The sequence below is a fragment of the Acomys russatus genome, chromosome 11, assembly GCF_903995435.1.
Source record: "Acomys russatus chromosome 11, mAcoRus1.1, whole genome shotgun sequence".
Taxonomy (NCBI): Eukaryota; Metazoa; Chordata; class Mammalia; order Rodentia; family Muridae; genus Acomys; species Acomys russatus.
In genome coordinates this window covers 61,527,036-61,594,387 of record NC_067147.1, presented here as the reverse complement: position 1 = coordinate 61,594,387, position 67,352 = coordinate 61,527,036, and the positions used below count along the sequence as shown (strand labels likewise).

Genomic DNA, 67,352 nt, shown 5'->3' with positions numbered 1-67,352 from the left:
TTGATTTAGCATCTAAAGCCAGTGGGACGCGGTGCTCAGGACCCACCATGTTAGTATCAGGGCTCCTCGTCCCAACAGGCGCAGTACGTGGGAGCTCTGACTATCCCCATCTCACAGATTTGGAAACTGAGGTGGAGGGAGCTTATGCCTGCCCCATTAGCTACACCAGCCAGAGCTGTAATTATTTAGTGTCACGAGAAAGGCGGCATGAACACGGGGAGGTGGCCAGTGGTCAGGACACTCACATGTGAGTCACCTGCAGGTGCACGGGCTTGGCCGTCTGGTTGTTCTGGTCTCACTGTGAACCACTCGGCACGGTCCTCGGAAAAGAACAAAGTAAGGAGTTGAACAGTCTGGAGAGCTTCCTCCGCCGGAGTAGCCACCACAACCCTCCTGTGTGGGCTCCCACCACACAGGCGTGGTCAGCCCCGTGCCGACCTCTCCGCCCCTGCCTGCCTTCCAGTCTCCGAACAGAGTCACTGGAGTAGGGTGGTCCAGGTGCCTTCGTCCTGGCCGCTCCTCACTGTGCGCTCCCTCCAGCCTGACCAGTAGCCAAGGACACAGACCCTCACACTCAATTAGGAGCTAAATTTATTCCTGAAGTCTTAGCAAAACTATTTTAAGTTAATGTTCACACGGGTGTGCAGATGCGCGTGGGAGGGAAGGCCAGAGGGCAACCTCTGCTTTCTCAAGCTCTATCCATGCACCTTGTGTTCTGAGACAGGGTCTCGCATTGGGACGTGGAGCAGGCTGGCCAGCCAGTGAGCCCCAGGACCTAACTGTCTCCTTCTCCCCAGCACTGGGGTTTATCATCGTTTCTCCATCACACACAACGTTTAAAAAACGTATTCATAAGCCCGGGCGTGGTGGCGCACACCTGTAATCCCAGCAGTTGGGAGGCAGAGGCAAGTGGATCGCTGTGAGTTCGAGGCCAGCCTGGTCTACAAAGTGAGTCCGGGAAGCCAAGGCTACACAGAGAAACCTTGTCTCAAACAACCAAAAACAAGCAAGAAAATGATTTATTATTTTTACTATATGGGAATGCATGCATGCATGTGTGCTATGTGCACGCCAGGAGCCCACAGAGGACGGAGGAGGGCACTGGATCTCCTGGAACTGGACTTAAGGATGGTTGTGAGCCGCCATGTTGGCTAGAAACCAAATCCAGGTCCCCTGCAATTGCTCTTCTCCGCCGAGCCACCTCTCCAGCCCCTTCTTAAAGCCTATGTCTGCTGGAGATCAGACTCAGGCGCCTGTGCCAGGGAAGCAAACACCTCACCAGCAGGCAGCCGCCTCGGCTCTAACGCCTTTTACGGCACACCACAGGCAATTCAGGTTTGCCTTTCCCTCTGAACCACACACCCCTTCCCCTCGTCCACCCTTGATTCCCATACTCCCCTGAGGTTCCCCAGATTTTGTGATCACCACTGGACCTAGAATCCAGTGGGTGGATGGACCATTTACTAGACAGAGGAAGAGGTGGGCGGATGACAGGAGCAAGTTTCGCGGTGACCCCGACTTTAAGGGCAGGTCATCCAGGAGGTTAGCAGGCGGGTCAGTGGGCGGGTGCCTGCAGCATTTATGAACGTGTTATTTGGCTCAGCAAATGTTTTGACCGCCATGCCTGGCCAAGGTTAGCAGCAGGATCTGCCCAGGGCAGAGGGTGAGGTGGCTGCACAGGCGGGACTGACCCTCCGTGTGGGCTCCAGGTCTGCAGCCAGCGAGCCTGTAAGCAGGGAGTGGTGTAATGGCTTAGCGCTTGGAGGTGACAGAGGTGACAGAGGTGACAGAGCCTGTGAAACAATTAGGAAAGAGCCTGACTAAGCACTGAGCAGGAGGCCACAAGGATCCCCGTGTGAGAGAGAAGGGCATAAACAGGAAACACATTTAATAATTAATAAAGGCATCTCCGTCACGCATGCACTGGGCCAGGCCCTCTCCAAACACCCGAAGACTCATTTCCTCCCGTGACTTGCCTGGCTGGAGCCAGCCCCGGAAAGCCTTGGGCGCCTCAGTTGTGCACACAGCGTCCTTTCCTTACAGAAGCTCCTGGGAGCATCCAGGTCAGCCTCCTCACTCACCCATACTTATCCCCTCCCAGCCGATCAGCGGTCCAAGATGTCATTTGAAAAGGTGCATTGTGGGCTTAAAGACAGCTCAGCAGCTGGGGGGGGGGGGGGAGGCGCTTGTAGAGGCCACCAGGTCAGTGCAGCACCTGTGTCAGGGGGCTCACAACCTGCCTATAATTCCCGATCCACAGATCCCTTGTCCTTTTCTGGCCCCCACAGGCACCTGCATGCCATGTGGAGCACAGACAGACAGACAGACAGACACACACACAGACACACAGACATACAGACACATACTAATTTTGAGACAAAGCTTCACTATGTAGCCTCAGCTGGCCTGGAGCTCATAGAGATCCACCTGCCTCTGTCTCCTGAGTGCTAGGATTAAAGGTGTGCACCATCATGGCTGGCAAAAAAAAAAAAAAAAAAAAAAAAAAAAATTCTTTTTTTTTGAGACAGGGTTTCTCTCTGTAGCCTTGGCTATCCTGGACTTGCTTTGTAGACCAGGCTGTCCTCGAACTCACAGCGATCCACCTGCCTCTGCCTCCCGAGTGCTGGGATTAAAAGTGTGCGCCACCATGGCTGGCAAATTTTTTAAAGAACCTGTGTGTATGTGTGCACCCACACACACATTGGGAGGTAGAGGGAGGAGGACTAAGAGTTTAAGGAGATTCACAGGCACACAGTGGAAGGTCAGACTGGGCTAGGTGATAACCTACTTCAAAAATAAAAATAAATAAATAAATAAGCAAACAAACAGAAGTACAATACATATCTTTAAGTTGGAAATTTTGGTGACTTGATATCACTTGTCTATCTTAAATTTAGTCAGCAGATGAACCTGCTCTTTTGATTTCCCAATGCTGGGGACCAACTGCGCCTTCGCTGAGCTCTGCCCTATTTGCCAGCACCCCTCATGCGGATGCCAGCACCTTGTCTGTGCTTTCAAATCCCAGCCTCCACTTCTGAGGCCGGGAGAGCTGGCTCAGTAAAGATCACCTGCTGCTCTTGCAGAGGATGGGGGTTTGGTTCCCAGAGCCCACAGGTGGCCCTAACACCATTAGTGACTCCACTTCCAGGGGATCTGGTGCCCTCCTCTGACCTCAGTGGGCACCGGGGCACAGTGTAGCCAGCACACAGATGGGCACAGTGCAGCCAGGGCACACATGGGCACAGTGCAGCCAGCGCACGGACGGGCACAGTGCAGCCAGCGCACGGACGGGCACAGTGCAGCCAGTGCACACATGGGCACAGTGCAGCCAGCGCACAGACGGGCACAGTGCAGCCAGCGCACAGACGGGCATAGTGCAGCCAGCGCACAGACGGGCACAGTGCAGCCAGCGCACAGACGGGCACAGTGCAGCCAGCGCACAGACGGGCACAGTGCAGCCAGCACACAGATGGGCACAGTGCAGCCAGCGCACACGTGGGCACAGTGCAGCCAGCGCACAGACGGGCACAGTGCAGCCAGCGCACGGACGAGCACAGTGCAGCCAGTGCACACATGGGCACAGTGCAGCCAGCGCACAGACGGGCACAGTGCAGCCAGCGCACAGATGGGCACAGTGCAGCCAGCGCACACATGGGCACAGTGCAGCCAGCACACAGATGGGCACAGTGCAGCCAGCGCACACATGGGCACAGTGCAGCCAGCGCACACATGGGCACAGTGCAGCCAGCGCACAGACGGGCACAGTGCAGCCAGCGCACACATGGGCACAGTGCAGCCAGCACACAGATGGGCACAGTGCAGCCAGCGCACAGATGGGCACAGTGCAGCCAGTGCACAGATGGGCACAGTGCAGCCAGCGCATAGATGTGCGAGCTGGCCAAACACTCAAACGCAAAAAAATAAAGGCTCTTTTTTTTTTACATGTATAAATGAGTCTTAACTAAAAATAAATCTTAGAAAAAGGGGAGAGAGGGGGAAGGGAGGGAGAAAGAGAGGGGATAGGAGACACAGAGAGAGACAGAGGAGAGCATCTTAGAAAGTGAGGCTCGACGCTGGGGCTGGTTGCCCCCTGTCAGGGGAGACCAGGACAGGACTGGAATGTTCTGCTCTCTACCAGAAAGCAAAGATGTCTTCAAGAACAAAGTGCTGGTAAGAACACGGGGTCTGCAGGAGTCCGCCATTGTTCACACGCAGGCGCGGAGCACAAAAGCTGTGGGGGCGGAGGGGGAGATGGTAACACGGGTAACGGGGGCTGGGGAAGCCCCTGGGATTGTAATACTCAAAGGCACTGTTCACGTGATGGTCCGGAAGACAGCTTCAGTCAAAAATGGGGTGGAGGGTGGGAGATGGGGGCGGTGGGGGGTGGGGGTGGCCCTCAGAACTGACGGACCTGCCTCCTGTAAGCGCACTTGGCGAGGGGCGCTCTCATTCTGTGAGTAGGGAAGGAATCTACACCTACCCGGCGCTGTGAGGACCCCGAGCGGCCCAGCTTCCGGCATGAACTTCACTGAAATAAGGCCTCTGGCGAGAGCTGGACACACGGCTCTATGGTTAAGAGCACTCGCTGCTCTTCCAGAGGACCCGGGTTCAGTTCCCAGCACCCACCTGGGGCTCACAACTGTCTGTAAGTCTTCTCACCTCAGCCATGCCTGTGGTACACAAAATGGTCATACACATAAAAAAAGTAAATCTCACAGGATACGTTTTCCAAAAGATGTCTGACAAATAATGACAAAGGCAAAAATGCAAGGGAAGGCAGCGTCAAAATCAGGCACCAGAAATCACTAAACACGAGAGCGATCCAAGTCAACTCACTTCCTCACTCCTCGCAGTATCAAACAGTTATATTTCGGGCGTGGTGGCACACGCAGAGGCAGGTGGATCTCTGTGAGTTCGAGGCCAGCCTGGTCTACAAAGCAAGTTCAGGACAGCCAAGGCTAACACAGAGAAACCCTGTCTTGGAAAAAAAAAAAGAAAAGAAAACGAGAAAGAGAAAGAGAAACCAAAAAAATAAAAAGAAAAAAGAAATGTATATTTAATAATGCTAAATGATCAAGTCAGCATTTCAAAAGAGGGAAGGGATTATGTAATGACTTTTAACTTTTAAAATAGATTTATTTATTATGCATACAGTGCTCTGCCTGCACATACACCTGCGGCCACAAGAGGGCACCAGATCACACTATCGATGGTAGTGAGCCACCATGTGGTTGCTGGGAATTGAACTCAGGATCTTTGGAAGAGCAGTCAGCGTCCTTGACCCAGCCCACTAGACTTTTAAATTTAAAATATTTTCACACTTACAACCGAAGCGGTTTGCTCTGGGAGTCGGTGGCGGGGTGCAGGGAACTCCGGACCAACAGCACAGGCACGGACCGGTACCCGGGTGATTGCGGTTTGCAGGGTCCACCATGGAGTCAGAGCAGATGGCGGAGGGACAGACACAGGTTGCAGAAAACCCTCACTGAGTGCGGCCTCACGGACAGCGTTGAGATCATAGTGGAAAATAAGAAGATTAAGGCAGGAAAGGTCATCAGAACAGACGGTGGATCTGCAGTCCTCGCCCACCGCAGCGACCTGGACCAGACAGCCGGGCCTGTCTCACTGTTTGAAGATCAAAATTGATTTCTTAGGAAGAAAAGAAACATTCGGTTGCTACTGTAGATTCACATGATTACGAGGCAGCGCTGATTGCCAAGGTTCCGCTCCCCCCACCCTCCAACCTCCGCCCCTGGAAGTGTAAGAACCTTCAGGACCACAGAACTCGCTTCTGGAGCTGCAGAAGGGAACGCCCAGCCAGCTCAACCACCACACTTATTTAATGAGTGTCATCTGTGCAATTTTTTCCCCTCAGACTGTCTTTTACTTAAAAAAAAAAAAAAAAAAAGACCTTCAAAATAAACTGTTAAAACACTCACACACACACACACACATATATATATTTAGAATTTATTAACAGTGTGATGATGTTGCTGGGTGGTGGTGGCAGAAGCCTTTGATCCCTGCACTCCTGAGGCAGAGACAGGTGGATCACTGTGAGTTCGAGGCCAGCCTGGTCTACAAAAGCAAGTCCAGGACAGCCAGAGCTATGCAGAAAAAAAAAAAAAAAGTTGTGCATGTGTGTGTGTGTGTGTGTGTGTGTGTGTGGTGTGGGTATGGGTGTATGTGCAAGTGTGTGTATATGTGTGTGGGGCATGTGTGGTGTGTGTGGTATGTGGGAGTGGGGGTGGTGTGTGTGTGTGTGTGTGTGTGTGTGTGTGTGTGTGTGTGTGTGTGTTACTTTCTGGGTCCAGTTCCTTCCCTTCACCATGTGGGTCTCGGGATTGAACTCCGGGCCAGTTTCAGCTACAAGAGCTGGTACCTGATAAGCCGCCTTGACAGTCCAGGGGAGACTCTAAAATATTTTATCAGAGTAAAGTAGAGGGGGACTGGAGGGTCATCACAAGTTCAAGGTCAGCCTGGTTGGTCTATATAGCAAGATCCTGTCTCCATCATCACCATCATCTGACAAATGAAGAAGGAAGGACTGGGCTGGAGAGGTGGCTCAGAGGTTAAGAGCACTGACTGCTCTTCCGGAGGTCCTGAGTTCAATTCCCAGCAACCACATTGTGGCTCGGAATCATCTATAATGAGATCTGGTGCCCTCTTCTGGCCTGCAGATGTATATGCAGGCAGAGCACTGTATACATAATAAATACATCTTTAAAAAAATAAAAAATAAAAAATCCAGCAGAGGCAGGCGGATCAATGTGGGTTCCAGGCCAGTCTGGTCTACAAAGTGTAGTCCAAGCCTACACAGAGAAACCTTGACTCGATAAACCAAAAAAGAATAAAGGAGCAATCCCAGCACTCCACAGGCAGGCAGATCTCTATGTATTCGAGGCACCCCTGCTCTACAAAGAGAGTTCCAAGACAGCCAAGACTATTACACAGAGAAACCCTGTCTAGAAAAACCAAAAATAAAAACAAAAAGTTAAAAATTAAAAAAATAAGGCCGGGCGTGGTGGCACACGCCTTTAATCCCAGCACTCGGGAGGCAGAGGCAGACAGGTCGCTGTGAGTTTGAGGCCAGCCTGGGCTATAGAGTGAGTCCAGGACAGCCACATGGAAACCACTGTGATCACAAGATAAAGGTTTGTATCTTATGTACATGAAATGCCTCAGTTGGACCAGTTCACAGGGACACAAAGTAGGTGGCCTAGGGCAGCTCCCGGAAGGCCTGGTTAGGCATCAGTGAATTAAAGACCTCACAGCGTTCCAAACTCTGCACACTGGCGTTCCTCTCTCAAGAGGCCGGCGATATCTCCCGCGCACTCTGTGCCTACTGTGACCTGGATATGTTCCGAGGCCACCCCAATTCTCTGACATGTAGTCATGTCCCTCTTACAGGTAACCAGAGAGCCAGCGTCAGGTCACAGAGCTGCCGGACACGGGAAGACACGGAGGTGGCGAGACTCACTGCCCCACACAGTTAGTGGTCCTTCCTCCAGCCGGGCCGTTCTCACCTGTTCACCGGTTTCTCTCACATCACTGGAGGGCCAGCCCTGCGGGTTTGGCCTGCCTCTCCCCTGTCAGCTGGGTCTTTAGCCCAGGACTGGGGATGGCAGGTGGATACGGGAGCTCACTCAGGGAGTTCGGGTGTAGTCACAGATCGGCAAGCCTGTGGGGCATTTTATTGATTAGCGATTGATGCGGAAGGGTGCAGCTCATTGTGGGTGGTGCTGCCGCTGACCAGGTGGTCCTGAGTAGTGGAAGAAATCAAACTGAGTGAGCCAGGGAGAGCAGGCTGGTGAGCAGTGAGCCTTCATAGACTCTGCTTGGTTTCCTGGCTTCTCTCAGTGATGGACTGTAATGCGCAAACGAATTACCTATAACTCCACCTCCAGGAGACCCAGTGCCCTTTTCTGACCTCCTTCAGTACCGCGGACTTGCGGTATGCATGCATGAAAGCACAACACTCATACACTTAGAAATAAATCTTTTGGCTGGGTGTGGTGGCGCACTCCTTTAATCCCAGCACTCGGGAGGCAGAGGCAGGTGGATTGCTGTGATTTCCAGGCCAACCTGGTCTACAAAGTGAGTCCCGGACAGCCAAGGCTACACAAAGAAACCCTGTTTGGAAAGCCAAAATAAATAAATAAGTCTTTCTTTGAAGACCACTCTGACTTGATTGACCACTGTAGCTGGTCTTTGCTACTTTGTGGGTTCTTTTTTTCCCCACTCTTTATCCCCCCTGTTTTGACCCAATCACTAGATAGGAGAGAAAGAAGGATTGGGGGGGACCTTAAATCTAATTATTTTTTCTTGTTTCTTTTTTGAGCACAACTACTAACAAGCTGCAGCCAACCCCCCTGAATGACCAACAACCACCCAAGCATGTCTATGGGGGCCCAGCATTTATGCATCCTCCAAAAAAAGTTTCCAGAATTCCAAACGTCACACACTCCCAGAAACTATCCTCAGCTGGCAAAAGCACACCTCTGCTAGGGCACGAGACAAATCATAGTCAGCTGCTGTGACGCAGACCCACGTCCCACACCTGGGATTAAAATGAAAACATATTCTTATAATATTTCTGTGTCTTTTAAAGAAGCCAAAATGGGCTGGAGAGATGGCTCAGCTGTGAAAGGCTAGGCTCACAACAAAAAATATAAAGAAACCAAAATTAGTTCCAGAAGTCTCAGTACAGACCACAGCTACACACAGCCCTCTTTTTTCTTTAAAGATTTATTTATTTGTTTGTTTGTTTGTTTATTATGTATACAGTGTTCTGGCTGCACATACACCTGCATGCCAGAAGAGGGCACCAGATCTCATTATAGATGGTTGTGAGCCACCATGTGGTTGCTGGGAATTGAACTCAGGACCTCTGGAGGATCAGTCAGTGCTCTTAACCTCTGAGCTATCTCTCCAGCCCCACACAGCCCTCTTAACCACTGCAATCCCAGCTTCCATAAGTCACCAGCAACACTTGCCAACTCCGAGTGTTGCCTGAGTGCAAGCCCTCTCCCCACTCTGGGTCTCAGGACCTGCCCTGTACCAGGGGCACTGCAGCGCTTTCCTGAGGGAGGGGGAGCAGAGATTAGCTGGAAGGACCTGTGTACACATACCTCGTCCACGACCTGGCACAGGCAGTAAAAGTTAATTGGCTTTGCTGCTAATCGCATTTGTACCTGAACACTCCCAGGATGGGTGAGAAAAGCCAGGTTGAGGTCACTGCTGCCTCTGCCCTGAGTTGCTCCTTGTCTCTGAGAATCTGAAAACATTTTCCATCACAGGTAATGAGGAAGGTGAAATAATGACACGGGCAGGACGTTGCACAGACCAAGAACAGTCTCCTGAGGAGGAGACCGGGAGGGACACGGGAGCCCTTCGGCTTGGACTGTGCACAGCCCAGTGCTTGAAGGACAGCGTGGGAGAAAGAGGAGCCTGAGCCTTGGTGTTGGCTGGGGCTACCACAGCACATCTGAGACTCACAGAGGAAGGCTTTGTCTGCACTCACAGTTTTCAAGGTTGCCCCTGTTGTTTGGGGGCCTGTGGTGAGGCAGGTCTTCCAGCAGGAGCATGCTAAGGAAATAAACCACTAGCCTCACGGAAAAGCAGGGAGCAAAGAGAAAAAGAGGCCAGAGTCCTGTCTGAGACCGTATTTAACAGCACCTCTCCCCAGTGACCTGAAGACCTCCCTGCTGGGCCCTAACCTCCTAAGGCCCCCACAGCCTCTCCGGGCTCCAGGCTGGAGACCAAGCCTGTAACACATGGCCTATGGAGACCACACTCAGTTCAATGCTGCTTGTGGGTGGGTGAGTGGGTGCGTGATGGACGGATGGACTGACAGACAGACAGAGCATTTGCCTACTCTTTGGCTGTTTGTTGAGCGCTTGCCCTGCTCCAGACACTGTTCCAGAGACACAACGGTGAACACATGAGGTCCTTGTGTTATGGGTACAATTGTTTTTGTTTTGTTTTGTTTTTCAAGACAGAGTCTCTCTGTGTTAGCCTTGGCTGTCCTGGGCTAGCTTTGTAGACCACGCTGGCCTCGAACTCACAGCGATCCGCCTGCCTCTGCCTCCAGAGTGCTGGGATTAAAGGCATGCGCCACCAAGCCCAGCTTCATGGGTACAATTGTAATGGGTCTGAGAGATAGGCACGTAACTTAAATAGGCACATCGGAGTGACTGTGGCAAGGTGCGCAACTAGAGAGAGAAATGACCTTTCAAGCCTGAGATGATCCTGGACCTGTGGGAAAGAGAAGCTAAAAACAGACCCCTGCTCTAACCCTGAGAAAAGTCAGGAGTCCGAGGAGGGAAGAGAGGTGGTCGAGAAGATTGAGGGGTCACAGAAGTGTGCTTGGTTAGGGGAGACGTGAGCTTATGAGGAAGTGCTCCAACAAGGAATTCTCAGCACAATACCAGGGCAGCAAGCCCCACTCCTCATCCCTCAGGCTCCACCCGTTCCATTCCTCCGAGCTGCCAAGCCTCCCGGATCAGGAGTGTATGGAGGGTACACACCCCTGGACCACTGAGAGCGGGTACACAGTGGAGGAAGTGCAGCCACGCCTGTCCCCACTGACTTCCGTCTTCACCCGCTGCTTCCCAGGATGCTGAGCTTCTGGGGAGGCCAAAGGGTGGAGGGGGAGACCCACAGCTCAGCCAAACGAAGGGGCTGGGTGAGCGAGTGAGAGCCAAGCAGCAGGTGCGGCCACGGGTGGGGCTGCCAGCCGGCCTTTTCTTTTCTCTGTTCCTCCATCCAGGCTGCTTTTTGTTCAGTCCGTGGCTCTCTGCACACAAAGCGCTAAGTGGTGCGTGCGAGGGAGATCAATGCACCCTCCATATGTGTGTATCCTGTGCTCTGTGAGTGGAAAGGTCCCTCCTGGCCAGGCGCCGACTTGGTGCAGCTCCTCCCTCCCTCCTGACACAGGTGGCCTTCCTACTGGCCTTCTCCAGGACCACGTGCAACCAACTCCGCCATCGAGACAGAGGTGGTGAAAGCACAGAATAGGCCCACCCTCAAGTTCCTGGGCTTTGATCTTTCTCCCCCAAAGATAAAGAGAACAAGATGGGGTGCACAGGGGACCCTAGAGAGACAGGGATGACTAGAAAACATGGCGGTCCAAGGGGCACTGCCACTACTCCCAGAAAAAAGATGACCAGGAGAGAAATCACATTCAAGAACTGCTTGTGTTTATTGGCAAGCAGCTCGGTTCAACAGAGGAAAAGCTTTGAAAATGGCCAGAGAAGGGGAAACCATGTGACCCGGCCTGACTGCGCGGTGCTTCTGTTAACTTCTAACCCCACTGCAAGGTTCGGCTCCTGGAGGAAGCCTGTTCTGACTGTTGTGGCCCCGCTGTCCCCAGCTACCTGCTGAACTAACAAGTGGGTCCCCAGCTGCCTGCTGGATACCCACAATTAGTCCCCCAGCTCCCTCCTGGGCGCCAACTGGTCCCTGCCCAGCCCCCTGCTGGGCCCCGACCATTACCTGCCCAGCCCCCTACTGGGCCCCGACCATTACCCACCCAGCCCCCTGCCGGGCCCCGACCATTACCCCCCCAGCCCCCTACTGGGCCCCGACCATTACCCGCCCAGCCCCCTACTGGGCCCCGACCATTACCCGCCCAGCCCCCTGCTGGGCCCCGACCATTACCCCGCCCAGCCCCCTGCTGGGCCCCGACCATTACCCGCCCAGCTCCCTACTGGACCCCGCCCATTACTCGCCCAGCCCCCTGCTGGTCCCCAACCATTACCCGCCCAGCCCGTTGCTGGGTTCCGTCCATTACCCACCCAGCCCCCTACTGGGCCCCGACCATTACCCACCCAGCCCCCTGCTGGACCCCGACCATTACCCACCCAGCCCCCTGCCGGACCCCGACCATTACCCCCCCAGCTCCCTACTGGGAACCGACTATTCCCCCCCATGCTAGTCCCTGATACTTGACCATTGCTACCCCATATTCCAGAAGGGTACGGCATGGGCCTGGTTCCCCACCCAGTTCCAGCTCCTCCACCTCCCCAAGATGCTCCAGGATTTAGGATCCTCCCAGGTGAACTAGGCAGAAACCTGTGGCTGAGAAACCAGAACGGGTGCTGAGCAAAGGCTTCTGCCTCGGTTCCCGGTGGTCTGGAACCCGGTTGCCATCTAGGCTCTGAGTCCTGGGGGCGGGAAACCTCTGGTGAAGGTTGCCTGACCAGTGCAGAGGAAGCCTCAGGCAGATGGCTGCCTCTGGAGAGGTACGGCAGGCCTTCGGGCGGCACCTGCTCCAAGTCGTCCTCAGCAGCGGCAGCAGCAGCCATCTCTTGCTGAGGGTCCTCTGAGAGCCAGGGCTCCATGGGAGACGGTCCCCAGAAGGCAGGCCCGTGGGGCAGCCCAGAGCTGCCCTCGGGTAGGGCGCTATCTTGTGGAAGAACCCTCGGTAACTCATTATTCACGGGGTCTAGCTTGGGCTGAGGCTGTCCGGAGTTGGAGAGGCCGGTGAAGGAAGGCTTTCCGGAATGCGGGGAGGCTTTCTCCTCTGGTGCCCCGATGCTCCGTGCAAAGAGGCCTGAAGGAAAGGGAAGGTGGAGCGGTCAGTGGATCAGATTCGGGGGCAGCCGCTCCTTTGACCCCCTGGCCGCTTCACGGGAAGCCCCTTTTTGTGCTGCCGCCTCCCACGGGGAACCTAAGCTCACTCCTGCCTTTACCTTTACCCTTAATTCTAAAAGGACCCCAGTAGTCTCCGTACCTGGCAGATACAGAGAGATCAGGAGCAGGCCCAAGGGAGCCCGGCTCCCACCTGCGAGGCTCAGCATCTTGCTAGGCTCCAGTATCTGCCTGGTCCCCAAGACAGCAGGCTTTATCCTGTGGGTGGAGCAGAGACAGCCCGGGACAGTGGTTACAGGGACAATAGGTCTGCCCTCATTATTGATTTGTTCTGTGGAAACAGGTGTCACTTGAATGTCCCAGAGGAACTAGGTGTTCCCTCGAGTGGCTCCTTCCTTGTATTCCCTCCCCTTCCTCAGGCGCTCTGGTCCACTGGTCACCCCTAGATGTTAGCCCTGCCTTAGGATGCTGCCGTCTCTCTGTCTCTGTCGCTGTCTTTCTGTCTCTCTCTCTGTCTCTCTCTCCCCCCTCCTCTGTGTGTGTCTGTCTGTCTGTCTCTCTCTCTGTGTCTCTCTCTCCCCCCTCCTCTGTGTCTGTCTGTCTGTCTGTCTCTCTCCCTGTCTCTCTCTCCCCGCTCCTCTGTGTGTGTGTGTCTGTCTCTCTCTCCCTCTCTCTCTCTCTCTCTCTCCCCCTCTCTCTGTCTCTGTCTCTCCCTCTCTCTCCCTCCCTCCCTCTCTCTCCCTCTCTCTCTCTCCCTCTCTCTGTCTCTCCCTCTCTCTCCCTCCATCCCTCTCTCTCTCTCTCTCTCCCTCTCTCTGTCTCTGTCTCTCCCTCTCTCTCCCTCTCTCTCTCTCTCTCTCTCTCCCTCCCTCTCTCTCTCACAGCAACACCCCACAGTCTCACTCCTCTGGGACGAGACCGCTCATGCCAGCCCCACTCACTCAAACATCCCCACATCTTCACCTGGCTGACAAGCTGGAGGCCCTGGGGTGCCAACGTCCTCCCCCCCCCCCGTGGAAGAGCTGCTCAGTCTGAAGAATTTGTCGTCCCCCCCCCCGGCAGCCTGATGATGTAGTAATTCCCCCCCCAGCCTGATGATGTAGTAATTCCCCCCCCAGCCTGATGATGTAGTAATTTCCCCCCCAGCCTGATGATGTAGTAATTCCCCCCCCAGCCTGATGATGTAGTAATTTCCCCCCCCCAGCCTGATGATGTAGTAATTTCCCTCCCCAGCCTGATGATGTAGTAATTTCCCCCCCCAGCCTGATGATGTAGTAATTTCCCCCCCCAGCCTGATGATGTAGTAATTTCTGCCCCCAGCCTGATGATGTAGTAATTCCCCCCCCAGCCTGATGATGTAGTAAATCCCCCCCCCAGCCTGATGATGTAGTAATTCCCCCCCCCCAGCCTGATGAGGTAGTAATTCCCCCCCCCAGCCTGATGATGTAGTAATTTCCCCCCCCAGCCTGATGATGTAGTAATTTCCCCCCCCCAGCCTGATGATGTAGTAATTCCCCCCCAGCCTGATGATGTAGTAATTCCCCCCCCCGCCTGATGATGTAGTAATTCCCCCCCCCCAGCCTGATGATGTAGTAATTTCCCCCCCCAGCCTGATGATGTAGTAATTTCCCCCCCCAGCCTGATGATGTAGTAATCCCCCCCCCAGCCTGATGATGTAGTAATTTCCCCCCCCAGCCTGATGATGTAGTAATTTCCCCCCCCCAGCCTGATGATGTAGTAATTCCCCCCCCAGCCTGATGATGTAGTAATTCCCCCATTGTTCCTGTAACCGGACATCACAAGTTAGTGGTTCCCGGCATGCGTTAGATTGTGGGTTTTGTTTTTATTTTGTTCCACTTGTTTGTTTGATTCCTGTATCACCTGGTTTTCTTTCGGGGAGTGGAGCTGAAGTGGGTTAAGACTGAGTCTTGCTATGAGACTGGCCTCAGACTTACAATCCCCCTGCCTCGGCCTCCCAAGGGAAGGAGGACAGGAATGCGCTGTCATACCCTCCCCTGTTATCAAGTCTGCAAACGATTTGTAAACTTTTTAAAAAAAAGATTTAGTTATTTATTATGTACACAATGTTCTGCCTGCATGTGCACCTGCTCACCAGAAGAGGGCGCCAGATCTCACTATAGATGGTTGTGAGCCACCATGTCATTGCTGGGAATTGAACTCAGGACCTCTGGGGAGCAGCCAGTGCTCTTAACCTCTGAGCCATCTCTCCAGCCCCCAATTTGTAAACTTTAAAAAAACTTTTTTTACTTATTTTGTCGTTTTATTTGTACATGTGTTTTGCTTGCATGCATGTGTATGCGCCACACAAACACCTGGTGTTCTCGCAGGTGAAAAGTGGGCTTTGGATGCCCTGGGACTGGAGTGAAATACTGTAAATAATGAGAACTGAATCTAGATGCTCTGGAAGAACAGTCAACTCTCCAGCCCTATTTTATTCTTAATTATGCTGTGTGCCTGTGTGTGCCTGGTGGGGAGAGTGGGGGTGGGGCGCTGCATATGAGTGTAGTGCCCAAAGAGGCCAGAAGAGGGCGTGAGTCTCCCAGAGCTGGAATTACAGGCAGTTGCTAGGCACCCGATGGCAGTGCTGGGAACCCAACTCTGATCCTCTTAAGAGCAGCCAGTGTTCTTAACCACTGAGCCGTCACTCCAGCCCTGTGATCATACTTTTGAACAAAAGTCCAAAATTGGGTCTTTCCGGGCTAAAATAGAGGGGCCTGGAGGACTGAGTCCTGCTCTGGAGGCTCTAGAGAGGCTCCAGCTCTGGCTCTTTCCAGATTGCAAGCCCACCTGTGTCTCTGGTCTCTTGGCTCTCTTCCCTGACATAGCAGGTCTCCCCACTCTGTACCATCCGGCTTCCTCTTCTGCCTCTCAAGCCCACATTTTAAGCACTATGTTTACGTTGGATCCACCCAGATAATCCCTTTATAGTAAGGTCAGGTGACTAATGACCTGAGCCGCATCAGGCCATCTGTTTCCCTTGCCAAATAAACTTAAATTCCAGGGATTAGGATGGTGACATCTTTGGTGTTGTTGGGGTGGAGGCAACACCCTGCCTAATACAGGTAGTCAGAGGTACCCAAAGAAAATAAAAAAGGAGCTGGGAAGATGCTTGGCAGTTAAAAGTAATTGCTGCTTTGTTTATTTACTTATTTATTTGGTTTTTCGAGGCAGGGTTTCTCTGTGTAGCCCTGGCTGTCCTGGAACTCACTTTGTAGACCAGGTTGGCCTCAGACTCACAGAGATCCACCTGCCTCTGCCTCCTGAGTGCTGGGATGAAAGGTGTGCGCCACCACCACCCAGCTGAGTAATTGTTAGTTTTGCAGAGCACCACAGTTTGGTTCCCAGCACACATGTGGTGGCTAACAGCCTCCCATAACTACAGTTCCATGAGAGTCAATGCAAGAGATTACTGATGATTTGTCTAGCCTTAAATATAGATGCTATGGGGGCCTGGAGAGATGGCCCAGTGATTAAAAGCACTGGATGCTCTTCCGGAGGTCGTGAGTTCAATTACCAGCAACCACATGGTGACTCACAAACATCTGTATTATGATCCAATGCCCTCTTCTGGTGTACATGAACGCAGCGAATTCATATAGATAATAAATAAATATCTTAATCCCAGCTCTTGGGAGGCAGGTGGATCGCTGTGAGTTCAAGGCCAGCCTGGTCTACAAAGCGAGTCCAGAACAGCTAAGGCTACACAGAGAAACCCTGTCTCAAAAAACCAAATAATAATAATATTTTTTATATTTATTTATTATTATGCATACAGTGTACTGGCTGCCTGTATGCCTGCAGGCCAGAAGAGGGCATCAAATCATAGATGGTTGTGAGCCACCATGTGGTTGCTGGGAATTGAACTCATGACCTCTGGAAGAGTAGTCAGTGCTCTTAACTTCTGAACCATCTCTCCAGCCCCAATTAGATAGATAGATAATGCTGTGGTTTACACATGCTTTGAGGGTGTCCCTCACCAGTCTCCAGCGTGGGGATATTGAGAGACGCGTAACCTTTAAAAGGCAGAGTCTAGTGGGAGGTAGATTAATGGTGACTTTGTTGGAGTGAATTAGCACCTGTGGGAAAGGGTTGATATTGGACTGAGCCTTGGGGTCTCCGGTGGCCTCAGGCCTATAGTTTCAACCTCTTCGAGGCTGGAGTTGGAGGGCCACAAGAAAGAGAAAGGGCACTGGAGCGATGGCTCATGGTTTAGGATATCTAGGGTAAAGAGAGTCCCCGTCTCAAAAAAACAAAGCAAAACAAAACAAAAAACAAAAATAAACAAATAAATTAGCAGACAGCAAACCCAAACCTTCCCAGCATCCTGCCCTGCCCCATGAACTCTTTCTCCTCACTTTGAGTTCCTCCATGCTGCTCAGAACCAGGCCGATGTGGGATACACGCTCTTGAACTTTGAAAACTGAGCTTAAAAAAAAAAGAAACAGAGGGGCTAGAGAGATGGCTCAGAGGTTAAGGGCGCAACCTGCTCTTCCTGAGGTCCTGAATTCAATTCCCAGCAACCACATGGTGGCTCACAGCCATCTATAATGAGATCTGGTGCCCTCTTCTGGCCTGCAGGGGTACATGCAGGCAAAACAATGTATACATAATAAATAAATATTTAAAAGAAAGAAAGAAAGAAAGAAACAAACAGAGACCTACAAGCCAGGCTGACCTCTATTGCTACACATTTCCAGGTCTCAGATGTTTTATTATAGCAGCGGAAAGTGACCTAATACAAATACATTTGAGGGGCGGGGGGTGCAGCTCAGTTGCCAGAGTGTCCGCCTGGCATACACGAAGCCCTGCATGGCATTCCTGCACCACAGAAAACTGCACGTGCCAGCACACACCTGTAATCACAACACTCAGGAGGTAGAGCAGGCGGGTGAGGGTTCAAGGTCACCCGGGGTGACCTAGTCAGGCTTTCTATTGCTGTGATGAAACACCACCACCAAAACAACTTGAGGAGGACGGGGTTTGTTTGGCTTACCCTTCCACAGCACTGTTCATCGTCAAAAGCAGTCAGGACAGGAACTCAAACAAGGCAGGGACCTGGGGGCAGGAGCTGATGCAGAGAGCATGGAGGGGGCTGCCTACTGGCTTGCTTCTCATGGCTTGCTCAGCCTGCTTGCTTTCTTTCTTTTTCTTTCTTTCTTTCTTTTTTTTCCCCCCTTTTTCTTTTTTGGTTTTTGGAGACAGGGTTTCTCTGTGTAGCCTTGGCTGTCCTGGACTCTCGTTGTAGACCACCAGGCTGGCAAACTCACAATGATCCGCCTGCCTCTGCCTCCCGCGTGTTAGGATTAAAGGAGTGCATCACCACCGCCTGGCTTCAGGCTGCTTTCTTATAGGACCCAGGACCACCTGCCCAGGCATGGCACCACCCAAATAGGCCCTCCCCCACTGGCCACCAATAAAGAAAGTGCCCTACAGGTCCATCCTATGGAGGCATTTTCTCACCTAAAGCTCCCCCGTCTCTAACTTCTGCCAAATTGACATAAACTGAGACTTGAACCCAAGTCCTCATGCACGCTAGGCAAGCGCTCTACCACTAAGCTATGCCCCACCTGCTGCTCCCCTTCTCAAATGAGAACCAAAGAAGCTGTTGTCTCACTTTATCCCAGGCTGGCCTCAAACTTGGCATTCTCCTGCTTCAGGCTTCCAAGTGGCTGGGATTCCAGGCCTCTCCCACCGGGCACAGTTAATAAAAAGTTTTTTGTTTTGCTGTTGTTTGTTCTGTTTTGTTTTTTGAGACAGGGTTTCTCTGTGTTAGCCTTGGCTGTCCAGGACTCGCTTTGTAGACCACCAGGCTGGTCTTGAACTCGCAGCGATCCTCCTGCCTCTGCCTCCCGAGTGCTGGGATTAAAGGCGTGCACCACTATGCTCGGCTAATAAAAGGTATTTAATTGCCTTTCTTAATTTTTATTTTTTTGTTGTTTTTTGTTTTGTTCTGTTTTCAAGACAGGTTTTCTCTGTGTAGCCTTGGCTGTCCTGGACTCCCTTCGTAGACCAGGATGGCCTTGAACCCACAGACATCTGCCTACCTCTGCCTCCCTGAATGCTTAGATTAAAGCTGTGTGCCACCACTGTCTAGTGCCTTCTTAATTTTTTAAAATTTAGTTTTGTGCACGTATGACATATATGTGTTGTGTGTGCCATAGCATGCATGTCGAAGTCCAAAGACAACTGGTTCTCTCCTTCCAGCTTTCCCCAGGCTCTGAGGACCAGACTGAGGTCACCACCAGCCCTGCAGGGCAAGCTCCTCTATCCACTGAGCCATCCTGCTGGCTGTAACCACCTTTGCTCTCTCAGTTTCCTGCAGAAAGCTGTCTGGCATGTGTCCCTGGCTGCCCCCACCTACCTTCCCACTCTCCCCTATCCCCCCATCCTCATCAGCCATCAAGAGTAATAAATTCTTTCCTGAACTGGCCAGTAGGAACCTTAGAGTTTAGTTCCTTATTTTGAGTTGACATACACAAACTGCCTAATTTCTGTCTTTTTTTTTTTAATGTATACAGTGCTCTGGCTGCATGTACACCTAAAGGCCAGAAGAGGGCATCAGATCACATTATAGATATTTGTGAGCCTCCAAGTGGTTGTTGGGAATTGAACTCAGGTCCTCTGGAAAAGCAGCCAGTGCTCTTAGCCTCTGAGCCATCTCTCCAGCCCTGGACCAATGACTCTTAAGTGATGACAGAACCAGGACTGCCTGGGAGCCTGCTCTCTCCTTCCTAATAGGAGGGTAATGGGTCTGACACTAGGGCAGCAGTGAGCTCCTTTTCAAAAGCGTTGAGAGCCTTGTGCATGGAATGAGACCCTTCCTGTACACACACACACACACACACACACACACACACACACACACACTTCCTGGGCTAGTGTCTACCACAGCAGACCTTGGGGTGAGGAGGTAGAGGGAACACTGTCGGGTCTGTCTATCACAGAACCTTACTAAGTAGGCCAGTGAGTGAGTCACCAGGCTTGGTACACTCTGTGACACTGAATGCTGTCTTAGCCTCCCCGCCCCCAGCTCCCAGAACACCCAGGCTCCTGCTCAGTCTCCAGGAATCTTGCCTGGACTGGTCCAGCGTCCCAGAAACTCAAAAGCTAGGGACAGACTCCCAGGGAGGAAGAGTGTTCAGACGGTGAGAAGAGAGAAGGGATTAATGAGGGATTTTTTTTTTTTTTTTGGAGGGGAGGAGCGGGGGCTGCGGTGTAGGTGTGAAGCCTGGCAACTCTGCTGTCCGTTCCGTCAATATTTATTCTTTTCCTTCTCCGCGGGAGGAGGTGTAAAAGATAGGAAACGCGGAGCAAAGTTTATGAATGGAAACGGGGGACAGGGGGCCCTCTAGAGGCACAGGGTGTGTACTACCCAGGTACTAAGAAGAGACCTAGGACTCCAAGAAGTCTGCACAAAGTTCACAAAGTTTATTGAGCCCTGTCCAGGGTCCAGAGAGAGCCGGGAATCTGTGACAGGCTCTGCGGATGCCCCCGGGGTCCACGCGCACAGGGCCACAGCTGTGCTTCCGGTGAGGTGGCAACCAGGCAGGCAGAGCTGGGTGTGTGTGTGTGTATGTGTGTGTGTGTGTGATGTGTGTGTAATGGGTCGGGTAGGGTGTGGTGAGGCCCATGAGGGATGGTGGGAACCCAATAATTTAAAGGACCGGTGGCACAGATGGTGGAGGGGTCAGCGAGAAGCGCGGTTTGTCCTCCGACTTCGCCTTATCTGGCCAAAGGGCGAAGGCACAGCTGGCTCGTCCGTGCGTCCGGGGTTGAGGTGTGTCTCGGGGACTTCCCAGTCAAGAACCCGAGCGAGTGAGTTTTAAAAAGGCCAGTGACCGGGCAGAGAGACGGCAGCGCAGCGGAACCGGGTGGAAGCGCCAGGAGAGGAGGAGGAAAGGGACAGAGTCCACCACTGGGGGTCCCGGGAGCCTGCACCACTGGGCTAACCGAGACGGCTGGCACGCGTGACTTAGGACCTATCACGTGGCTCTCCCTCCGGCAGAAACACTTCAGGATCCGCTAACTGGGGCCCCAGGGGCCTCACCCTGGCCAGAATGTCCCGGATGGAACGGCAGGGCACCTTCCCGGGGCTGTTGAGCCCACAGGGCTTGACGCCCGCGGAGGGGACAGGCTGAGGGGAGCCATTCACGGTGGACGAGGAGACAGGACGGCAGGGGTGCCCGGGAGGGCTCGACTTGCTGCCGCAGGGCTGAAGGACGATCTTGCCAGTGGAGACGGAGGAGCCCCCGCCGGTGCCCGGGGAGGAGGAGCAGGGCCCCTGGGAGGCGGCAGCGCCGCTGCAGGGGTGGTAGGAGGTGCTGGAGCTGCCGGACGTGATCTGGATCCTCGTGCCGGAGCAAGGCCCCTTAGAGCCGGCCATGCCGCTGCCGCAGGGCTGGACCCCGCCGGTGCCCACGGGCTGGAACACCATGCCCGACGGGTAGGCGTTGGAGCTGGAAGAGCTGTAGCTGGGGACGATGGGATTGCTGGAGAAGTACTTGCCCTCGGAGACTGGGGGTCCGGCCGCAAAGGAGGGGGCCCCCGGCGAGCCCCTGACAGGGTGGTCCTTGGTGAAGTAGCCCACGGGGTAGATTTTACCCCCGCTGTAGGTCATGCCTGGCACCAGGTAACTGTTGGCAGAGCCACCCACCACCTCGTAGCCGCCGTAGGGTTGCTGGACGGAGGTGATGGGCGGGCAGGGCTTGCCTGAGGGGCCGCCGTTGCTGCAGGGCATGCCTTGGAACCCTCCGGGGCCACCGGAGCCCTGTTGATCCACCACCACCACCACGGGCCTCTGGCCGCCTGAGACGGAGTGGGAGCCCGAGATGTAGGGCCCCGAGTGTGTGATGACAGGCCCCCCACTGCAGGGAGAGTCGGGCACGTTGGAGCTACAAGGCCGCAGGTTGGAGCCGCTGCTCTGGGAGCCGCTGCTCTGGGAAATGTAAGACCCTCCAGACTGGAAGGTGCCTGAAGACTTGCCACCGGTTGGCAGGGCGGAGCCATCTCCAGGTCCCTCCCGGTTTCCGGACTGGTAACTGCTGCTTACCCAGCGAGAGCTGCTGCTTCCTGTCTGGGAGCCGCTGCTTCCTGTCTGGGAGTTGCTGCTTCCTGTCTGAGAGCCGCTGCTTCCTGACTGGGAGGAGCCAGAGCTTGAGGAGTAGCTACTCTGGGAGGATCCTGTTCCTGGTTTAAATATCAAAGATCCCTGGGAGCTGTCTGATCCACCATGGCTGCTGAAACTGCTGGAGCCCCCTTGGCTGCTGAAGCTGCTGGAGCCAGCCTGTCCACTGAGACAAGGGTCGTTGGGGGAGGTGATCCTTGAGGGGTCTTTGCAGGGGTCCGAGAAGGTCCCAAGGCTCTTAGCCAAGATTCCTGGGGAGTAGAGCGATGAACAGTAAAGACCGGATTAGAATATGGGCTCCTCCCTCGCCCAGCAGGCCATCCCAGTCACCTGCCCCGTGGCTCCCAAGAGGAACCCGGGCCAAGTTCAGAAGAAAGAACTGGCTCTTGTCTGTGAAGGTGACAGAGCCAGGCCCGTTCCCGTGTGGCTGTGGGGGTTGAGTGGGGGGAGGGGGGAGTCAAACGTTTTCAAGAAAAAACAGATGCTGAAACCCTAGAGTGGTAGGCGTCGAGAGAGTACCCTTCAGATAGTGGGAGGGGACAGGGCCGGGTAAGTCGGAGAAAAGAGAGTGGGGAGGCTGAAGCAATGGGGCAGGACAGTCTAGAGCAATCGTGGGTCAGACCATAGAACCAAATCAAAGGACATAAAGGGCAGAGCAGGGTTGGGGGCATTGTTTAGTATGCACAAGGCCAGAGATTTGATTCCCCAATACCACCAAAAAAAGGAGGGAAGGTGTGCTGAGACAGGAAGGAAACATATGACCCCAGGAAGAGTCCAGCCTGGGTGAGGGGTGGGACCCCTGATTCCTGTGTCATGCCAGCAAAGCTGGGTGGAGGCCAGGATGTGGGGGCACTCACCTGTTGCCTCAGAACCTGCCAGTACCAGTGTGACAGGACACCGCACCCTGAGCCACCCATGCTGTCCCTGTCCCAGCCCAGGGACAGAAGCTTGAAACCCTCCTCCAAGTCCCATGGCCACGATCGGCCTCCCTGTCTCCCCACCCAGCCTCCACCGGCACCCGCTGCCCCGCTTTCACTCCACGTCTGACTCCTGCTACCTTGAATCTTTAGATCTGGACCCACTTCTGTCCCACATGGCCTCTCCCTGCCCAACCCCCCATGCTTCTGTTGCCTCAGTCTGTCTCACCGAAGTGTCTTCTGCCTACCCCAGCCCCTTGAGAGCCACACATCAGCAGGTGACTAGCCTTTTCCGGAAAGGCAGAGTCTGCCATGCCTCCCCACAGAGGAGCCACCGTGAAGACCGTGTGCCCCAAACAGCAAACTAGACACCCCAGTTGACAATCCCACGCAAGAGCACTCACTTTACCAGCAGGCCGACTGCTACCCCCTGCCATGTCCCTAAACCCTGAATGCCAGGCACGCCTTTAATCCTAGCACTCGGGAGGAGGCAGAGGCAGGTGGATCTCTGAGTTCGAGGTCAGCCTGGTCTACAAAGTGAGTTCCAGGACAGCCAAGAGAAACCCTGTCTCGAAAAACCACAAAAAGAAAAGCACTGGTTTACCCCAACAGCAACCCCTTCCCTGGCACCCTCCCTTTTCCCCTCAGCACAGCCCACAAGCCTCCCAGCCTGGGCTCAGAATCCTGGAAACCCCTGCTTCTAACTGCAATCTGAAACCAGTTTCCTGGCCCCCTCTGCCCTTCCGGATCCTCAGCTGCACAGTGGGAATAGCAAACCTATCAGACACGTCTCAAAATGTTAATGTATTTGAAGTGCTATAGCTACAGCCTAGCACGTAAAAGGCTCTAAGCTGATGCCCTGCGTGCCTGCAATCCTTCCTCTCCGGAGCCTGAGAATGAGGCTGAACGGCAACACCTTTTCTCCAAAGATGACTGGAGGCTGTAGTAGATCACTTAGCAAGCCTGAGGCCTGGGGCTCAGCTCCCAGCACCTCAGTAAGAATAAAATAAATGCTGGGTGGTGGTGGTGCACGCCTTTAGTCCCAGCACTTGGGAGGCAGAGGCAGGTGGGTCTCCGTGAGTTCAAGGCCAGCTTGGACTAGAGAGCAAGTTCCAGGACAGCTAGAGCTGTTACACAGAGGAACCCTGTCTCCAAAAAAAAAAAAAAACCCATAACAAAAAAGAATAAAATAAATACATGATGCAAGTTAATACATCTAAAATGGTTGTAAGGGGGGCTCTGGAAATGCTGGCAGCTGCTATCCTACGAGATAGGCATATCGTATCTCTAGTGGGACTGTCCCCATTCATACAGCCACCTAGAGCTTCTGTAGGGTGTTGTGTGTGCATTATTTAATCTGAGGTATTAACCTCATTTCTAGGTTTCAGAAACAAGCTCAGAACGCTTTCACAGGGCTTGGAGGATGATTTGGCCGCAGAGTGCCTGCCTCCTCAGCCACCGTGGAGCAAAGGAGGAAAAAATAATAATTTGCCTGCAGCGACCACACGTAGTGGGGGCAGCAGGCAAAGATGAGCCATCCCTAGACTGACTCTAGAGTCCTGCCTCTGCCTCTTGCTAGGTCCTCTCCTGTACCCTCCTGTGTCCCAGGCACATCTCTGACCTAGGGTCTGCATCCCATAATGTCCCCCCTCCCAAGGCCCCCAAACTCCTACCTGGCAGAATGAGACTGGCCAGCAGCAATGCCGTCAGCCCGTGCCCTCCCACACGCCCCATCCTGGGTACCCAAGAGGAACCCATTGTGCACGGCGTGGCCTTCTGACTGACAGAAACCCATGGGCACCGCGGGACCTTTATGCCGGGCTGGACATTCTCTGGGCAGGAGTCACTGCTGGGAGGGGTGGAGGGGGAGGCCGCCTGGGGGAAATTGGTGTGGCAGGAGAAGCTGAAGCAATCCGGTGTCACATCTGCCTACTCAGCTAGTAGTGGCAGGGGACCCGAGGCCACGGGGCACTAGCCCCTACCCTAGCTGGCCTTCCCCAGGTGCTCTGCCCCGGGGCCCATCCACTGGAAGGTGCATGTTCTCCGTCCCTGGCTTATCCAAGTCCCTGCCTCCCAAAAAGAGTGGACATTTCAGCTTTTCCCTCCTGGCCCTGCGCACCCCACTATACAGCACAACTCCACAGGGGAGGGGCGGGGTGCTCACACTGTAGCTTCTTTCCTGGGGATGCCATCACTAAGTCTCCTGTCCCCAGTCTGCACTCCCCTGGAGCCACCGTCCCCAGCGCCAGCCTGCCACGGCAGGCCTATTAAAGAGTCCCATCAACAAGCAAATCTTTTTCCCCTCCTCTCAGAAACTGGACACCCACACACCGAATACCTCTTGTATCAGCTGGGGCCAGGGGGGTTTGGGGGTGCAAGCAGTGGGTACCCAGAGCTTAGACTAGGGAGAGGCCTGGGCTGGGACCCCTGTCATAGCTGGGCCTCAGTGACTCACAGGCCACTCACAGTCCCAGTCCCATAGTAGTGACCCAGACTCAGGAGGATGAGCAAGAGGCCATGGGGCTAATTGGGAAGGTGGTGGCCGGGCAGTCCATTAGCCTACTCCTTGGCCTGGATGGGCAAACAGGAAGCATCCAAGGTTTGTGTAGGATAAAGGACTGTCAGACTGGGTCCTGGGTCCCTGAAGGACGGAGGGCCAGAGCCCCGGGATGCAACAAGAGGAAGGCAGTTTCTCCTACGCTAATGTCCCTCACTCCTGCTGTAGCCCAGGCCCCACCCCCGCCGATTGCTCACTGGTATTGTGGGAGTTATCAGTATCGGAGGCCGGACTAAGGGCGTCTGCCCTGGCTCAGTCCTTCACACATCCTTCATCCTTTCCAGAAGTCATGTCCATCTCTTCACACAGTGTCTCTCTATCCCTCCCGCCCTTGGGTTGGTCCCTCCCTATCTCCCCACCCCGGCCCCTGAGTTCTGGCCCTGAGTGACCGTGAAAGCGTCCCCGTGTCAGTGCTGTGTGAGCCCCAGGCCGCCCCACGCCACGCAGGCCACAGTCGCTTAAAAAGGGACTGGCGTAACCCACTGGTTTTTCTGTTACGTTTAAGTCTAAACAGCCTTGTGCATCTGCCGCCCACCATCCTGTCCTTCACTTCTAGAGGCCGGGCTGGGAGGGAGAGAGGTCCAGGGAGCCCCGAGATGGGGCGATGGGCTGGGAGGGGAGAGAGGTCCAGGGAGCCCCGAGATGGGGCGATGGGCTGGGAGGGGAGAGAAGTCCAGGGAGCCCCGAGATGGGGCGGTGGGATGGGAGGGGAGAGAGGTCCAGGGAGCCCCGAGATGGGGCGGCGGGCTGGGAGGGGAGAGAAGTCCAGGGAGCCCCGAGATGGGGCGGCGGGCTGGGAGGGGAGAGGTCCAGGAAGCCCCGCGTTGGGGCGGTGGGATGGGACAACAAACACAACCCTGGCTGTGGAACTAGCATAACAGGGGTTTAAATCCTGGCTGACCCTGTGGCTTTGGACAATTTACGAACCTTCTCTAAGCTTCACTTATAAAGTGGAGGGTCCCTGGGGTGGGGTGGGGGGCACTGAGGACGGAACCCAGGGCCTTGTACACGTGAGGTAAGCGTGGCACAACACTGAGTTACCCCTCTTACTACTGGGACTATTTTTCATAATTTTTTGAGTTTTGGGTTTTTTTGTTTGCTTGTTTGTTTTTCGAGTCAGGGTTTCTCTGTGTTGCCCTGGCTGTCCTGGAACCCACTCTGTAGACCAGGCTGGCCTCGAACTCACAGCGATCCACCTGCCTCTGCCTCCCAAGTGCTGGGATTAAAGGCGTGCACCACCACCGTCCAGCTTTTTTGTAACTTTTTTGAGTTTTGTTTTTGTCCTGTTCTGTTTTAATTTAATTTAATATGTGGGTTTTTGCCTACATGTGCGCATCATGTACATGTAGTTCCTGAGGAGGTCAGAAGAGGGCGTTGGATCCCCCGGAACTGGAATTACAGATGGCTGTGAGCTTCCCCGGAAGGTGCTGGGAATCGAACCCAGGACCTCCGGAATAGCAGCCAGTGCTCTTAACTGCTGATCCACCTCTCTGGCACACTGGAATTATTTTAAAACATGGCCTGCTTTCAAAGGTTTGTAAAGATCAGACAGGAGATTATCAGAAAGAATAAATTAAATGGGACCAGGATGTGGTCCCCTGCTGCCTGGCTCAGCGGCTGGAGTTCCCAGCTGCTCTCCGCTGTGTGTCCACTTGGAAAAGGCTAACCAGACATCCAGCCTCAGTCTGGAGCCTGTGGTGCCTCCCCCACCCCTCCCTAGACTCTCAGGCCCCAGCTAGGAGGCGGCAGAGGGAGGAGAGACAAGAGAAAGGAGCCTTTGTGGCCTGAGAACGTGGGCACCCCCAAATGGGTGGGGAGAAAACAAAAAGCGCTTTCCAGCACAGCTTCCCCCGACATCAGAGCAGGCATCCTCTGTCTGTCTTGTTTTCCTCTTCACGTTCCTCCCTGGTGCCGTCAGACCTTGGCCAATACAGGCTGGAGGAGGCACAGTCTCTCTCGGCCTCCCGCCAGCTTCCAGCCACCCACACAGTCACGTTCCTCACCTGGCCTCTGTCCTCCTGTCCTCCCTGTCCACCCTCTTTCCATCCTTCACTGCCCTGCCCATATCTGGGACCTAGAAGCTCCAACCAGTTCTCTCTGTTCTTACTGAAAGCCTGTCTGTTCCCCCTTACCCAGTTTCTCTCCATACTGTGTGCCCATTATCCATTGTCTGAAAATAATGCATGGCAGGGGCCGGAGAGATGGCTCAGCGGTTAAGAGCACTGGCTGCTCTTCCAGAGGACCCGGGTTCAAATCCCAACACTCATAGGGAGGCTCACAGCTGTAACTCCCGTTCCAGGGGACGGTCCGGGGCCCACTTCTGGCCTCTTTGGTGCACCCGTGGGGTGTACTTACACACACACACAGGCAGTACACATTAAGCAAATTACTCTTAAAATACTAATGACTAATGGGAAGTCGCCAAAATAATCAACTTGTTATTTGTAAATAGCTTTCAATATAGCGTGTTATAATTGTCTTCTCTCCTTATCACAGCCCATGCAAGCAGGATGTGTCACAGGCAGGGCTTGGTGCTACCTCAGGCACCGGTAGGCTGTTGCATCTTGGGCTGTACCCCCTGCAGAGAAAGGGGATGCTGTACTCTGCCAGGTCACTCAGGGTCACCATTAACTTTCCTAGAGGCAGGTGTGGCTCAGGATGGGGACACTGGCTGAGAGGCTGCTCACTGCCGCAGAGGGGGATCTGGGCTCTCTGTTGGCAAGTGAGTACAGCATGCGTGCCTGGTGCAACAAACTGATTGGGTGAGAAACTGTGGGTGTCATGGAGCAACCACTGCCCCAGAGGAAACCCAAGTTCAGTGCATGAGCCTTTTGACAGTTAGAAAGTCCAGGTTATCAGGTCCAGGACAGCCAAGGCTACACAGAGAAACCCTGTCTCAGGAAGAAAAAAAAAAAAAAAAAAAAAAAAGACTGGGAGCCCTAGGGGTTGGAAAGATGGCTCAGAGGTTAAGAGCACCAGGCTGATCTGTCAAAGGTCCTGAGTTCAATTCCCAGCAATCACATGGTGGCTCACAGTCATCTATAATGGGATCTGATGCTCTCTTTTGGCCTGCAGGGGTACATAAAGATAGAACACTGTATACATTTAAACACACACACACACACACACACACAACCCTGTTACATAGAGAAACACTGTCTGGTGGAGGTGAGAGGGGTTGGGGGGCCTCTATTCATCCCAGCAGCCCCAGACTGCAAAGGGTTGGGGAGATGTGGGTGGGAGGACGGCCTGCCTAGAGGAGGCTGAGGTGAGATAGCCCCTACACTGGCCATCCACTGCCACCTAAAACAGAAATTCTAGAATAAGAATTCCATAGAGGGGTCTTAGTAGGCGTGGGGCTTAGGCTGTGGAGAGAGAAGCAGGATGGCCCGAGAGGGGAAGCTGAGGGGGCTTGTCTGTGTAAGGACAGTCAGAGCCCTCCCTCCTCTGCCCCTTCCTCCATCACCCATCAACCCATGTCACATGCCTCCCTCTCCCTGGAGCAGAAGGTGGCACTCCTGGCCCACACCCACTGTGCATGCCCTCTGAGCTGTCTCTCCTGCAGCGGGGGTGGGTGGCCCTGAGTGGCCCACACCCCTCACCTGGTAGCTCGCATGACCAAGAGCACAGAGGGACAGGGTTTCTCTCTGTGTAGAGTCCATAGACTAGGAGCCCCTGTAGGCAGAAAATGGCTCCCAGGGTTTTCATCTCTGCTTAGCTGCCCTCCTGGGAGCCACCTGCAGTGGCCGACTGCCAGCCTTCTTCACTCTCTCCTCACACGGCTCTTGCAATATGCTGTCTCGCTTCCAAACACAGGTGACATTTCCCTAGGCCCTCAGACTCTGAGACAGTGAGTAACATGTGTGTGTCTCTGCATGGGAGGCAGATGGTGATGTGTGTGTGTGTGTGCATCATACACATGGGTGTGCTCAGACGCATGCACACAGAAGCCAGAGGTCTTCCCTGTCTTCCTCAATCAACCTTTTAAATTTGTTCTTTTTGTTTTTTAAGATTTTTTATTATTATTATGTATACACTGTTCTGCCTGCATGTACACCTGCAGGTCAGAAGAGGGCACCAGATCTCATTACAGACGGTTGTCAGCTACCATGTGGTTGCTGGGAATTGAACTCAGGACGTCTGGAAGAGCAGACAGTGCTCTTAACCTCTGAGCCATCTCTCCAGCCCTAAATTTGTTCTTTTGAGTCAAGATCTCTCACTTGCCTGAAGCTCACTCATTGGCCAGACCGGCTAGGTCCACCTGGCTACAGCTCCTCGGCTCTTGGATTGTAGGTTTTTATGTAGATGCCACAGATGCCGATGGGGTCCTCACAGCAAGCACTTTGCTGACTGAACCCTCTCTGGAGCCCAGTGGTTGGTGATGTGTTGTGGGCTGTACCACACCACTTCCTGCTGCTTCCTCAGGACTACACGGTGCCTCTCTGAGGATCTCACACCTTCCTTCCCAGCTGTCTCACCCTTCTCTTTCTGCCGGGTGTAAAGCCACCAGAGGTGCTGAGGGGGACCCCCAGGGGCTCTGCGCTGGTGAGCAGAGAGCAGATACCCAAGCTCACTGGCTCTTAGCTCATCTGTGCCGCTCTCACTACTCCCAGGTGACTGACTCTCCTCAGCCTCTCTTCTCCCTAGTGGATTGAGCCCCCTCCCCCCTCCAGGGGACATGTCGACAGCAATGCTCACGCGGCTACGAGGAGGAAGGGGCTAGGACAGTGAGCAGTCCTGTAAAGCCCCTAGGGGCTCTGGTGGGTGGCCCCTCCCTGTGTAACATATTGTCCCTGGCTGAGAGCCACTCTCCAGGAGCCTGGTCCTCCCTCAGAAGGTGTGGTGTGAGTTGTTATCAGATCTCCCCACCTCTGTGCTCCGGAGCTGCCAACCATCTGGCCAGGACTGCCATGTGAGCGAGCGCAGCCTGGCCAGTCTCCATTTCTGACATCCCTAGCCTTTCCGCTCTTAGCAGCCCACGGCCCCTGCACACAGGGACTGCATAAGAGCCAGGCACATCCTCAGGCTTATACTCTGAAAGAGAAAGAATTAGTAGTAATGGGGGCCCCATGACCAGGCCACCTGCACCTGGGCTCTCGTCCCCTCACACCCCTCTCCCCACAGCTGTACAGAGTCACCTGAGGAGCAGCCATGTTCCCTGAGCTCCATCAACGATTGGCCCTACTTAAGTGACACCTTATTTAGCTGCCACCCCCCTCTCGTCCTGTGAGGAGACACAGAGGGAGGGTGTGAATAGCTCTTAGAGTAACAAAATATTTTTCTCTTGTCTGCTTCGTGGAACAAGCACATGGAAACCTGCACTCATCGCCTGCCAATTAGCATGCCTGCTAAAACCTCAATTCTTCCACTACGCCCATTAATGCTTTTTATTGGTCACCCGGAACCGGACATCCAGTTCCCTCCCCAGCCAGGACATACCTTCCAGAGAAGGCTTGGAGGGAGGGAGGGAGGGAGCGCAGCCTGCACATGGTTTCATGGCCTCCAGGGAGGCTGGAAGGACCGGTACCGAGAGCGGCTTCTAGGCCAGGTGTGGCCTCCCTGTGGGCCATCTTCTCTCTGCTCTTCTGGACTGTTCTCCCTGTAGTCTGGCACACCAGGTGAAAGGTAAGGGGGTGCTGTTGTTGGAGGGACAGCCCTCAGGGCTACACACCCACCTCCCGTCAGAGAACAAATGCAGGCCCTGGACACTGCAGCATTCTAACATCCTCATAGCCAGGTCCCCGGGTTCTCTGTGGCTCACGGAGACGCAGACTTCTCTCCTCTGCAGTGGCCAACGTAAGTCAGAACAGCAGCACAACACCCACCACCACCCAACCGTGGACCTCACCCCAAAACAACAACCTGCACTCTCAACAACGCTGAACAACCAACGCAACGCTGACCATGACACAGAGCTGCTGATTCTCCAAGATGTTCCCATGATGCCTTGCTCCCTCGCTCTAGTCTGTTTTGTCGCCTGTCATCTCCTCGGAACAGTCACCCATGACTCTTTCACTTAAAAATACGTCAAGACTGGAAAGATGGCTCAACCGGAGTGCAATCCCAGCAATCCTAGAGAGAGACAGGAGGCAGAGACGAGAGAATGGCCCAGAAGCTCGTGGGCCGGACAGCCTGGGGTGTGCCGTCACAGCTCGCGGGCCGGACAGCCTGGGGTGTGCCGTCGTGGTAGAAACAAGGAAGACCCTGACTCAACAAGGTGAAAGGGAACCAACTGCCGAGAAATACCTCCTGACCCCCACACGGTCTGTGGCACACACAGGAATGACACTGAAAGTACGTCACCACACTCCCAGCCTGCACTGGGACTGACTCTCACTGATTCTCTGTCTCCTGTCTCAATGTCTGGCTCTGTCCCTGCCTCTGTGTGTGTGTATGTTTCAGTGTGTGTGTGTTTGTGTGTGTATGTGTATGTTTGTGTATGTATGACTGTGTGTTTGTGCTACGTGTGTGTTTGTCAGTAGTATATGTGTATGTGTGTGTATGAACGTGTGTGTGTTTGTGTATCTGTGTACAAGTGTGTATGTATGTGGGGGGGTTGGTTTTGTTGTTGATGTTTGGGTTTTAGTTTTTTGTTTGCTGTTTTGTTTTTCAAGACAGGGTTTCTCTGTGTAGCCTGGGCTGTTCTAGACTCACTTTGTAGACCAGGCTGGCCTCAATCTTACAGCGATCCACCTGCCTCTGCTTCCCGATGCTGGGATTAAAGGTCTGTGCCACCACGCCCGGCTATGTGTGTGTTTGTTACTGGGCTTCATAACATTTTTGGGTTTTTGTTTTGTTCCTTTTTTTTTTTTTAAGATTTATTTACTAATTATGTGTACAGTGTTCTGCCTGCATGTACACCTGCATGTCAGAAGAGGGCACCAGATCTCATTATGGGTTGTGAGCCACCATGTGGTTGCTGGGAATTGAACTCAGGACCTCTAGAAGAACAGCCAGTGCTCTTAAGCTCTGAGCCATCTCTTGAGCCCTTGTTTTGTTTTGTTTTTGAGACAGGGTCTCTCTGTGTAGCCTTGGCTGTCCTGGACTTGCTTTGTAGACCAGGCTGGCCTCGAACTCACAGCCATCCACCTGCCTCTGCCTCCCGAGTGCTGGGATTAAAGGTGTGCGTCACCTGTATTCATCTGTTAAGCAGTCACATCACCCACTAGGGGAGCAGGGCCACTCTCAAGGCCCTAACAGTTGTCACCAGCCTTAGTTGGCGTCTGAAGGAATTAAAGGAATGGGTGAGAGAGAAAGGGATGGCTGTGTCTGGGAAGACACTGGGGAGTTAAGTCACTCACTGTGCAAGCATGGGGACCTGAGCTCAGGTCCTGTCGGGTGGGCGTGGTGGCTCTCCTGCGATCCCAGACCCCAGATCAATAGAGCTGGCAAGACTAGCCGTCCTGCTGAGCTCTGAGTGTGACTGGGAGACCCTGCCTCAGCGAATAAGGTGAAAGCGTCCATAGAAAATGATTCCTGACATCAAGTTCCAGCCTTCACACACACACACACACACACACACACACGCATGTACACCCATATGAACACACATACACACATGCGCATGCACGCAAGCACACGTGGCCACACGCATGTACACCCATGCACACACACACATGAACACACATGCACACACACATACACACATGCGCAGGCACACAAAGGCACACACACAAATGGAAGAGGACATAAAGGGCATGATGGCAAAGCCAACCAGTCTATATCAAATTTCCCTGAAGTCTCCAGTTTCTCTCACTGCACTTTGGTTCCCGGGCTCACCCGGAAGAAGTCACCTTGAGGGGCTAGAGATGGCTCAGTGGTTAAGAGCACCGTCTGCTCTTCCAGAGGTCCTGAGTTCAATTCCCAGCACCTACATGGTGGCTCACAACCATGTACAATGGAATCTGATGCCCTCTTCTGGCGTGCAAGTGTACACGCAGACAGAACACTGTATATGTATAAATAAAATATTTAAAAAGGAGGTCACCTTGGTGACCAAGAGGACCTCCTGGTGCTGACAATGGCTCTGAACAAAGGAGGGCTCCTTGAAGAAAACACGGGGTATGAAACTCTCTGCTGCCCCCTGGTGGCCTATTGAGGGACACCCACACAGAAGAAATGGGCTCTGAACTGCACTGAGTTCTCAAAGAAATCTGTTCTGAGGACTTGTGAGCTGGAGGCAGGTTTGAGGTTGTCATCATCACATAGCAAGTTCAAGTCAAACATGGGCTATGGCCGGGCGGTGGTGGCACACGCCTTTAATCCCAGCACCGGGAAGGCAGAGGCAGGCGGATCTCCCTGTGAGTTCAAGGCCAGCCTGGTCTACAAAGTGAGTCCATCACAGCCAGGGATACACAGAGAAACCCTGTCTTGAAAAACCAAACCCAAACAACAACAACAACAAAAAGACCACCCTGAGCAACAGAACAGAACCATCCCTTAACAACAATTACAAACAGGAAGTCTGGGGCTGTGCCTTCCCTGTGTAGAGTGCTTGTTTGCCAAGCATGCATGAAGCTCTGGGTTCAAAGCCCAGACGGTAGTGCTCACACAGCTGCGACCCCGGCACTCAGGAGGCGGAGGCAGGAGGATCAGACGTTCAAGGTCATCCATAGCCACATGGAGAATGGGAAGACAGCCTGGGCCAAATGAGACGCTGTCTCAAACAGAGGCATCATACCCAGTGAGTCTGCCAGTGCGGCTCTGGGTTCCTGAGAACCATCCCAAGAATTGAAAGAGAAAGAAGAGACAGGGGCGCAAAACAACACAGCGAGAGAGGCTGAGCTCAAGGCAAAGCCTCGGTCAGGAGAATTTGAAGACGACACGGGGAGATGCTCTGACTAGGAGACCGTGACTGACATGCTTATTTTTTTCCCTAGACGCGGAGCCCCTCGAGGGCAGGGAGGACTAACTGCTTCCTGGGTCTGTCACCACACCCCACGTGGCAGCAGGTGGATACGCGTGCTGAATGTGTGGAAGTGGGAACAAAGGAGTAATTAGAGGTTTTCCTGCCAGAGATCTTCAAAGCAGAGCGTCGACAACCATCTCTCTCCTCTCCGCGCCAGGAGGACACCCTCCAGCCCCGAGGCCGCCCCAATGTTTCCTCAGGTGCTCGGCTCTCTGGTCTCTCCCTCGGCCTAGCATTTATTGGCTGTCACTCAAGTCTGCTTTGCTGCTCTTATGCAAATCTGCCGGTCCTGTTTCATCATTTGGTTCCATGACATTTTGTTGACCCAAGAGTGCGTGTCCCCACTGCATGAACTCCCTGGTGAGAGATAAGGTACTCGGAGAGGAAGTGGCCTGGACTGGAAGATGGATCTCCCTTTGTTAGGGACCCCTCACCACCCAGTCCCACTCAGTGCCCTCCCAGCTAGTAAAACATGCCGCGTGCCCACACAAACATAGTCTATTAATAGGAACTGAAACCCCAATTACCTCATCTGTCATCTCCATCCCACTCATCCCCCTGCCGGGGCCAACTGAGAACAGGTTGGAGCTGGGCAGCCCCGCACTGCCTTGACTTCAGCGCTGGCGTCAATCAATGTAGACTTGTTTTCTGCCCCAACCTGTTCCCTCCCTCCCTCCCCTCCTGCCTTTCCCTTGAGCCAGGCTCTCTCTACATGGCCCAGGCTGGTATCAAACCCCCAGTCCTGCACCCTGAGGCTCCCAAGTGGCTAGAACTACAGGCATGCCCCACCTACACTGGTCTTCAGCGCAGTATCCTAAACTTCGGAATACAGCTAAGAACTCGCTCTGCTGAACAACTCTTGGCTAAGTGTTACGGAGGAGAAAAAGAACACAGAGCCAGGCAAGCCCCAGTCTCTGTCTCAGGAACCCGTGCTTAGCACAGAGAGAACACAGCAAACAGGACGACACAGAATCAAATACGGATCACGGGGCCCAGAGCCCTTGCTCCTTCCCTGGCCACACCAGGGACTGAGGAGCTATTCCGTTTCTTCAGGCCCCACTCCCTCAGTAGTCTGAGAATGGACCTCAGTGAAAAGTCTCCCCCAGAAAGAATGAGTGCCAGGGATGGTTGGGACATTGTAACCTCAGTACTTGTAAAAAACAAAAACCGGCCGGGTGTGGTGGCGCACACCTTTAATCCTAGCAGACGGGAGGGAGAGGCAGGCAGATCACTGTGAGTTCGAGGTTCGAAGCCAGCCTGGTCTACAAAGCGAGTCCAAGACAGCCAAGTCTACACAGAGAAACCCTGTCTCAAATCCAAACAAATAAACAAGAAAGCAGAGGGGTTCCAGGCTACCAGCCTAGGCCACATGAGCCCAATTTTTGTAGCTGTTGTTTTTGTTTTGTTTTGTTGGTTGGTTTTTGTTTTTTGTTTTGTTTTTGTTTTTTGGCATTGTTGTTGTTTTATGGGAGGCCAAGAACAGAACTCAGATGGTAGGCCTGACATACACAGAACCCTGGGCTAGACTCTAGCACATAAACTGGGCATGGCTGGGCTGGAGAGATGGCTCAGAGGTTAAGAGCCCTGTCTGCTCTCCAAGAGGTCCTGAGTTCAATTCGCAGCAACCACATGGTGGGTCACACCCGTCTATAATGCGATCTGGCGCCCTCTTCTGGCCGGCAGGTGTACATGCAGGCAGAGCTCTGTATACATAATAATCATTAAATGAATCTTAAAAAAAAAAACTGGGCATGGTGGTGACCCTCTGTAACCCTACCACCCAGACATCCCCAAGCCCAGCTTAGCTACACAAAGAGTCCATGGGTGACATGAGAAAGGGAGGGCAGGGTATACAGACGCACGCCATTATCCCAGCCCTTGGGAGGCAGAGGCAGGTGGGTCTCTGAGCGACTGAGGCCAGCCTGGTCTACATAGCAAGTTCCAGGCCAGCCAGAGCTGTGTAAAAAGAACTTGTCTTGAGAAAAGAAAAAGAAAAAAGAATCAAGAGAGAATGAATAAACTGAGGAGAATGTAGCTGACTTTGCTACTTTGTGTGGGGTTTTTGTTTTGTTTTCGAGACAGGGTTTCTCTGTGTAGCCCTGGCTGTCCTGGACTCACTTTGTAGACCAGGCTGGCCTCGAACTCACAGCGATCCGCCTGCCTCTGCCTCCCGAGTGCTGGGATTAAAGGCGTGCGCCACCACGCCCGGCTTTGTTTTGTTTTTTTCTTCCACCCTTTCAACCCTAGATAAGAGAAAAAAAGAATAGAGAGGAAAGAAAAGAGATCACTGAGTCAAGTCAGGGGTGGGAAAGGGGGCGACCACATCCTGCCGATTACGGGCGGCAGGATATCTAATTTCTTCTTCCTGTTGTTCCTTTTTGTGCATGGCTACTTAGCAAGCCCTGACCAACCACAACCAACAACCCATCCCGCCTCTCGGGCCCTAGCATTTATAAGTCCCCTCTGATAAGTCCCCAGAATTCCAAACATCACACAATCGCAGAAACTATCTGCAGCTGGGAAAAACCACACCCCACCAGGGCAGGAGGCAAATCACCCCCACGCCCCACACCTGGGATTAAAACGAGAGCACATTCTTCTTGTTTCGTTTCGGTTTTCGAGACAGGGTCTCTCTGTATAGCCTTGGCTGTCCCGGACTCGCTTTTGTAGACCAGGCTGGCCTCGAACTCACAGAGATCCGCCTGCCTCTGTCTCCCGAGGGCTGGGATTAAAGGTGTGCGCCACCATGCCTGGCTGAGCATCAACTTTTTTTAGATTCTCTTCAAACCGAAGCCTGGTCAGCCGCGGGGCTGACACCAGATCACAGGGATACAGGGACTCCTCCTGCCCTTTGAACGTGGGTGATCCCTTAATAAATTTCAGGTACCTGTAATCCCAACACTCAGGAGTCCTGGAGCAGGTGGCCTCAGAGTTTCTGCTGTTGAGACGAAGCACCACGAACAAAAGCAACCGGGGGAGGAAAGGGTTAATTTGACTTACCCATCCAATGTCCTTGAAGGAAGTCAGGAGGAACTCAAACAGCATCTGATGCAGAGGCCATGGAGGGGTGCTGCTTACTGGCTTGCTCAGTCCGCTTTTTCTTTTTCTTTTTTCTTTTTTTTTTTTATAATTTTAGAGACTTTTTATTATTATGTATACAGTGCTCTGTCTGCATGTACACCTACAAGCCAGAAGAGGGCACCAGATCTCATTACAGGTGGTTTTGAGCCACCATGTGGTTGCTGGGAATCGAACTCAGGTCCTTTGGAGGAGCAGTCAGTGCTCTTACCCTCTGAGCCATCTCTCCAGCCCTCGCTTTCTTATAGAACCTGGGACCACCAGCCCAGGGACAGCGCCTCCCACCATGGTCTGGGCCCTCCTAGTGCTCCCACATCAATCACTAACAGAGAAAATACCCGACAGCCGGATCTCATGGAGGCATTTTCTCAATTGGGGTTCTCTCCTTTCAGACAATTCTAGCCTGTGTCAAGGTGATGTGAAATTACCCACGACACAGACAGATCTCTAAGTGGAAGCCACACACTGAGCCACATGCTGAGACTCTATCTCAGAAAGGGGGGGGGGGGAGTCAGCCATAGTGATGCATGCCTTGACCCAGCACCTGGGAAGCAGAGGCAGGCATATCTCTATAAATTGGAGACCAGCTTGGTCGATATAGCAAGTTCCAGGAGAGCTAAGACTCTGTCTCAAACAACAAAACAAGTTACACGCCTCTTTTACAGATAGAAGGTAATAAACAAATAACCCGAGACTTTCATTTCCATCTGTAAAGAAATGGGTGTGCAAGCCTTTAACTTTTTTTTTTTAATCTGTATGATTGTTTTGCCAGCATACATGTGTGTGTACCATATGCACGCGGTGCCCATGGAGGACAGAAGAGGGCGTCAGATCCCCTAGACCTAGAATTAGTGGGTGCTGGGAAAGGACCCTGATCCTCTGCAAGCGCAGCCAGTGCTCTTGATGTCGGCCGTCCCTCCAGCCCTGGGTGCAAGCCTTTTAGCTGGTATGAAATCACCGTCTTCCTGTTTTCTTTAGCTTCCCTCCTTTCCAGTCCCTGGAATTTTACCCTAGTGAAATAAGTTTTTCATTGTATTTCTTTCTTTCTTTCTTTCTTTTTTTTTTTTTTTTTTTTTTTTTTTTTTTTTTGGTTTTTCGAGACAGGGTTTCTCTGTGTAGCCTTGGCCATCCTGGACTCACTTTGTAGACCAGGCTGGCTTTGAACTCACAGCGATCCGCCTGCCTCTGCCTCCCGAGTGCTGGGATTAAAGGCGTGCGCCACCACGCCCGGCTCTTTCTTTCTTTTTTTAATGATTTATTTATTATGTATACAGTATCCTGCATGCACACCTGCACACCAGAAAAGGGCACCAAATCTCACTATAGATGGTTGTGAGCCACCATGTGGTTGCTGGGAATTGAACTCAGGACCTCTAGAAGAGCAGCCAAGTGCTCTTAGCCGCTGAGCCATCTCTCCAGCCCCCTTCATTGTATTTCTTTATCTCTAATATATTATACATATAAAGAATATATAGGGGCTGGAGAGCTGGCTCAACGGTTAAGAGCACTGGCTGCTCTTCCAGGGGACCGGTGGCAGTTTACAACCCTCTGTAACTCCAGTTCCAAGGGATCCAATACCCTCATACAGGGACACAAATTAAAACTAAGTAAAGGTTTTTGAGACAGGGTTTCTCTGTGTAGCCCTGGCTCCTGGACTCACTTTGTAGACCAGGCTGGCCTCGAACTCACAGCAACCTGTCTGCCTCCGCCTCCCGAGTGCTGGGATTAAAGGCGTGCGCCACCAGGCAGAGAACCTAAGGCCGACCCACACAGGCTCTGTGATTGCTGCTTCAGTCCCCGTGAGCCCTGCTTGGTGGATCTGTGGGCCGTGTTCTCCTGGCGTCCTCACTGCCTCTGGCTCCTACAACTCTGCCTTCCCCTCTTCTGCGGGGTTCCTCGAGCTCGAGTGGGAGGGACCCAGTGGAGGTCTCAGATTTGGGCTCTCGGCACCTCATGTTTGGCTGTCCGGTCTCAGCATCTGCTCCCATCAGCTCCCGGAGCAGCCTTCCTGATGGCGCTTTGGCACCAATCTATTCTCGTTGTGTTTCCCTCTTGTGTTTTCCCACTCCTGTGTGTATCTGAAGGTCTCGCGGATCTCGGACTGTCTTCAGACTTGTTGTGCGGCTGTGGAGAACTGGCTGCTCTTCCAGAAGTCCTGAGTTCAATTACCAGCGACCACGTGGAGGCTCACAGCCATCTGTAATGTGGTCTGGTGCCCTCTTCTGGCCCGCAGGAGTACATGCAGGCAGAGCACTTGGTATACAAGAGGCGGGGAAGGGTGGGGCATTAGTGGTTTTCGTTTAACCCCAGCACTTGGGAGGAAGAAGCAGGGGATGTCTGTGAGTTCGAGAGCAGCTTGCTCTGCAAAGCAAGTTCCAGGACAGCCAACTCTCCACAGAGAAACCCTGTCTCTAAAACAAAACAAACTGCCCATACACCCTAGGGGTTTACATGTACCACCTGTGGCAGACAAGCCAGAGCCACTCCAGAGCAGCCAGCTTTCTCTTTCTTCACAGGGATTCCGGAAAAGTGAGAACATGGGCCTGCATACCCTGACGATGTAAAATTACATACCCAGCCCTCCTCCCTGCACAGGAACAAGACAGGAAGACGCATCACTCCTAGATCTCCACAAGCTAAGGGCTGAGAGGAGCGGACCTGAATATTTAAAAACCTAAGCCATGGTAAAGAAGCGACCTAGATTCAGAAGAAAAAACGTAGCTTTTATTTTTCCACTGGAAGCACCGTCCTGGTCAAACGGTCAGTTCCCAGCTAAGGCCACCAGGTGGCAGCACGGAGCACAGCGCTCAGGTCCTTGGGAAGAGGATATGCAACTGGTGGGTTGAGTGAGGTAGGAACGAGCTTGCTTTCTGCTAAGCAAAGCAGAGGGACAACGTGGGGGGCTTGAACATGGACCTTGAGGTGGAGGGGGTGCTGCAGAACACCTGAGTACCATCCAATCAGAGGTTGAGGAAGGGAACTAGGAAAGTAGGAAAAACTGAGATTAAGGGGGCAGCAGGATAAATCCCTGGGCTTGGGTGTGCTCTGTGGAGGCTCAAGTTCTGGGGCCCCCCTCTATCTGTATTCCTCCTGGGGTGGGTCAAGGTCTGGTTCCTCTTGAGGTTCATGGTACATCTCAGGGGCAGGTGGCCAGGGGTTTTCTGGCAGTTGGGTCCCTGCCGGCCAGGGGTCATCAGGCAGAGGGGGGTGAGGGGGATTCGTGCTAGGGGGCTCTGGGGGCCAGGCACCAGCATTAGGCAGATCTCTCCAGGGGCGGTTGGAGCCTGGAGGTGGAGGGTCGTCAAACAGAGGCGGTACCCCTGGCCAAGGGTCGCCAGGGATTGGCGGGCCCAGAGGCAGTGCTGTGGACTCCTCTTCTTCTTGGGCGTCTGTGGGTCTGGGAGAGGGGTCCCCACTGCCTGAGATGCCTGTAGCGGAGGAGGAAGGAGAAAGGTTAGAGACACTGTCACGGAAGGACCACTCCCCACCCAGCTTCAGACCCAAAGGCTGAGCCTCACTCCGGCCAGCCCAGCCTGAGCTGCCGCCAAGACAGACCTCAAAGTGACCCCAGAGTGCTCTATGTACGTTTCCACACGGGAGCCATGTCACCCGCTCCCACACGTGATGAAACCTCCTGACGACCTAACCCAGCCTTGGTTGGGGTACCTCACTGAGACTGTCCCAGGCTGGCGTGCGCCTGGAGTGGCCTTGGCCCCACTTGTCACTCAGGCCCCATCTCGGTGACCCCAGTTCCAGTGGCTCCACGCACCCAAGCTCCCACATCCGTCCATTTGACCCAGCAGCAGATTCAGAATTGAGGAGCCCTCCCCCGTCCCCACCGCCTCTTGCGTTCCCTGGGCTCCCCACTAAGGACACCCAGGATCCCTTCCACTCTGCACCCTAAGGGTGAGTCACCCCCGCCGTGCTCGTCCTGCTCACCTCCAGCGCATAGGCAGAGGACCAGGAACCCCAGCAGCTTCCAGTTCAGCATCATGGCTGTTCACTGGCCCCCAGGCGGGATGCTATGAGTCTAGGTGCCTGGAACCCAACAGGCTTTATAGCAGAGGAGGGAGAGGTGGTGGCCAGACGGTGGGGAGGGGCCGGGCGGGGAGGGCCCGCCGCCCAGTGCCGTGAGGAGTTCCCCATCGGAGCTTAACTGGTCAAACCCGTTTATTTAAAAAAAAAAAAAAAAATCTTCCAGTTACATCTCTTTTCTTCCTAAGGTCCCCCAGCCCTGGTCCCATCAGACAGGTCCCTGTATCAGTGACCTAGACCCCAGGAGGCCCCACCCTTGTTTCACACTTCCTCCATCCACACCCTGTGGCAACCACCATCTTTATAATCACAGGGAAGGCCCTTTCATCCGCGATTGTTACTGGAAGCCACAAAATAGGGGCGAACCCCGCGTGGGGAAGCTTGGTAATTACAGGTGGAGGCAGGACGCCTGGGTCAGCCAGCACCCCCTGCGCTAACATCCCAGCCTCAGGTCCCCCCTCCCCCTACTTCCCTCTGGACCTCGCAGGCTGGTCTCTTCAGCCACTGGGCCCTCCCAGGCAGTGACCTCTAAGGGATTCCACGGGGAGCCACCTGGGTGACAAGAAGCCAGGATATCCTGGTTCCTGACCCCATGCAGAGATCATTGCATCAACCCCGAAGGATCAGGAAGAGGCTCCCATGATGTAAACTGGTTTCTTCCTTCCTCAGGGCTGCCCTGAGTACCAGGGCCTGCAATCCCCACCCCCACCCCAAGAGATTCCTTAAGGTTTTGTTTTTGAGACAGGGTTTCTCTGTGTAGCCTTGGCTGTCCTGAACTCACTTTGTAGACCAGGCTGGCTTCAAACTCACAGAGATCCGCCTGCCTCTGCCTCCCAAGTGCTGGGATTAAAGGCGTGCGCCACCACTACCAGGTTCAACAGATTCCTTAAGTTTTGTTTATCTGAACTCCGTACAACTCCACTGCCCCCACACACTGTTCCCTGCCTGATCAGTCTGGGATACTTACTGCCTGTGGCTGCGCTGGGAAACTTCATCTCCGCTTGCAAGCCCTGTTCCCAGAGAGTCCGCCTGGGCCCCATCTTAACCGTGGACCATCCCATGCAGGCTCCCATTTAACCCACTGTTAGCCCTCCTCCCTCCTCACACCCAAAGTGGTTTGTTTTTCTATGTGAGTGGGTATTTTGCCTGCATGATTATCTGCACACTACATGCAAGCAAGCACAGGTCAGAAGGCACCAGAACTGGAGTTAGGGTCAGTTGTGAGCAGCCATGTCCTCTGCAAGAGCAGCCGGTGATCTTGGCCTCAGAGACAGGTCTCCAGCTCGCCCCAAGCCCCTCTCTCTGCCTAGCGTCCCCTGTCCTGTGTTTCCCTCCCTGCAGGCAGGCCGGCACAGGGCCCTGGGCATCTTCTTTGAGACTCGTCTTTGGTGTTGAATGTTTAGTAGCTTGCTCCAGGCACTTACCATCACCAAGGAAAATAACCCGAAAACAAAAAGTGAAGATAAAAAAATGTGGTCTGGGCAGGCGGTGGCACATGGCGGTGGTGGTGGTAGTGGGTGTGGAGGCCAGCCTGGTCTAAGGCATGAGTACCAGCATCCAGGGCTGTGTGGAGACCCTGTCTCAAAAGCCAAAACAAAACCTGGGAGCGTCTGAACTTTCAGAGCAGTTAGGAAGGGTGTCTGGAAAGAGAACGTGACACACGCTTCTCACAGCCTCAGCCCCAGGAGCTGGCATCAGGGAGAAAGAATCCTGGCCTCCCAGACGTCTCCAAGCAAGGTGCCCACCACAGCCATCTTTATTGTGGAATTCAGACGTGGTGGAAGCTGGGTCCCAAGGCTTGCTGGGCAACAGGGACAGGCTGGCCCCTGCCCTGTGTCCTCCCACTCCAGCCCTCCTGAGGAGTCCGGGTCCAGGCGGGGATTCAGGCCCCGCTCAGCAATGGTCCGGAGGAGAAGGGCTCTGAGCGGCCACGTCATCTTCCTGACAAAGAGCATCCTCTCTGGAAATGGCCTCGCTCAGGCCGTGCAGGTTTTCGAAAAGGACAGCCAGCGACCCTGATGAGCCTGACACACAGGACGCCGAGGGAAGGACATCAGGGTGAGAGCAGGCCGCGCGCTGCCCAGGGCATGGGGTGCGCGTGGGCCCGCCAGTGCGCGGCTACCTTTTATACACTCCTCGGATGTTTCGGCTGCTGAAGACTCCAGCTCTGGGGACTTGGCGGGCTGGGGGCTGCACCCCGCGGGCTTCCTCTGCGTTCTCGAGGGAAGCACGGCCAGCATACGCTGCTGCTTGTAACGGGAGAGGAGACCCTCCTGCTTCAAGGTGGCCTGGGAAGGAGAGGGTCAGCCGCGCCCGCCGCGCCGCCAGCTACCGTGACCCCGTGCCCGCCGCCACCGTCCCTACCAGCATAAGGTTCTTGTCGCGCTCCAGCTCCTGCAGGCGCTGAGCGAGCCGCTGGCTCTCCTCCTTCCGGGCCTCGTCCTGCAGGCGCCGGAGCTCCTGGTTGCGCTCCTTTTCCCGAGTGGCCTTGTGCTGGATCTGGCGCAAGGAAACCACTAAGGAGATGGGAGTGTGTCAGCCCCGAGCCCAGCAAAGAGGCTGAGTTCTCAGCTCGGGCTCTCGGGGTCTCTCCCGCGGTGGGCGGCTGCCGTGGGATCCTGCGCCCCATGAGCCCCGTGAGCCCCAGGCACTTCAACCATCATCCCTGACACCAGTCCTGTCTCCTGTTGCTAGTACTCACTCAGGTGATTTGTGTTGCTGTTGCTGTTTTGAAACAGGGCTTGCTATGTAGCCCAGGCTGGCCCTAAACTATCCCTGCTCTTACTCTCAAGTGCTAAGATGGCAGGCAATGCCCTGTGTGTGGCTACGCCTCATGTTCTTGGGGCACTGGCATCATTAAAGAATTTTCTACTGGCCCAGCTCAACCATCATGTGTGCAACTTACATGATTCAAGTGTCTACGTGTGTAACCGTGGGTGCCGAGGCTAGAGAAGACATGGGTATTTTTCCTGCGGCTCTAACTCGCCCCAGGTAAAGTGTGTGGTGAGGGGCAGTACAGGCTAGGAGCCGAAGCTGTTACCAGCCATCTCTGGATCTGGGGATGGCTGCGGATGTCATCCTCCCATTACGTCACCACATGTGCGTGTCAACAAAAAGCTTCAAAGAACAGCCGGGCGGCGGTGGCGCACACCTTTAATCCCAGCACTTGGGAGGCAGAGGCAGGCAGATCTTTGTGAGTTCGAGGCCAGCCTGGGCTACACAGCACATCCAGGCCAGCCAAGGCTACACAGAGAGACCCTGTCTCCAAAAACAAAAGAGCTTCAAAAAAGCTTGGGGCGGGGTGGGGTGGGATTGCAGCCTTTGTCTCAGTGGCTCCTTCCTGCTGGGAGGGGAGGAGTCCTCCCTGCACGTCTCACCGGCCTTGGCCTGCTCCCTCCGGGCCTCATTCAGCCTCCTCTTTGTGTCTGAGAGCTGTTCCCGCAGCCGAGTTTCCACCTCCGCCACCTTCTCTTGCAGAGCTGCAGTGAGGGTATGAGGCAGCGTCAGGGGGGCTGCCCATCCTGCTGGGTGGCACCAGCACTCACCTCTCCCCCGCACACACCCCGCCGTTCTCCCACCCCCACACCTTGCCCATAGATCTCCTGCTGCTGCGTCAGCTCCCGCCGGAGGCTGGCAGCTTCCTCCGTGCTCTCCTGCTGGCCCTGTCGGGCCACCTCCAGCTGCTGCCCCACGCTGGCCAGGGACTCCTGGGCACGCTGCAGCTCCTGCTCCAGCTGCTGGACCACCTCATTCAGCTGCCTGCGCTCTGCCTCCCCTGAAGTGAGGTTACTGTGGTCACACAAAGCCTCTTCTATCCCTGAGCCCCAGACCAATCCTCCTCCTCCCACTCCGCCCGCCAGCCCGCCAGCCAGCCCGCCCGTGCCCGTGCAGGCATACCTTGCTCCCGCGCCCGGCCCACCTCCTGCTGGATGAGGTGGGCGCTCAGCTGCAGCTCGGCGTCCAGGCGGTTCCGTTCTTCCCGTAGCTGTTCCAACTCAAGGCTCAGGTTTGCATCCGGTTGGGGTGCAGGTGGGACTGGGGACAAGCTGGGCCAGAAATGACACAGAGCCAGAGAAAATTCCCCCCCCCACCGGAAGCTGCCTGGCTGGTGCCCCCATCCCACCCAGGTCCCCCTGGGTCCCGGCAGCCAACAGGCCCCCCACCCCACCCCTGAGATGTCCCCACACAGCCCTCCCCCTCAATGTGCCCACACGTCACCTCTCCAGGCGCAGCTGAGAAAGGGCCAGTTTTCGAGCCATCAAACCTGAGAGGGAAAAGCGAAGGACAGGAAGACGGCTACACATGGACAGAGGCTGGCGGGGCCACAGGATAGAGTGAGGGATACCGAGGCAACAGAGGATAAAAATGGGAGGAGGCGGGACAGGCTGGGGGGGACAGGCCGGAAACCCACAGTTGCTCTACTTACCCTTAATGGTGTGGACCTTCCGGACAGCATAGCTGAGCCGGTTGCTGAGGCTGGGAATCCGGGCTACGGCCTGGTCCACCCTGGTCATCATGTTATGGAGGTCGGCCTGAGTGCTGAGAGAGGCACAGGTCACGGTCGGTCACCCTCCACTCTCCCCTCATCTCTCAAAGACCTGCAGGGTCTCGCGCAGAGGACACATCTGCCCTGAAGGTCCTGTGACATGAGTGGGGAAGTGGCAGGTCCTGCAGGTCACTTTAGCTCCTTAGGCCCCTAAAGAGATGCTAAGTGCGTGAGCTTTGGTAACTATCAGGTGAAAACATGTAGCTGAAAACAATATCCTGCCCCGGCCTATGGCGCCTGGCTTGGTTCCTTGGTCTGGGTTGGGAGGGTCAAGACAGGCTGGCTATGAATTCACCTGCACAGCCATGCTTGGCGTGCAGTGTCTTTAATAACTGCCCCGCAGCCAGGGACTACCCTGTCCTACCAGGATCGCTAGCCCAGGGAAGTGCTCAGCAACAGCTCTACAGGGGCCCAGAGCAGGCACCAGAGGCCTTTAACTGCAGCCTGCCACTCAGGCCCCAGGCACTGCGATCTGTCTAACTCAACTGGGGCTTGTGGTGCTCAATGCCTGGAAGTCACTAACTAGAGCCACGTCTGTGATCTGGAACAAAGCAAAACCTCTGTAAGGCTCACCTCAGGCCCCCGGGAGGCAGGAGGCCCACCCACCTGTGTGTGGCTCACCTCAGGCCCCCGGGAGGCAGCAGGAGCGTGTGGTGCTTTGAATCTGGGCATTGATTCTTCTAAACAAGTCTGATTCTGTACAAGCTTAAAAGTTTCACTTTTTCCCTGCACTGGGGACTGAAACCAGAGATTCTTGAATGCTAGGCAAGCGCTCTGCTACTGAGCTATAGACCAGTCCAGCTGTATAATCCATTTTCCCCAGATTGTGTAAAGGAAGAGAGGCCTCCGCCTTATTTAGCTTCAAAGGATCTGCAGGAAGCAGGATCCCAGCAGGTGGTGTTGCTGTGCGAAGGTGCTCCCTCCTCTGCCCTCCGCGGAAGCTACCTGTTTACAGCAGCGACCACGGCCTTGAGCTGCTCCTCAGCAGAGGCGGTCTGCTGCTTCTGCCGCTGCCCGGCCTCCTGAGCCCGACTCAGCTCCACCTGCAGGGTCTGGTAAGGAGGCAGGTTGTTTGTGTGTGTTTTCTTTCAAGCCCTCCTCTCTGGCTCCCGGCCCACAGACCCCCCGCCAGGGCCGTCTTCACCTGGCTCAGACCTTGGCGTTCATCCGCTCCACCTCCACCTCCGCAGCTTTGTCTTGTAGGGCACGCTGCAAGATGGCTTGCTCCCGGCTTTGGGCGGCCACTTGTTCCTGGAGCTCTGCTACCTACAGGAGCAGGAGGTGAGAGGGGAGGTCCAGAGCCAAGGAGGTGGGGAGCACAGGGGTGGGAAGGGGACGAAGGGAGCAGGGCAGGAGTCTCCGAAGTGGGGCTGGCAAGGTGGCTCAGTGACTAACACTGGCTGTTCTTCCAGTCCCTTCACCCACGCGATGGCTCACAACTATTTGTGACTCCGGTTCTAGGGGAGCAGACGCCCTCTGACTTCCATGGGCACACGGTGCACAGACATACACGCAGGCAAAAACATTCATAGACATAACACAAAAATATCTCCTCGCCAGCCCCCAGGACAGGGTCTCACTATGTAGTTCTAGCTGTCCTGGAACTCACTCTGTAGACCAGGCTGGCCTGGAACTCACAGCTCTGCCTACCTCTGCCTCCTGGGTGCTGGGATTAAAGGAGTGTGCTACCACACCTGGCTAAAAAAATAAGTGTCTAAGTGTTAAGGAAAGGAAAGCAGGGCACAGGGGAGCCCACCTTTAACCCCAGCGCTGGGGAGGCAGAGGCAAGCAGATTACTGAGTCCGAGGCCAGTCAGGTCTACAGAGCGAGTTCCAGGACAGCTAGCACTTCACAGAGACCCTGCCTTGAACCTTCTTTCTGACTCATGTCCCAGGTGCCCACACTTTGGGAAAACATCCAGACCCCTTCTCCTGCCAGAGAGGCCATCCCTGACCATCCTACCTATCCACTCTGGTCCTGTCACCACATTTTCTCTTTATAGCGCCTCTGACTGTCTGACTCTGCCCCTTTTTCCCACTTATCCGTGCGTCTCCCTTCTCTAGAAATGAAACTCTACACGGTCACAGGCCCATCTGTTCAGGGCTGCGTGCCCAGCACGTGGCAGCCACCAGACAAGAGGATAACTGTCCTCGTGGGCGAGACACGGAGCCCTGACCTGGTCCTGCAGCTGCTGCATGGAGTGCCTGTGCTCCAGGTCCTGGGCCCTGAGCTGCACCATGAGGACAAACACCTTCTCCCGCCAGCAGCGCAGCAGCGACCGGTACTTCTTAGGGAACTTAGGCTCCAGGGCGTCTGAAGGCTGGATCTGTGCCTGAGGAGGAAGGGGTGGTTCTTCTCGGGAAGCGGGGACGCAGTGAGGAGCTCAGGAGGGATGAGATCAGAGTGGGTCCCCATGATGCACCGGCCGCTGCCCGCTGCCCGCAGAGAGGGAAGGCCGCCGCAGCAGGGCTGGGGTCCGCCTACCTTCCTGGTCAGCTCCTCTTCCTGGAGGGCGAGCATGTGCGTGAGGCTCTGCACTCGTATCTGCAGTAAGTCCACGGTGGCCTGAAGGTCAGCCCGGTCCTCCCTCAAGTGCTGGGAGAAAGGGCAAGTCAGTCAGGGTCTCCATTCCACCCCCACCCCCGCGGTCCTCCCCTCGCCAGCCCCCCAACCCCTGTGGTCCTCCCCCCGCCCCGCCAGACCCCCCCCACACCTGCACCGTGTCTAGGAGCTCCTTTCGTTCCAGCTCCCATGCCTGGCTGTGAACCTCGGGAGGGACTTGTTCCCCCACATACTTCCTCAGACTTTCCACCAAGGTCACCTGAGCTTCCAGCTCTTCTTGGGTCTTGCTAAGGGTGAGGCAGAAACGGGACAGTCCTCAGTGGAGCAGCTCAGTGTCACCCCCACCATATGGCCCGAGAGGCCCTTCCCTAGCACCCCTGCTCACTGACCTCAGCTGGCTCCTGAGGAGCTCCGTGTCCTTCCGGGCCGCGGCCAGCTGCTTGGCTTCCTCCGCCCGCTTCATTTCCAGGCTGTTCAGGGACTTCTCCAAGCCCTCAGCCTTGCTGGTCAAATTGGCAAGAGCCTTCTGGTGAGCCTGTGCCATGGAGGAGAGCTGTGGGGGAAGGGTGCATTCAGCCTGAAGGACAGGACCTCAGCAAGGAGGGTGCTCCCTGCTCCTCCAGAGGACTCTGCCTCCGTTCCCGGCACCGCGGCAGGCATGTCATGGGATCCAGTGCCCTCTTCTGGATCTGCTGTACACACTCATAATTATGTATATATAAATCTTTAAGCCGGGCGGTGGTGGCGCACGCCTCTAATCCCAGCACTCGGGAGGCAGAGGCAGGTGGTTCTCTGAGTTCAGGCCAGCCTAGTCTACAAAGCAAGTCCAGAGCAGCCAAGGCTACACAGAGAAATCATCTTGGAAACAACAACAACAAAAAAACCCCTAAAATAAATAAATAAATATTCTTTAAACTTATTTATTTAATAAATAAATCTCACCCCACCTTGGGGCATCATCTCTCAAAGACCCATCCAGCAGATCACCCTGCTATAAGCAAATAGAGAAACTGTGGCTGATGTTTCTCCCCAGTTAGTTTTCTTCCTCTGTGTAGCCTTGGCTGTCCTGGACTCGCTTTGTAGACCAGGCTGGCCTCGAACTCACAGCGATCCGCCTGCCTCTGCCTCCCTGAGTGCCTGCCCAGTTAGTTTCCCACCGGTTCACTTCCCTGTCTCTCCATGCCCGCCGCTGACAGCCTGGGTAAACTACGCCCCCTCCTGCCTGGTGCTTGTGACCTGGGTAGACAGCTCAGTCGGTAAAGTGTTTACCTCACAAGTGTGAGGACCTGAGTTGGGATCCCCAAAACCAATGCAAGAGACTGGGCAGGCCAGCATACCCCTGTAATCACCCCAGCCCTGCGGGATGGGAGGCGACATAGGCAGGCCCCTCAAGCTCCCAGGCCAGCCAGTCTATGAGATGAAGCTGCAGGCCAGCGAAAGACCTGTGTCAAAGAGCTTGAGAAGCCACACCTGAGGCTGACCTGACCTTCATGCTCACATCCTCACCCGCATGGGCCCACATGAATGTTCTTGTACCCTTTAGTGGTGCTGAGCACAATACAGACGGTTGTGAGCCACCATGTGGTTGCTGGGAATTGAACTCAGGACCTTTGGAAGAGCAGGCGGCGCTCTTAACCACTGACCCATCTCTCCAGCCCCAGGAAGGGAAACTTAATGGGGGAGATGTATTCATCGGACTGTCCTGTAGGACATCTTCTGGATTAATGACTGATGTGCAAGGGCCCAGCCTGCAGTGAGATGGAGTGGCTCCACCCCTACAATGGTGGTCCCAAGTTATATTAAGAAAGCAGGCCGACGGGGGCTGGAGAGGGGGCTCAGAAATTAAGGGCAGTGGCTGATCTTCCAAAGGTCCTGAGTTCAATTCCCAGCAACTATATAGTGGCTCCTAACCATCTATAATGAGATCTAGTGCCCTCTTCTGGTGGGCAGGCACACATGCAGGCAGAACACGAGAAAGCAGGCTGAGGAGTAAGCAGTGCTCCTCCTAGGCTTCAGTTCCTTCCTGCCCTGACGCTTCTCAGTGGGCCGCCGTGAGCAGGGATATGTAAGCCATAAATAAACCCTTTCCTTCCCAAGGTGATCTGTCAGTGCTTCATCACAGCAGTGGAAACCCTAAGACAGCCCAGTACTTGGGAGGCCGAGTCAGGGGCATTGCCTCAAGTTCAAGGCTAGCCTGGGCTACATATCAAGACCCTGTCTTAGCACTCCCCTGAAGACTTGCTGTGCCCGAACAACACACTCCTCCAGGCTCTTCCCTGTTCCTCTTGCACGCCTGCCTGTCCGACCCTACTTGGGTGTGTGTTCGGGAGGTGCTGTCTATTAGGGAGGGAGGGCCTTTCCCACAAGACCCCAAGCAGTGCCAGGTGTGTGTGTATGTGTGCATGTGTGTGTGTGAGAGAGAGAGAGAGACAGTGTGTGTGTGTTGAGCTAGGGGCTGGAGAGATGGCACAGAGGCTGCTCTTCCAGAGGTCCTGAGTTCAATTCCTGACAACCACATGGTGCCTCACAACCATCTAGAATGAGATCTGGTGCCCTCTTCTGGTCTGCAGGTGTACATGCAGATAGGTCACTCATACATAAAACATAAATAAATCTTAAAAAAAGAAAAAAAGAGCTCTGGAGCTGATGAGCCTGCCCCACCTCCAAGACCAGCATCACATTTGTGAAATGGGGCACAGACTCTTTTTAGACATAAAATACAAACCCGATTGTGTTGTTTCCTGCCTCTTTTCTGAAGCTTGGAGTGGTGGCGCACACCTTTAATGCCAGCACTTGGGAGGCAGAAGCAGGAGGATCTCCGTGAGTTCAAGGCCAGCCAGAGTTACATAGTGAGACCTTGTCTTGAAAAGAGCAACAACCAAAAACAGAAACAGTCCTCTGCTGACGACACTGGGGCGAGACCTATAGCCTCGAGCACCCCAGGCGAGCCCTCTGCAGCTGAGCTACACCCTCATTGGTCAATACTTTAAATGGTCACCTGTCATTCTGATATGTCAACAATTCATTTCACTCACAGTGACTGCAGAGCCAACTTCTGAACACGGTGCCAGTCACACAGGTCATCAGAGCCAGGCGCTCGCTTAGTGAAGGGACATATTCAGAAACCTTCTTAGTGAGGACTCGCAGGCAACAAGGCTGTCCCTGCTCCGGTATTATAAAGATGCAGCTCATCTTGGGCTGGAGAGATGGCCCAGTGGTTGAGAGCACTGCCTGCTCTTCCAAAGGTCCTGAGTTCGATTCCCAACAACCACATGGTGGCTCACAACCATCTTTAATGAGATCTGGTGCCCTCTTCTGGCCTGCAGGTGTATGTGCAGGCAAAACATTGTATACATAATAAATCTTTAAAAAAATAAAGAAGCTCATCTTGATTTATTTTTGTTTTTGTTTTTTTCAGACAGGGTTTTTCTGTGTAGCCATGGCTGTCCTGGACTCCAGCTCACAGCCATCCACCTACCTCCGCCTCCCAGAGTGCTGGGATTAAGGATGTGTGCTACAATGCCTCCCTTCCTGACCCCTCCATCACCGGGTGGCCCTCTCTCTGTCCCTAGACTACCTTAGTGGCCCTGCGCTCTCAGCACCCTCCCAGCTGCGTCTGGCTACAGCCACAGTGAGCGTGAGGCTGCCGAGACTCAGGTAACGGACCGTCCAGCCAGCTCCTACCTCAGGGACGGCAAAGGGAAGCACTGGGCATCCCGAGCAGCTCAAAGTCTACCTTTCCCAGTTGTTCCCAGGAACCCCGCTGCTCCCCCCTCCCTCCACCACACCCCCAGAAGAGTACTTGGCAGTGAGTAGGAGAAACACTACTTCTGACAGTTTCAAAATGATACAAGCTCACCCGACTCCCCTCCCCAGAAAAGAGTGTAGTCTGAGGAGAAAGAACCCAATGCTCACGTTCTCCTTCCCAGATCCCAAGGCTCGGCTGCAGCGTGCTGATGGTGTCCCCTGAGAAGCCCTAGTCTGAGCCCCTCACCCTGTGTTCACCTGCTCTTGGTGCAGGCTCTGAATTTCCTTCAGCTCCTTTTGAGCCCCCTCCTCCAGGTTTTTCCGAACCATTTCGGCTCCGGCCAGGGCTGCGCGCAAGCCCTCCGCCTCAGCCTGGCCAGCCTTCTCTGCCACTGCCAGGGCGTCCAGCTCCACTGCCTGAGCCTCCAACCTCATCTTCTGCTGCAGGGAGGTTTCCCGCAGGGCTCGGACCTCCTCCTCCAGACGCCTCAACTCTTGGAGCTGCCTGGAGATCAGTTCAGCCTGGTGGCTCAGGGCACCCGAGATCCCCAGCTCCAGAGACCTTCAAAGACAGGCAGGCCCAGGTGAGTGGCCGGGAGGGTGGAGGCGGCAAAGAGGATGGACGTGAAGGAGCCGAGGCCAGAGGATCTAGGCATTAGCGCCACCGAAAGGGAAAAACAGTATGCCACCCACCCCGGTCCGTCTAAGCTGCACATCACCAAAACAGCTCCTGGGCCACCTGTGTCCTCCTTTAAGAAGATATTTATGAATCTCAGCACTCAGGAGGCAGAGGCAGGTGGACCTTTGTGAGTTCGAAGCCAGCCTGGTCTACACGTGAGGCCAGGCCAGCCAGGACTACACAGAGAGACTTTGTCTCGAAACAAAACAAACAACAACAAAAAGAAGATATTAAAAAAAAAAAAAAAAAAAAAAAAAAAAACCAAAACCAAAACCAAACAAAATTAGGCGTGGTAGCGCACGCCTTTAATCCCAGCATGTGGGAGGCAGAGGCAGGTGGATTGCTGTGAGTTCGAGGCCAGTCTGGTCTACAAAGCGGGTTCAGGACAGCCAAGGCTACACAGAGAAACTGTACCAAAAGAACAAAAAAAAAAAACCAAGAACAACAAAAAGACATTAACGTTCACATTCCTTATTAGTTGGGAGATTAAACCCAGATATTTCTTTTTTTCATCCCCAGTGCAAATGGTATATGCACTGCAGGCACCAACAACTGCCTGTGGAAAACCACACAAGCTGTGGTACAGAGGTCTGAAAAAACAGAATGCTGTGGGCATAAAGGATCATTAGCAAGCCTGAGAAACAGGTGCCCGAAGCGTCCCTACCTGCCTTTCCGTCCTGGCCCCTGCCCTTCGCCACAGGCATCGTCTTCCCACAGGGTCACTGTGGGCCTCTGGGCACCTAGCCGTCTCTCTAAGACATCGTGGCCGGCCATGGGTCGGGCCAGGGGAGTGTCTGAAGCCCAGGTCGGGGCCAGTCTTGGTGGAGTGGAAAGAGGACGCGCTTGGAAGTGGGAGGGAGGAACCAGCCCGACAAAACCTGAAGGGTCGCAAGAGTAACCGTCAGTTCCCTGGAGAGATCCATCCAGCCATCCGTCCCCAGCCACCCTGACTGGCCTCACTGACCTGAAGGTGGCAACATCTCCATGCTATCCAAAGCCTCTGGATCTTGTCTCCAGTCACCTACGGTACCCTGGACAACGGGACAAACAAGGACACCCCAATTCAATGTTCAGGCCACTTCCAGAGAAAGCCCTATAACAACAAAGCCATAAGCCTTGAGTGACTGACGGCTCTATCCGGGTCTGAGCTTCTCTTTCCCTTCCTTCACGAGGAGGCAGCCGATAACCAAACTACTTGCTTGCCCCAACCTTGCTCCTGACAGAACGAACCAGACAGCAACCATAAGGGGGGGGGGGGGGGAGCCAGGGGGTGCTCTTGAGGCTTGCTGCTACTTACGGGATTCAGGATGGTGCCTTTACCTTCCTCCTTAAGTGTCTACGGTCCCTGCGGCTCAGGGCTGGAGGTGAGAGGGGCCGTACATAATGCAGGGAGCCCAGTCTCCACAGTTCTCGCCATGATATGGTAGGGCCGTTGGGAAGCCCATATAGGCACCACCGAGCCATGATTTCTGAGTCATTTCCTATCAAAGCGTTAGCCCAAGGCCTGGCTCCACGAGAATGAGGCCACATGTGGGGTTAGGCGGCTTCCCTCGGATCCCTGGGGAACCCAAGCAGCCTACAGCCGGTTGCTTGGGAAGCCAGCTTCCTGCTATCTCATCTCAGCATCTCTGTAACCGGCCTTAGTTTCTCTCTATCCCCTCAGCTTCCATTCCCGATGCCCTTTTCTCCTCAGAGTCGTATAGCTTCTTCTTTTCCCCCTACTTCCATCAGAAATTTTAAAAACAAAAAAAATTTTTTTCACTCAGCCCCGAGATTCCTACCCACTTCTCTTCCTAGTCCTATTCTGCATTTTCCTTGACGTAATTATCCGGGTCTCTCCCTGTTCTCCTGCCTCCCCTCTGCTCTCCTGCACACACCCCTGGCTCATCCCCCTCAGGACCCTGAGATCTAAGACTGTCTCGACCCCCTCATCTTTGCCCGGGCTCCTGCACCCCTCTTTCCCCGTGCACCCCCTCCACCCACCTGAGAGCACCTCTCAGACCCTTTCCGCCCCCAACCGACCCTGCCCGAACGCGCCCTTACCCAGCGCGAGCCGCGCCCTCTCGCCACGCCCCTGACACCTAGCTCGCCCTGGCTAGGCTAAACACGCAGATCACGCATGCGCGAGGCGGGTGGGTTGGCGGGCTGCTCCTCTCCGCGCCCTGACGGCCCCTCCCGAATCCGGGAACCCGGGAAAACGTGTAGGCCAATCGGAAGTGGCGGGGGGCGGGAGATGGGCGGCTCCTCCCTGAGCATCGTCCAATAGAACGAAGGAGTGCGAGCCAGATGGCCAATCAGAGCCCTCCGGGGGCGGGGTTCGGGCTCGCAGGCGCCAAGACGGACCCGGGAATTCGGGAGGCGGGGTCTGCGCGGCGCGCGCGCGCCCAGGCCGCGCCCTCCGGGCGTCTAGCTGGCTGTCAAACCTCGGCCGGAGCGCGGGACGCGGAGCCCCCTTCCTCAGTTTACCCCGCAAGCCAGGAAGGAGAGGGTGAGCTCCACTTTGTTAACGGAACTAGGGACCCGCCTGCGCCGCCGCCCTTTTGTGGTGACAGCGGATTCACTTCTCCCCGGGGGAACTGGCCCGAAGTCGGGGGAGGATGGTCGGGGTGCCCCACTTGGATTAGGAAGTCCTGGCCCCAGGGTCGCCCCTGAGGTGTACAGGTTCGCGTCGCTCGCTCGTTGTGTAGCGGGACCTCTTCACCCCGTCCGGCGTGTCCCCAGCCGGTGTTAAAAGCAGCTTTGCCTTGCACAGATTGTCAAGGGCTCCCGGACATTCAAGGCCAGGGCATCCGGTTCCGCGGAGGTGCCGCAGGACGCCTTCCTGGTTGTGCATCGCGTCGGGACTTAACTGGACTTGGCTCTTTGAAAGTCTCATCTTGACGGCCACCGCCTCTTGAGCGCTCTGAACCAGCACTTCTCAATTTGGCGCTAGCAGCACAGGCTGTTGTCATCCGACGGCCCCGCGCGCGCGGTGCACAGCCCAGGAGAGGTGATGAGCTGCTGAAGTCGGGCCAGCGGCGGCGCAGAGGGGGCACCCTCATGCTGCCCTGCTTCCAACTGCTGCGCATTGGGGGCGGCAGGGGCGGGGACCTCTACACCTTCCACCCCCCGTCCAGGTCTGGCTGCACCTACCGGCTAGGCTGCAGGGCTGACCTGTGCGACGTGGCCCTGCGGCCCCAGCAGGAGCCCGGCCTCATCTCTGGGGTCCATGCAGAGCTGCATGCCGAGCTCCAGGGGGACGACTGGCGGGTCAGCCTGGAGGACCATAGCAGCCAAGGTAGGCACCCCGCTGCGGGCCTCCCCACTCAGTTGTCCCTGTCAGTCTCCGGGGAGCAGATGCGGTCTTGTCCGCCCATCAGAACTGAGCGCTGTCAGCTCCTCACAGGGCTAACCTGTTCGCCTGGTTTAGCTCACACGGGGACCTAGGAGAGAGGCGCTGGGTGTCTGTCATCACTAAAGAGGGCCGTCCCAGTGCTAAGCTCAGACTTGACTCAGTTTCCAGGTTTGCTGAAGAAGCGTCTTGTTCCCGTTAAGGCAGTTACGAGTGTTTTCTAGTGGGCTAGGCACTCCGTCCCAGCTCAAGGCAGCCTCAGAAGGCGGGAGTTCACACTTCAGTCCAATGTCAGGGAAAATGAGGCAGAGGGTTAAGAATGATAGCAGGAGACAAGTGGGCGGTGTACCCCGTGATCGGAGCATGAGTTCTGAGCCTCTGTCTCGAAAAGATGGAAGAAATGAGGCTGTGTAGCCGTATATTCCTGCTGAAGCAGGAGCTCCCCGGCTGTGGGCGAGAAACAAACTCACTTCCAGCTGACAAGGCTTGTGCGCGGCGGGGGTGGGGCAGGAGGGTGGTTTCCAGTTTAATGCTGCCACTGCTGCCTTTTCACTAAAAACCAAATGGCTACATCAGGGTTCTACTGACTGCACACCTCTGTGCCTGTTCCTGTCATTTGTCTTGTGCCTCGCCATCCACAGGGACTTTGGTCAATAACGTCCGGCTCCCAAGAGGCCACAGGCTGGAGTTGAGCGATGGTGACCTTCTGACCTTTGGCCCCGAAGGGCAAGCAGGAACCAGCTCCTCGGAATTCTACTTCATGTTCCAACAAGTCCGGGTCAAACCTCAGGACTTTGCTGCCATTACCATCCCTCGGTCTAAGGGAGAAGCTGGGGCCGGCTTCCAGCCTATGCTGCCCCCGCAAGGGGCACCCCAGCGGCCACTCAGTGCCCTCTCCTCCACCCCCAAGGCCACGCTGATTCTCAACTCCATCGGCAGCCTCAGCAAGCTTCGGCCCCAGCCCCTCACCTTCTCCAGAGGCGGTGGCAGACCGCAGAGTCTGGCTATTCCCACCCAGCCTGGGGAAGTGGGAGCTTCACCTGCTCCACCCACGAGAAACCGGAGGAAGTCGGCTCACAGAGTGTTGTCGGAACTAGACGATGAGAGCGAGGCTTCCCTGGGCCCCCTCTCACTCCTTACAGGGCCCAGGAAGAAGGTCCGTGTGGAGGAAGCAGCCCCGATGTCCAGTGGGTAAGTGGGGTGCCCAGTGTTAACCTGCCATTAGTGCCTCACAGCCTAGACCTTCCCTTTACAGCCTCAGACTGCAAAGTCCTGGCAAGCAGGGATGAGGAGGCGCACAGACGCAGCACACAGCATGAAATAAGCTAGTTACGTCTGGGGAAGTAAGGGTTAGAACCGCTAAAAGACAGCCTGGGGGCTGCGGGAGTGTCTCACTGGGAGAGCTTTGCCCAGCGTACACCTGTATGCATAAGACCCTGTTAATCCCACCACTTGGTAGTTGAGGTACACACACGGTTCGCCAAGTTTGAGACCAGCCTGCCTGGTGCTGAGACAAAAGCTAGGGTAAAGCAGCTCAACTTAGGTTGCTTGGTCTTGACAGTTTTATGTGCATGGATGTTTTGCCTGCACGGTTATGTACCATGTACATGCAGTACCCTCAGAAGCCAGAAGAGGGCGTTGGAACTCCCCTCTGGAACTGGAGAGATTCTGGCTGCTAGCCACTCGGTAGTAGGTGCCCGGACTCAAACCCATCCCGAAAAGTGCCCCTCTGAGCACCATCTTTTTGTTTTGTTTTGAATGCAAGGGCCCACTGTAGCCCAGGGGAGCTTCATATTCCCCAGGTAAATACAGTGGTCAGGATAGGGCATTCCAAACGGAAGCTGAGGGCACACACTGGGACACATTACTCCTACTGGAACTAAGGGTGTCACCGGCCTAGCTAGATGTATCTGTTACCCAGAGGCGAGTTAACTCACAGTGAGTTTCTCAGGACCTTGCATTGGCTGATGCCACGTTGGTATCCAGAGCTTCTGCTTTCAAGGTCAAAAACACACATACATGACTCCTCCAGTTCATGGTCAGAGACCATCCAACAACCCCTTCTGTGACCAGTGTGTATATGTGTGTGTGTGTGTGTAGATACAGACAAAACACCCATTCCAAAAATAAAAAAGTGGATCCTGAGAAATGTCTTTCTCCAAAGGGACTGACCACAGGCAAAGCTCCGTTGCTGTAGACTGACGCAGGGCTGGGGAACCCTCATGGCTGAGGTGGAGAACGGATAGCTTCCTGCCAAAGATGTTGCTGCCTCCAAGTTACCAATGAGCCGGACAGCCAGGAACAAGGATTAAGGCACATTCACAGTCAGGAGTGCCCGTCACACAGCCCATCCCTACAACAGACAGGAGAGGCCGCTAAATGTCTTCTTAGCTTGCTGAAGCCAGCAGGCTAGGCAAGTGCCCTGTCAAGGAGCTGCACTTACCCAGCCTCATCAGTGCTCCTGGATAGCATCTGCTAAGGCAGCCTGGAGACCCGGAACTCAGCCCCAAGACTTCCTTACACTGTGGTGACTGTCACTGACTGAATGTGTGACTGGCTTTTAAGAGCTTTGCCTTTGTTTCCAAATAAACTGCTTCATCTATGTGGGGGCTTTATTCTTGAGTCTCAGTCTGTTTTGTTTTGTTTTTTCCAAGACAGGGTTTCTCTGTGTAGTCTTGGCTGTCCTGGACTCGCTTTGTAGACCAGGCTGGCCTTGAACTGACAGCGATGCACCTGCCTCTGCCTCTGGAGTGCTGGGATTGAAGACCTGCCCCACCTCGCCTAGCCTAAGCCTGCTTTTTTTTTTTTTTTGGGTTTTTCGAGACAGGGTTTCTCTGTGTAGCCTTGGCCATCTTGGACTCACTTTGTAGACCAGGCTGGCCTCGAACTCACAGCGATCCGCCTGCCTCTGCCTCCCGAGTGCTGGGATTAAAGGCATGTGCCACCACGCCCGGCTAAGCCTGCTTTTCAAATGATGGGAAGACTAGACTTGGTAAGGTCCAGAGGCTGAGTTCTCCACAGCACAGGGACCTGTGGGGTAGGGACAGTGCAGGGTTAGGCGCAATGCCACAAGTAAAGGTTGTTTGCTGCCTGATGGCCTGTAGTTGACCCACACTGGGAGAACCTCACGCTGTAGCACTCGCTTAAGTTTACAGACATGATGGTCCAGGCCAGTTTGGTCTATATGAGACACTGCCTCAAAAAAACAAACTCACAAAGGGCAGCAGCAGAAATGCTCCAAGACTTGGCTTTTAGATGGGAGACATTGCTTGGTGGCTCATTTAACTCCAGCACTTGGGAGGCCAAGGCTGGCTGGATCTGAGTTCAAGGCCAGCCTGGTCTACAGAGTTCCAGGATAGCCAGAAACACATGGGGTGTTTTGTTTTGTTTTTTAAGATTTATTTATTATGTATACAGTATGCTGCATGCAGGCCAGAAGAGGGCGCCATATCACATTACAGATGGCTGTGAGCCACCATGTGGTTGCTGGGAATTGAACTCAGGACCTTTGGAAGAGCAGTCAGTGCTCTTAACCCCACTCTCACCACCCCCACTCACAAAAGCAATGACTAATGTTCCAGAGGACCCAGGTTTAGTTTCCAGAACACACATGGCCACTCACAACCTCCTGTAACTCCAGTTTCAGGGGACCCTATGACCTCTTCTGACCTTTACTGTCATTACAGAGACGTGCAGACAAAAAAGAGCTACTAGATGGAATAAGAGTAACAACTTAGCCTGGCGTGGTCCTGTGCACCTTTGATCTGAGCACTGAGGAGGCAGTGGCAGGTGGGATCTGAGGCCAGAGCCCAGCTTCTTCCACAAGTTCCAAGTCAGCCAACACTATACGGGGAATTCATTTTGAATAAGCAGAAAGAATACAATTCCCCTAAAGATTTGGTTTTTTTCACCTTTGATCCCAGCACTCAGGAGGCAGAGGCAGGTGGATCTCTGCCTCCCAAGTGTTGGGATTAAAGGTATTCACGACGACGCCCAGATTTTCTTCTTTAAGGGACTGCTCTCCCAAAGGACTTGGGTTCAATTCCCAGCATGCACATGGCAACTCACAACTCTCTGTAACTCCAGTTCCAGGGGACCTAAAACCTTCACACACACCTGCACGCAGGCAAAGCACCAGTGCACATAGAAATAAAAATAATAATGAAATAAATTTAAGTTTATTTTTATTTAAGAACAAAATGATGAGTGACTCACCATCAACAGCATCATCGAACTTTATCCTCCCCCCCCCACCCCTTTTTGTGCTTTCAATCCCTCCTCAATAAGTGAACTTAATCCCAAAGCTGTGGTGGTTGCCAGGTTTCTCTTTGCCTGCCTCCTTTCCCTTGCCTAGGCTCTCCTCATCCCCAGACAGGGATGGCACCTCAGTTTGAATGCATGGGAGAGCCTAGAGCAGTGACAGGAACAGAGGGAAAGGCTTCACCCTCGGGAAAAGGGACTGGAGAGTACACCGTGGTGAAATGGGGGCTCCCATAGCCTGGGGCACCAAAATGGGGCCCCGGGGGCAGAGGAAAGGATACGGGCCCTCCCGGGAAAGGGGACCCCGCAGCCTCATACTCTTCTCGTTGGGAATAGTCAATGCTTGATCGTTTGCCCTTCTGGCGCCGGTTACAGAACCACACTCGGACCACCTAGGATGGAGGGCACAGAGACTGACGTCAGATCACAAGCTCAGGGATGCTGGAGCCAAAGGTAGGGAGGACTGGTGATGGGGAGGACACCACGGGGCGGAATGAGGAGGCGGGCACCACGGGGGAGGACATGGGCACCACGGGGCGGGGACCAGACGTCGGGGAGGCGGACACCACGGAGCGGGATCCTGGCACTCACATCCTTCTCCAGCCCAAGCTGCTTGGCGATGGCGCTGATCTGCTGCAGGGTGGGCTTTGGGCACTGCAGGAACATACTCTCCAGGTTGCCCCTCACGCGGTTCTCAATGCTCGTCCGCTTTCTCTTGCGCGCCTGCACCAGGGTCTCCGCTTTGCATATCTGGGCCCCGAGGGAAGAGGGGTTGACAAGGGCAGACTTAGCATTTGACGAGGCAATAGCTCCCTCCACACAGAGGGAGCTAAGAGCCAATCAGCAGGCTAGCCTGCCGAGGGCGACTCGGGAGAGCCTGATCAGCAGCTGCTAAGGCCTTGGGTTCCAATTGTCAGTACCAGAAGAAACAACTAAGACAACGTTTAACTGTTGGCTCTGGCCGGAGCGGGAGATTTGTCAAGCCAGGAATGGAAGCAGCAGACGGGACGGTACCTGGCTGGTACTGCCCCCCACATCTGGGGCCCTCACCTCCTGAAGGTTCTCGTTGTTGTCGGCTTCCTCCACCCACTTCTCCAGCAGGGGCCGCAGCTTACACATGTTCTTGAAGCTGAGCTGCAGAGCTTCAAAGCGGCAGATGGTGGTCTGGCTGAACACTTTTCCTGAAGGAAAAGCCAGTCAAGGAGGGAAAGTGAAGCCGGCGGGCCGGCGGGCGCCCCCCTACCAGACCTCCTGTAGTTGGAGCCCACAAGCTTCCAATCCTCTCCCTCACCCTCCCTTTGCACCTGCACGCAGAGCTGTGCCAGCCCTCCCCACACACCTCCACCCGGGTAAAAGCATGCTGAGGAGACCCACCAAAGAGAAAGCCCAGGGTGAGCCCCACGTCGGCCTGGGTGTACCCCAAGGTGATTCTCTTCTGCTTCAGCAGCTTGGCAAACTGCTCCAGTTCCTTCTGCAAGGCTTTCACGTCCTGGGACTGCGGAGAGAAAGGAAGGACTTGAGAGTCATGGGGGGGGGGGGTGTCAGCCTCCGCCATTGAGACCCCAGGGTGGTCTGTGCAAGGCTCTCAGCCTCCCAGGCAGCCCACTAAAAACCGTCTGCTGGGAGACAGGGACGGCTCTCTCCCCAGAAAGTCACGGGCACACACTACCCACAGTCCCATGCATTCGCACACCTGTCCAGGGTCCCAGCAAGTTCTCATCTGCTAACCGACTATTTTCAAAAAGCCTCATTGACACAATGTTACCTCAGGTTTGAGGAAGTTAAGAGATAACCAGACAGGGTAGAACAAACATGTAATCCCTGCACTCAAGAGAGAGAGACAAGGGGCAGCCAGGCGTGGTGGCGCACACCTTTAATCCCAGCATTTGGGAGGCAGAGGCAGGCGGATCGCTGTAAAGTTGAGGCCAGCCTGGTCTACAGAATTCAGGACAGCTAAGACTACATAGAGAGACCCTGTCTCGAAAAACAAAACACAAGAAGCAGGAGGAACACAAAGACAGTTCCTGGCTCAAACAGAGGAGCTAGAGAAATAAAAGAGTACCGGGTTAATTGGATTCTAAACTCAATATCCTTCCCAGCTTGCTCTGACAGTCCCACCACAAGTGATGTTTACACTGGGACCACCTGCCCCACACCTCAGTCTCTCAAGCCCTGGGGCAATGGGACCCATCTCTGTTATCTGTTAGGCTCCAAATAAAAACCTAGAAACTACAAAGTAGACAAGTGCCCTGGCCCCATGAGCTGACATGCCAATGTGTGAGGGAAAACCCCGTCTCACTGGAGTGCTATCGGAGAAAGCCAAGACTGCAGGAGAGAGGCCTGTGGATCTACCCAACAAGAACCATCCGGCTCATTTTAAAACATAAATCTGGGGCTGCAGAGGTGGCTCAGTGGTTAAGACCACTGACTGCTCTTCCTAAGGGACCAGGGCTCAATTCCCAGCATCTACACAGCAGCACACAACCCTAACGTCAAGAGCTCTGACACTCTCACACAGACCTACACACAGGTTAAACACCAATGCACATTAAAAATAAATAAAGCCGGGCGGTGGTGGCACACTCCTTTAATCCCAGCACGAGGGAGGCAGAGGCAGGTGGATCACTGAGTTCGAGGACAGCCAGGGCTACAGAGAAACCCTGTCTCAAAACAACACAAACAAAAACAAACAAAAAATAAAGTCGAAACAAAGCAAAAAAACATGGATTTGGTGTTAGCCGGATAAATTGAGCTTGAGGTGGAGGAGGGCCTTCAGGTGCACAGTGACAGGCACGCACACTTTTTTTTTTTTTTAAACAAAATTAAAACAGCAATTCCAGTTGATGGAACAGCAACAGAAGGGCCCGGGGAAGCAAGAGTGCTACATCTGTAGCCCCTGGTGGCTGGGACCAGGTGGGGAGAGCATAATGGTTGGCCGGTGGAATGTGTGTTCTAAGGAGCGGTGACCGGAACAAAATGGCTGGCGGCATTTCAGTCTATCTCAAACAGACAGAAAAGGAGGTGGTATTTCTGGGGATGCACGTGAGCCTTGAGGGTGGAAGAGGAGCCTGGGAAGGTTGGCAGAGCAGAGGTCCAGGACTGAGCTCTCTCTGGGGTTCTGCGGTAAGGCTGGCCTACCCAGGGAACAGGAGCAGCAGCCAGCTAGGCACGCCTCAATAAAATTTCAAAATCCTTCTGGAAGGTGTTTTAACGGGGAAGGACTCGATCAGCTTCAAACACACACCCATCTCCAACTGCCCCCCAAATACCAAAAAGTGTAAGTGCCCTCACCAATCCTATTTTGGGGATAAGCCAAACTACCGTTCAAATCCCTTGTTTCATTAAGGCCGTTTAAGATGAGAGCTAAACTACTAATGCCCTCCTACGGGGCTCCTGGGGACCACAAGGACGTGAGGTAACACATGAACAGGCTCTTAGGGAGGGGACTCCCAATACACCCGATGGCTAAGAGCCAGTCAGGGGCTGCGGCTGGCATCTGTATCCACTCATCACACCTTCTCTTGATGGCTAATTGCTTGCACTTGCCTCCGAGGGCTGGCTGGAAGCCACAGACGCTCAGCAAAGCCTGAGCACTCACAGAACCATCTAGAGATGGCCTGGGAGATAACAGCGCCTACCCAAGCTTGTCAGTTGCTTGTTTACAACCTAAGGAAGACTGAAATCGATCAGGCCTGCACCTCCAGCACTCTACCAGGGGTCGCCAGGATGTTCACTCGGTGCGAGGTGACTCACGGGCCGGAAGGCAGAAGTAGAGGGCAGACAGGCCGTACACTTGACTGGAGGTTGAGCTCCGCTCCACCACACACTGCCCAAACAGGAGCTGCTATCAGCAGCCGGTCACACCCAAGCGTTTCACTAACAATAACTCGAGGATAAGCAGCAGTTTTTTACCCTCCAGCCATGCTAAGGCAGAGATCCCGGGTCTGACAAGGATCCAAGTCCCCAAAGGGCTAAGATGGTGGGAGAAAAAGCTGAATGAATCCTACCAAACACCGGTGCAGACAGTGACGGTATGAACTAAGTGCCCGGACACAATTCAGGCCTAGAAAGTGACCTGCAACCACAAAGACCAGGCTAGAATGTGCAATTCTGGCTTCTAGTTCAAACCTTCTCCTACAGGCTCTCAATCCGCTCTACTCTGCCAGCCCCGCCATGTCCTCTCGGTGGTCCCAGGCCCACCTCACCTCCTCCGGGCTTGGTTCCACCTTCTCCAGCTTCACGGCACTGGGGCGGACGGCACCGGGCGCAGGGGAGGCCCCCTCTGCGTTGCTCTCCACTCCTGCTCCAGCCTGGCCCTCAGGCTGCAAAGTCTCCACGCCAACTTGGGGCACTAGGCCCAGTCCAACCTGAGGTCCACAGTACGCCATTCCTCCATAGAACTCATATGGCGGGGGACATGGAGTGATCCCCAACACCTCTGAGCCTGGTCCAACACCTGGCCCGATTCCGGGCCCACCTGGAGGCCCCTGGAAGCTTAGCCAGGTTCGAGGGTCCACCCAGCCCGGCTCCAGCCCTCCCGATCCATCACCCCCACCTGGTGGGGGTGAGAAGGCGAAGTCTGAAGCCAGGTGTCCGGCCATGGGGAAGGCGGACACCCCAAACCGGGGCCCTGACGGAAGGAGGGCTGGCCTAAGGACTGCTTCACCTCTCTCTCTCTCCCTCCCCAGTCCCACCCTCTAGCCTTGACCTCTGGCCCCGCCCCCTGGACGGATGGAGGAGTAGGCCATGGGGGTGGGAGAAACTGAGGCGAAAGATGGTTGCCTGGGTCTGCAGGCGGAAGGTAGGAGAAACATCCTAACCGGGCAACCCTTAGGACAGCGCCCCACGGGGCCTTCATTTTTCAACCCCCAAAGGCTTCTCACCTCTACCCCGGCCTCCCGAACACCTCAGAGCTACCACGATCCCTTCCACACCTCCACGTTCCTCAGGAGCCAGGTGCTCGGCTCCTCTGTCCCACCACAAAGCACAGTCCATTCTCTGCAGCTCCTCTCAGAGCCTAAGACATTTATTGAGTGTTCAAGTGCAGAGTATTTCTGGGGCCACTGGCCAGCTGCTCACACACCCATCGAGAATCCTAGGTTCTAGGTATTGGGTGGCAGGACAAAGCTGTCCCTGCAAGGGATGGTGTTTGTCTGTCTGCACCGACATCTTGTCCTAAATGAAGGCCCCCAGTCACCTAGGGTTTAGAAGTTCTTCACCATGGGACTCCGAGCCCCAACATGGTGCATAGCCAGGGAAGTATTAGCTCTGCGTTCCCGGAGCAAAAAATTTCCAACTTAAATTCTCTAGAGGCAGATATCAAGCCCCTCAGGGGTTCCCCTCCCCCCATCGTAAGCCCTGCGCTTCAGGCCCAGTTCCTTCAAAGTCAAGACCTAGGCATCCCATTGCTCCCTCCCCCACCTCCCCATCTCAGGCCTCCGGCCTAGTTCCTGGGTGGAGAAACCCAAAGGGTGGGAAGTGTGTTGGGAGAGAGAGAGGAAAAAAAAATCTGACTTCAGGTTCAAAGAAGCCTGGGAGGGGCTGGGGGAGGGGGCAGGACAATGGCCTTGGCTGGACAATCCTGGTCCCCAGAGGGGACAACTCTAACTCTAAACAAGTGCTCAACCCTTGAATGGCTCCCCTGGGGACAACTTCCTGCTCCCCACCCACCCCCAGCCCCCATCCTTCCACACAAGATTCCCCTCAGCTCTTAGCAAGCTCTCCTCCCAGCCTCTCCTCAAAGACTGCACCTCAGACCGAGGTACCCTGCTAACCTTCCTCCTGTGCCCTGCCTCTTCACCCACCCCTCCCCCAGCCCCAGGTCGAGGATACCTTTGGGGGGGAGTGTCGGCTGGCGGAAAGATGCTGAGGAGATGGGATTAGGAAGAGGGGGTGCTGGAGGCCCACCTAAGCTTCCCTGGAGGGATTTTCTGGTCTGAGCATCCTCCAGGACCTGGTTGCTGGCCGGTTTTGCAAGAGAATAGCCCTGGCAGCGCCTGTCTGCAAGGGATGGTGTTTGTCTGTCTGCGCCGACATCTTGTCCTAAATGAAGGCCCCCAGGGAGGATCACACAGCCCCCAAAAGGCTCTGGGCCAGAGCACCCCACAGTGTAGACAGCCAGACCAGAGTTCTGAGCCTGGGTCCTGACCCACACTGGCTCCTCCGGGTCCAGACCACCTGCTAGGGTCAATGGCTCTAAATGTCTTGGGGAGTCACCTGATCTTCATCATTTATTTGAGAGGGAGCCTTACTCTCAATACCAAGCTGCCCTTGAACTCCTGGAGGCAGGCTGATCTCTGTGAGTTCGAGGCCAGCCTGCTCTACAAAAGCGAGTCCAGGGCTGCTAGGGTTACACAGAGAGACCCTATCTCTGAAAAACAAACAAAAAAACAAAAATGCTGGCATAGCTGGGATTACAGGATGAGCACTGGCCTCGCCCAGTTCTCTGTGAGACTTTTTTTTTTTTTTAAAGATATTTATTTATTATGTATATGAGTACGCTGTCTTCATGTACACCAGAAGAGGGCATCAGATCACGTTATAGATGGTTATGAGCCACCATGTGGTTGCTGGGAACTGAACTCAGGACCTCTGGAAGAGCAGCCAGTGCTCTTAACCTCTGAGCCATCTCTCCAGCCCCCTCTGTGAGACTTTTAAGAGCTACATTCTAAGAGTGTGTGTGTGTGTGTGTGTGTGTGCGTGTGTACCACAGCGCGTGTGAGGAGGTCTTCCTCCTTCCACCAGAGAGGCCCAGCTTGGTGGCTGGGGCCTTTGCCACGGAGCCATCTCTGAATGTTCCGATCTATACTCTGCCATCTGGAGCCTGCATCACACTCTTCGTGCCCAGCTCCCAAGTTCTATACATCGATTGCAGAACTGCCCATAGGTTAGTTTGAAGACCTACAGGCAGTGAAGCCAGAGCTGACTTTAAGAGGCAGCCGGGGTCCGGGCGGTGGTGGCACACGTCTTTAATCCCAGGACTCAGGAGTCGGA

The 67,352-nt window shown here is 54.5% G+C and overlaps 7 protein-coding genes across 7 annotated transcripts; 1 reads left to right on the top strand and 6 right to left on the bottom strand.

Moving 5' to 3' along the window:
* Positions 1-3,172: 3,172 nt before the first annotated feature.
* On the bottom strand, positions 3,173-3,883 carry LOC127195094 (keratin-associated protein 5-1-like). Its single transcript, XM_051152533.1, has one exon. It carries the CDS (start codon positions 3,881-3,883, stop codon positions 3,173-3,175), a length of 711 nt encoding a protein of 236 aa, XP_051008490.1.
* A 7,482-nt stretch (positions 3,884-11,365) lies between these two features.
* On the bottom strand, positions 11,366-12,826 carry C11H6orf15 (chromosome 11 C6orf15 homolog). The gene is made up of 3 exons (XM_051153592.1): positions 12,737-12,826; positions 11,832-12,556; positions 11,366-11,674 (listed from the first exon to the last, which is right to left on the bottom strand). The coding sequence occupies exons 1-3, from the start codon at positions 12,801-12,803 to the stop codon at positions 11,387-11,389; spliced, it is 1,080 nt and encodes a 359-aa protein (XP_051009549.1). The 5' UTR covers positions 12,804-12,826; the 3' UTR covers positions 11,366-11,386.
* A 7,652-nt stretch (positions 12,827-20,478) lies between these two features.
* Cdsn (corneodesmosin) lies at positions 20,479-24,444 on the bottom strand. Its single transcript, XM_051153590.1, has 2 exons — positions 24,330-24,444; positions 20,479-21,990 (listed from the first exon to the last, which is right to left on the bottom strand). Exons 1-2 carry the CDS (start codon positions 24,412-24,414, stop codon positions 20,588-20,590), a joined length of 1,488 nt encoding a protein of 495 aa, XP_051009547.1. The 5' UTR covers positions 24,415-24,444; the 3' UTR covers positions 20,479-20,587.
* Positions 24,445-40,110: 15,666 nt separating this feature from the next.
* On the bottom strand, positions 40,111-41,230 carry Psors1c2 (psoriasis susceptibility 1 candidate 2). Its single transcript, XM_051153595.1, has 2 exons — positions 41,139-41,230; positions 40,111-40,627 (listed from the first exon to the last, which is right to left on the bottom strand). Exons 1-2 carry the CDS (start codon positions 41,191-41,193, stop codon positions 40,275-40,277), a joined length of 408 nt encoding a protein of 135 aa, XP_051009552.1. The 5' UTR covers positions 41,194-41,230; the 3' UTR covers positions 40,111-40,274.
* Positions 41,231-42,955: 1,725 nt separating this feature from the next.
* Positions 42,956-54,448, bottom strand: Cchcr1 (coiled-coil alpha-helical rod protein 1). The gene is given in 18 exon segments (XM_051153599.1): positions 42,956-43,274; positions 43,358-43,522; positions 43,599-43,750; positions 44,612-44,713; positions 44,821-45,009; positions 45,132-45,280; positions 45,453-45,498; positions 45,661-45,773; positions 46,726-46,832; positions 46,936-47,046; positions 47,957-48,106; positions 48,265-48,375; positions 48,494-48,629; positions 48,732-48,895; positions 52,348-52,651; positions 53,433-53,646; positions 53,733-53,799; positions 54,062-54,448. Coding segments are annotated over 18 exon segments (2,664 nt in total). The 5' UTR covers positions 54,299-54,448; the 3' UTR covers positions 42,956-43,127.
* Positions 54,449-55,801: 1,353 nt separating this feature from the next.
* On the top strand, positions 55,802-57,294 carry Tcf19 (transcription factor 19). Its single transcript, XM_051153594.1, has 2 exons — positions 55,802-56,045; positions 56,741-57,294. The coding sequence occupies exons 1-2, from the start codon at positions 55,808-55,810 to the stop codon at positions 57,292-57,294; spliced, it is 792 nt and encodes a 263-aa protein (XP_051009551.1). The 5' UTR covers positions 55,802-55,807.
* A 3,106-nt stretch (positions 57,295-60,400) lies between these two features.
* Positions 60,401-64,960, bottom strand: Pou5f1 (POU class 5 homeobox 1). The gene is made up of 5 exons (XM_051153591.1): positions 64,565-64,960; positions 61,734-61,854; positions 61,410-61,540; positions 60,951-61,109; positions 60,401-60,751 (listed from the first exon to the last, which is right to left on the bottom strand). Exons 1-5 carry the CDS (start codon positions 64,958-64,960, stop codon positions 60,485-60,487), a joined length of 1,074 nt encoding a protein of 357 aa, XP_051009548.1. The 3' UTR covers positions 60,401-60,484.
* Positions 64,961-67,352: the final 2,392 nt, after the last annotated feature.

What these genes read in the sequence shown, in the direction of transcription:
- LOC127195094 (XM_051152533.1), bottom strand. Translation starts at nt 3,883, where the DNA reads ATGCGCTGGCTGCACTGTGCCCATCTGTGCACTGGCTGCACTGTGCCC.
- C11H6orf15 (XM_051153592.1), bottom strand. Translation starts at nt 12,803, where the DNA reads ATGCTGAGCCTCGCAGGTGGGAGCCGGGCTCCCTTGGGCCTGCTCCTG. An exon ending in GATCTCTCTGTATCTGCCAG is followed by an intron (nt 12,557 to 12,736) that starts GTACGGAGACTA and finishes CCTTTCCTTCAG; the next exon opens with GCCTCTTTGCACGGAGCATC. An exon ending in GGGGTCCAGCAGGGGGCTGG is followed by an intron (nt 11,675 to 11,831) that starts GTGGGTAATGGT and finishes GGGGCCCAGCAG; the next exon opens with GGGGCTGGGCGGGGTAATGG.
- Cdsn (XM_051153590.1), bottom strand. Translation starts at nt 24,414, where the DNA reads ATGGGTTCCTCTTGGGTACCCAGGATGGGGCGTGTGGGAGGGCACGGG. An exon ending in GGCCAGTCTCATTCTGCCAG is followed by an intron (nt 21,991 to 24,329) that starts GTAGGAGTTTGG and finishes TCTACTCCCCAG; the next exon opens with GAATCTTGGCTAAGAGCCTT.
- Psors1c2 (XM_051153595.1), bottom strand. Translation starts at nt 41,193, where the DNA reads ATGATGCTGAACTGGAAGCTGCTGGGGTTCCTGGTCCTCTGCCTATGC. An exon ending in CCTCTGCCTATGCGCTGGAG is followed by an intron (nt 40,628 to 41,138) that starts GTGAGCAGGACG and finishes CCTCCGCTACAG; the next exon opens with GCATCTCAGGCAGTGGGGAC.
- Tcf19 (XM_051153594.1), top strand. Translation starts at nt 55,808, where the DNA reads ATGCTGCCCTGCTTCCAACTGCTGCGCATTGGGGGCGGCAGGGGCGGG. An exon ending in GGAGGACCATAGCAGCCAAG is followed by an intron (nt 56,046 to 56,740) that starts GTAGGCACCCCG and finishes CGCCATCCACAG; the next exon opens with GGACTTTGGTCAATAACGTC.
- Pou5f1 (XM_051153591.1), bottom strand. Translation starts at nt 64,960, where the DNA reads ATGGCCGGACACCTGGCTTCAGACTTCGCCTTCTCACCCCCACCAGGT. An exon ending in TGGAACCAAGCCCGGAGGAG is followed by an intron (nt 61,855 to 64,564) that starts GTGAGGTGGGCC and finishes TTCTCTCCGCAG; the next exon opens with TCCCAGGACGTGAAAGCCTT. An exon ending in CACCCTGGGCTTTCTCTTTG is followed by an intron (nt 61,541 to 61,733) that starts GTGGGTCTCCTC and finishes CTTTTCCTTCAG; the next exon opens with GAAAAGTGTTCAGCCAGACC.